Source organism: Bufo bufo, chromosome 1 (genome assembly GCF_905171765.1).
Source record: "Bufo bufo chromosome 1, aBufBuf1.1, whole genome shotgun sequence".
NCBI classification, from domain to species: domain Eukaryota; kingdom Metazoa; phylum Chordata; class Amphibia; order Anura; family Bufonidae; genus Bufo; species Bufo bufo.
In genome coordinates, this window is record NC_053389.1 from 143,210,867 (window position 1) to 143,282,955 (window position 72,089).

The window sequence follows — 72,089 nt, forward strand, 5'->3', positions numbered from 1 at the left end:
CTTGGATTGGGCAGAGAGGAACCTCACCTATCTTACGGCAGTCCATATTCGAGGATCTCTCAATATTATCGCCGATCGCCTGAGCAGAGGACTCCAGATTAAGACCTACAATTATCCAACCAGTTCCGACTTGGGATCTCTCAGTTGTGCTCAATGGGTTATCATCTCCCCCCTTTGAGCCCATGGAGGACGTGGATATGAAGTATGTTATGACCAAAGTAACTTTACTTCTGGTGATTACATCAGCAAAAAGGATTGGGGAGCTCCAAGCTTTGTCAGCTAACGAGCCATATACCAAATTTCTACCAGACCGAGTCCTCTTAAGATTCTTACCTTCCTTTATCCCTAAGGTACCAACATTCCACAACATTGATCAAGTTATTTCTCTACCGGTGTTACTTCCTCATGTGCCCTCCGAGGAAAATAGAGGCGTAAGGGAATCGTTAATTTCTAACGATAATTTGTTTTCCCTTAGTCCTAGCAGCACACAAATATCCCTCCCTAAAGTTATAATTACTGTATTTATGTTTTTTTACTTTCTTCTTGTACATTACACAAGGGGCTGGGGGTGATCCCCTCCTTTATAGGGGTTATGTGGGTGTGGTTTTCACATTTATTCAATTTATTATTCAACAAAATTCCATCGGTCCTACCAGTTCGCGGGGGATGGAATACCCCATCTGTGCTGCTGTTAGGACTAATGGAAAACAAATTATCGTTAGAAATAAAAATAAAAAAATTGTGCAAAAAAGACTTTTTTTGTGCAGAAAATACATTTTTTTTTACAGAAAATACTTTTTTTGCACACTTTTTTTCTTCTAAATTTAATTTCAAATTTATTACAAACCCCTTCACGTGTAAAAAGACACAACATACACACCCTTTACAATAAATAAAGGTTTACACATTTCATACGTCACACCCCAATAAAATAAAAATGGCCCGTCCATTCTAATGAGTATACTCAGCTGAAGAGACATACGCCATTCTTGCCTCTGATACGGAGTCTGCCAGTGAGAGAGAAGAGGATGCCTCTTTCCTCTACTCCTCTACCCCCTCATCATCATCATCATCCGCTGATGAGGGACCTCTAGAAGGTGTCCCAGAGTGAACCCTTATGGACCCCACCCCCTGACGATTATCTGGGAATCTTTTAAATGCGACATGGCACCTAAAATTCATATTTTGCTGTTTGACTCTAGAGCCCTGCTGTGCGCCTATACATCATTTTTTGAGCACATATGGGGTGTTGCCGTATTTGGGGGGAAATGGGGAACAACATGTGGGGTGCATTTTGCCCTGTTACTCTTTGGGAAAGTAAAAATGTAGGTGTAAAGCAACTTTTTTGTGAAAAATAAATGCAATTTTTCATTTAAGGACGAACAGGGGGTCTTTGAAAAAAGAAAAGTGCAATGACATCAGTGGGGGCCGCCCTATAAGGTAAGACCCTAATTAAACTAGGGCTAAACAGATGAAAGGTCCTCTTTAAAGCACTAATGAATGACCTGAGGTCCTCTTTGCAAGCAGACTTTCGTACTATGTTAACACCTTTACAGAAGGAAATCTCAGAAGTGGGAAATAGCACATCCCATTTAGAAAATAAAATGTCTGAATTTGCTAAGGCTCATAACGAGCTGGTGGATACTACCAATGAAAAAGATGAGGAAACTCCGTGCAAAAGTGATAGACTTGGAAGACAGGTCTCGTCGCAACAATATAAGATTTCGTGGAATTCCGGAAGAGGTGAAACCTGACCAACTGCACGAATTTCTGACAGACTTTTTTACAGTTCTGTTACCTACAGCATCTCAAACTGAGCTCTTCATCGATAGGGCTCACAGAATACAGAAACCTAAAAGATTACCAACAGAAATCCCTAGAGATGTTATAGCATGTATTACTTTCTATCATATCAAAGAAAACCTTATGGCGGCTGCCCGCAATAACCCGGATGTTCCTGACAGATTCCGCTCCATTTCTCTGTACACGGATCTATCCACAGCCACTCTCAGTAAAAGACGAGAATTCCAAGAAGCTACAAAAATCCTGAGAGCTCACAAAATACCATACAGATGGGCTTTCCAGCTAAGCTGTTGATATCAAAAGAAGGAGGCAAACTGGTGGTGTCCACCCCACTGTATGCAATTAATCTCTAACTGGAACTTATCTGCTCCTCCTGGATCTATGTCAGCATCAAAACCCGCTTCGCCTACGCACTTGGAAAAATAATGGACTACAGTTAGGCAAAGGATCTCTTCCAATGACTGAACAAAACCGTGAGGAACTAAGTCTTCCTCAGGTTTCCCTCAGGTAATTTCCTTTCATTGTCTCAGGCCTGTTTGGCTGATTCTGGGACCTCTCTGTATTTCTCCCCTAGTAATGCTACTTGCCATTTGAATTAGGCGTTAGTTGTCCCTTGAGATGGGACCCATGTTACTTGAGCTATTTCTTGTTGTTTATCTACCTGTTTTTTTTTATTTTTATTTTTTTTTAGCCGGAGAAAATGCTTCATTACGATTCAAAAATATCTGGAGCCTGATATTGTTTACTACACCAGTGGTTTGGGTAGGTGGGGGTCACGTGCTAGCAGTCTTCTTGACATACCATAATGGTAATTAAATTTGCTCCCATTAATGCTAAATGCTTAAATAGCCCATTTAAAAGATCTCAACTATGGCGTGATGCCCTTAAAACTAAATCTGATATCCTTTGTGTACAGACCCACTTGCTTGCGGGTGACCTTCACAGGCTCAGGCACAAGCGTTTCCCTGTTATACAGTAGTTTCAGCAACTGCAAATTCAAAAAAGAGAGGAGTTTCTATAGCAATAAGGGATATTATAGCATTTGAGATGATCGACTCCTACATAGATGAAGGGGATAGATATGTGATCTTAATTTGTGAACTTAATAATGTGTTATATACTTTAATAGCTGTATATGCTCCCAATAAGAAACAACTTAGATTTTTTAAAAAGCTTTTAATGAAAGTAGGGTCGATTAAGAGGGGGTCTCTCTTTTATATGGGTGACTTCAACTCTCTTATGTGGCCAGAGCTAGATTCCTCAGCGGTCTCTACATCATCACGCTCATCTAAGTTATTCTGGCTCAAAAAGAAGGGTTAGTAGATGTATGGCGGTTGAAACACTCTACCGAAAGGGATTATAGTTTTTTCTCATCTGCTCACTAGTCCTATTCTAGAATAGACCTCTTTTTAACAGACCATAACACCTTTCAAAAGGTATCTTCATGCACAATAGGACACATACTGTAGAGTGGTCTCATCATGCCCCTATTTTGGTTATGATCACTGAGCAATATAACTCTCCTCTTACTCTACCCTGGAGAATTAATGGAAGGATTTTGCACTCTTCCAAATATTTACCTCAGTGACGGAAGGCTTTTGAAGAGTACTTCTCCTTTAATGACCAGGGGGAATCGGGCATTGCCTCTATTTGGTGTGCTCACAGGGCCTTCATACGTGATCATTATATTAGTATAGCATCAAGAGATAAAAAAAGACCGGGAAGCACAAATGAACAAACAGACTTTTGACCGGGGAAGGGAACAGGAAATTAAAGATCTGCATCATAAATTATATCTCCTTCAGCTACATTCAGCTACATTATGATCATAATAACAAAGCTACCTCTCTTTTGGCTTCTAGGCTAAAGGCCTTACAGGCCAAATCTAAGATACCCTACATACTTGACTCTAAAGGAAATAAGCTTTTTGACCCTAAAGGGATAGCAGATTCCTTAGCCGGGTTTTACTCTAACTTGTACAACCTAAGCAAGGATAATAAAACTACTCAACCGAGTCAAACGGCTATCCAAACGTTCCTTAGTTCGGTAAACCTCCCACTAATAACAACACCTCATTTGGATTCCTTATTGTCAGAATTTACATCAGTAGAAATCACTGCTGCAATTTAATCCCTGAAATCTAATAAAACTCTAGGTCCAGATAGACTTTCTAATGATTATTATAAATAATTCTCCTCCATTTTAACACCATACCTCCATAAACTGTTTAATTTTGTACGTGATTCAGGGTCTTTCCCTGAGGAACTGCTTTCAGCTTTACCTAAACCGGGGAAATCGCTGGATAAACCTGAGAATTTTCACCCAATTTCACTCCTGAACACGGACCTTAAATTGTATGCAAAGATATTATCTACTAGATTAGCAGATATCCTTCCCACACTGATCCATGGAGATCAAGTGTGATTTGTTAAAGGTAGCCAATTAGTAGCTAGGACAAGGAGATTTCTGAACTTGGTGGGGAGAGTAGAGGTATGTCGAGCGCCTTCTCTATTTCTATTACTTGATGCGGAGAAGCGTTCGACAGAGTACACTGGGTGGTATCTAGAGACAGTACTAATTAAATTCGGGATCAATGGTCCGGCCCAGAAAGCCATATTAGCATTATACTCTACCCCATCAGCAAGGGTGTTGGTCTCTGGTCACTTATCACTCCTTTTATATTACGAATGGAATGAGACAAGTGTGCCTCCTTTCCCCTTTGATATTTACCCTTGTCATGGAACCTCTGGCTGAAGCTATAAGGTGCTCTACAGAGATAACAGGCATCACTATAAATGGGACAGATCATAAAATAGGATTATTCGCTGACGATGTCATTATTGCTTTAACCAATCCCCAGCAGTCTCTACCGGAAGTTATGAACCTTCTTTTGCTATTTAGCGATATTTCATATTACAAACTCAATGCCAACAAATCCCTTATACTAAACAGTTGTCTTCTCAATTAGCTTCCAAGTACCCGTTTAAATGTGCACATGGTGGCTTGCCATACCTGGAAATAAAACTTACATTTCCTTCTAAAGACTTGTTTACTCACAACTATATTCCTTTACATACGACAATCAAATCTGATATATCTGATTATTCTAAAGTGGATGTATCATGGGTAGGAAGGGTAGCGACTACTAAAATGATGCTCTTATCCAAAATATTGTATCTTTTCAGGAACCTCACAATTATGATCCCTAAAAGATACATTATTAGCCTACAATCAGTTTTGAATTACTTTGTGTGGAATAATAAACAGCGCAGAGTAGCTGCTACTACTTTATGCAAATATGAGGCACAAGGTGGTTTGGGTCTTCCCAACTTACTCTATTATTACCATGCTGCAATACCTGATCAAGTAAGATGTTGGTTTCGGAGTGATAATGTACCGCAATGGGTTCAAATAGAAAATTATATTATAAGTCCAACACCTTTAAAAGGACTATTTAATAGCGATCCTAATGAAAACTATGTTAGTAACTACCACCTATGAGAGCAAGTTTTGTATCCTGGACAAATATGGTAGTAAAGAAACAATTGGTATCATGGAACATACTTGATATTACATTACATATGGTAGAATGGTTAATACCAGACATTTCTTTTTCGAATTGGATAGCTGCAGGAATCACCAAAATCCATCAGATCTGGAATTCAGGACAGCTGGTCCCCTTCTCAACCTTGGTAAATTCCTTTCAGTTGTCCAATAAAGAATTCTACAAATATCTACAATTAAGATCCTTTTTGGGCTCCCTTTCGCAAGCCCCGAGAAAGGCTACTTCAACTTTTGAAAGGTATTTTTTGGGTGCATCTGAACGAACTAAAGGCTTGTCAAAAATGTATAAATTACTTTTAAACCATAAATCTACAGATAAAGTAGTGGGGTTGGTGAAATGGACATCTGAACTGGATCTACCCAATGAAGAACAAATTTGGCATATAGTATTCACGGCAGCAAAGAAATTTTCAAGCTGTGCAACTCATCTCGAATCTACACGTAGATTGTTAGACAGATGGTATATGACACCCTAACGTCTTTCTTAGATTTATACGGAAGCAACACCGCAGAAGAAATGCTAGCACAGGCTTCCAGTATCCGTAGTTTCAGGTGCTGCACATCTCGTATCTTCACAGCATAGACGATTGCCTTCAGATGATACGAGATGTGCAGCACCTGAAACTACGGATACTGGAAGCCTGTGCTAGCATTTCTCCTGCGGTGTTGCTATCAGTGTGTGAAGAGTGGGAGAAAACGGTTGCATTGACAATCCAACACAATGGGCAGCACATTGAACACATTTTGTAAGTGGTCAGAAACTTGTAAATAACTCATGAAAGAATAAAGTTACGTTAAAACCAAGCACACCATTGTTTTTCTTGTGAAATTCCCAATAAGTTTGATGTGTCAAATGACCCTCTTCCTATTGAAAAAACAAAAGTTGGATTCAAAATGTCCGACTTCAAAATGGCCGCCATGGTCACCACCCATCTTGAAAAGTTTCCCCCCTCACATATACTAATGTGCCACAAACAGGAAGTTAATATCACCAACCATTCCCATTTTATTAAGGTGTATCCATATAAATGGCCCACCCTGTACAATGAAGCACAGCCATTATGCAAACATTTTTTGAAAACTCAGGCACACTTTACAGGGCTTGTCTTACTCAGCAAATGGCATTTATCGTGTAGACAAAGTTAAAAAGGCTTTCTGACATTTTAATACTGGTGAGCTATCCTCAGGATAGGTCATCAGTATCTAATCGGTGGGGGTCCGACATCTGGGACCCCCACCGATCAGCTGTTTGAGAAGGCACTGGTGCTCCTGTGAGTGGTGCAGCCTTTTCCGTGCTTATCAAGCACAGCGCCATACATTGAATAGTGGTTGTGCTTGGTATCACCCTCAGCCCCGTTTACTTCTATAGGGCTGAGCTGCTCCTAGGCTACGAGACCATTAAACATGTCATCACTCGGCCTAGGAAAAGCTTTGAGAAGACCACAGAGCTACTGCAAGCACTGCTGCCTTCTCGAACAGCTTATCAGCGGAGGTCCCAGTTGTCGGGACCCCACGATCAGATACTGACTACCTATCATGCTATATTGAATGACACTTTAATGGCTATGTTATCTTTCACAATTTTTGTGTTTAAAATTAATTTAAAAGCTACCATTCTGTGCATACAGCATTAATGCAGATCTGTGTGTCTCCATGGTTACAGACTGCAAACAAACCCTGTGTAGTCTGCAGTTATGGGTTACTCCACTGTATATGCCTCCTCTTCTACTGTTTGTGGGACATTGGAGTAAAATAATATAATGGGACCTGGACGGGGCTGTCAGGACGGTAAAAATAAATCACCAAATTTTCCATTAAACAGGCAAAACGTTCCTTTTATTGGTTTATTTAATTTGAATGTGTTTTTTTTTTTTACAAGTTCTTGGTGGTGATAGGCCATTAATAACAATGACAGACTCTGCCTGAGTTTTCTTAGCATTGGAAGTATTCACACAAGTATAGATGGACAACACTGACCCACAATGAAGGTCCCAGAAATTGGTCATTACATTTTTGAAATATGTCTTGCCCTTTTTTTTTTTTCACCCGTCCTGATGTTGGACGTCTTTCCTGTTGAAGTTTTTTCAATTTCTCGCCTAATGCTGTATCTGCAAATAATTAAACATGGGAAATAGGATAATTCTAAACGCATACAGTTTTATATTAGTCGTCATCATGGTTCCGAGGTGTTTCTTGTCCGAGTCAGCGTGTGTCCCGTTATCAAGAGGCATACAAGGTAAAGTTAACACAGATGACCAGCAGCTGGGACACAAACAGCGCATCATCATATGTAGCAAAGCTCTCCCATCTGTCCATCCCAAGAGAATGGTCGGATTTAAAGGGGACAGGATGATGGGGAAGTGGAGGATTCTGAACACACAGACTTTCTGGAATAACAACCTGTTGAAGGGGTAAGAAAAAAAAAGGAATTACAAAAAAAAATAAAAAATAAATCACATGTTGCTGTTATTAGCAAGCACATTTTGAAAAATGACATTTTTTTTTCCAACCTTCCAGAGCTGCATTTACAATTCTGCTGGTTGTTATTGCAAACCATCGGCAAGCTTGTTTTCAAACACACCTTAGCTTAACAAGCTGCTATAATGTTGGGTACACTTCCTGTAATGCAAAAAAAAAAACTCAGTGCAGACATGATGCCTGCAGAATACTGAGTACAGCTGTGAAGTATAATACAGGCTGTAACTCATGATCAGTACAGAATAAGTAATTTAATTTATGTACACAGTGACTCTACCAGCAGAATAGTGAGTGCAGCTCTGGACTAGGCTAAAGCTGAGGATCAGTACAGGATATACAGTATTATACATTATGTAAACAGTGACTTCACCAGCAGAATAATCAGACTTTGGTGGCCCTTCATAAGTGAAATGTGTGGCTCCTGGGCTCCAGTGCAAAATCTGTTCAGTATGGTCCATACTTCTCAACTGTCCCAGAACAGGGAGACTCCCGGAAGAGGAGGCAAATCTCCTGAGCACCACATTTTTTAATTATGCTTGCCGCTCCCTGTTCCCATTTATCTTCACTCCAGGGTGCCACACGCACAGCGTTCTGACCCAGGTGTTCGGATGCTGTGCGCAGAGGTAAGAACCTGAACATTTGTTCTTACATCTGCATACATGGAGTCTTTAGTCGGCAAGTTTAGTCTGAGATGTACATACACTGAACAAAAATATAAATGCAACACTTTTGGTTTTGCTCCCATTTTGCATGAGCTGAACTCAAAGATCTTAAACATTTTCAACATACACAAAAGACCCATTACTCTCAAATATTGTTCACAAATCTGTCTAAATCTGTGTTAGTGAGCACTTCTTCTTTGCCGAGATAATCCATCCCACCTCACAGGTGTGGCATATCAAGGTGCTGATTAGACAGCATGAATATTGCACAGGTGTGCCTTTGACTGCCCACAATAAAGGGACACTCTGAAATGTGCAGTTTGATCACACAGCACAATGCCACAGATGTCACAACGTTTGAGGGAGCGTGCAATTGGCATGCTGACTGCAGGAATGTCTACCAGAGCTGTTGCCCGTGCAATGAATGTTCATTTCTCTACCATAAGCCGTCTCCAAAAGCGTTTCGGAGAATTTGGCAGTACATCCAACCAGCCTCACAACCGCAGACCACGTGTAACGACAGCAGCCCAGGACCTCCACATCCAGCTTGTTCACATCCATGATCATCTGATACCAGCCACCCGGACAGCTGCAGCAACAATCGGTTTGCATAACCTAAGAATTTCTGCACAAACTGTCAGAAACCATCTCATTGAAGCTCATCTGCATGCTCGTCGTCCTCATCGGGGTCTGGACCTGACTGCAGTTCGTCGTCGTAACCGACTTAAGTGGGAAAATGCTCAAATTCAATGGTGTCTGGCACGTTGGAGAGGCGTTCTGTTCATGGATCAGCCCGATTTTCACTGTTCAGGGCAGATGGCAGACAGCGTGTGTGGTGTTGTGTGGGTGAGCGGTTTGCGAAAGTCAACATTGTGGATCGAGTGGCCCATGGTGGTGGTGGGGTTAGGGTATGGGCAGGCGTATGTTATGGACAACGAACACAGGTGCATTTTATTTATGGCATTTTGAATGCACAGAGATACAGTAACAAAATCCTGAGGCTTATTGTTGACCATCACCTCATGTTGCAGCATGATAATGCACAGCCCTATATTGCAAGGATCTGTACACAATTCCTGGAAGCTGAAAACATCCCAGTTCTTGCATGGCCAGCATACTCACCGGACATGTCACCCATTGAGCATGTTTGGGATGCTCTGGATCGGCGTATACGACAGCGTGTTCCAGTTCCTGCTAATATTTTGCAACTTCGCACAGATATTGAAGAGGAGTGGACCAACATTCCACAGGCCACAATCAAAAACCTGATCAACTCTATGCGACGGAGATGTGTTGCACTGCGTGAGGCAAATGGTGGCCACACCAGATACTGACTGGTTTCTGACCCCCCCCCACCCCTAGTAAGGTAAAACTGTGCACATTTCAGAGTGGCCTTTTATTGTGGGCAGCCCAAGGCACACCTGTGCAATATTTATGCTGTCTAATTGGCACCTTGATATGCCACACCTGTGAGGTGGGATGGATTATCTCGGCAAAGGAGAAGTGCTCACTATCACAAATTTAGACAGATTTGTGAACAATATTTGAGAGTAATGGGTCTTTTGAGTATGTAGAAAATGTTTCAGATCTTTGAGTTTAGCTCATGCAAAATGGGAGCAAAACCGAAAGTGTTGCGTGTATATTTTTGTTCAGTGTAGATGGGTGGCCTAGTCTGGACTCTGTATATATGATGAACCTGTAAAAAAAATTGGGATCTAGTCAGGGGTCTGTACGCAGCGTTTTTTGTCTGAGTAGCTGCTGGATTCTATTATAATCAATAGGGCCAGTGGGCAATGCGGTAATATGTTAACACAGATGTAAAAGAGGCCTTAGGGTCTTTAGAAAGGAGGAATCTAGTCTTGGATCTGTATGGTAGGAGGGGGAGGGTGTCTGTTTAGGGTTATGAATAGATTGGAGTCAGATCTGGGGTCTGTATTGTTATTCCGTAACCTGGTATGATACGTGGTCTGCATTCATTTATTTATTTTGGTGAGTGCTGAATGGGGTCATATATACTATTTGTAATCCAAATGCTGTTGGTTGGGAGCTTGTCTTATATAAATGGATGAGGCATATTTATTTCCTTCTGAATCTCCATGACATCTCTTCTTAAAAGTTTACTAGTACTAAAATGTTCCCCCAACTATCAAATGGCATTAACAGCATACTTGCTAGTGCTCCGAAAACATCCTAGAGGACCTGGAAAAAGGAGACCTCCCAGAAGATCTTTCATATCCCCTGTGTTAGACATGGAGAACTGCTTTCTCACTGAAAACACCCCGTGTGCTCCAGGCACTTTAGCTGATGCCAAAACCCGGATTGAAAGGGTGTGGTATGTCATGAAAAGGGTTGTGTCCCATGAGGAAGGGATGAGGCTGTAGAAAAGGGGTGATGAAAATGTGGTGCCACACAATAATACCTCTCAACTGCCAGCATTTAAAAGATGGCAAGTATGATTTATAGCACTGGAGTCCTCTTATGTGGTAGCAGGACCTACGAGCTTCCTCAGAGACAGGTGCAATTGTAGATCTACACCCCCTACAAACTCATTCCTTTATGCACGGACGACCCAGCACATTTTTCTCTCTCCACACCCTTACTATCTCATTTTAGAACTACAGCATATCTGTCAGGTCATTTCCATCCTACTTTTTGATAACATTGCAGTGTTGTGGATGGGGGAGCCCTACATAGCTTGTCTTTGTGTATGTAGGCCGAGAGGCGTAATATGAAGCTCTTGGACTCTAGTTCTAAATCTGTAACAGTCCCTCACCTACCATATGCCCTGGAATAATGCAGGTATCCTCTTATGTGACAGAGAGGTGCCACAATGTTACATATGCAATGCCTGGTATGTCCTTTACAAGTAACTCCTGTTTCTGTTTTTCCCAACTGATCCTTGCTGTTCTCGGGTCTTAGTTATTCCCTTGCTCTGTCTCACTATGCTCAATGTTGCCTGTGCACTTACCTCATCATACGTTAGATTTGTAGTCCCAGAGATTTCATACATTCTTTATAGGCTTCAATTAGATCCTGGCAGTTTTCTTCACCCTTCTCTGCTGCACTGCAGTGACAAGAAAGCAATCAACAAGTTACTGTCATAATGCTATCTGTATACAGAGCTACAGTGCATTCCAAAAGTCTTCAGACCCTTTAACTTTTTTCACATTTTGTTATGTTGCAGTCTTGTGCTAATATAAAAAAGAACAAACTAAAATCTTGCATTGACATAAGTATTCAGGCCCTTTACTCAGCACTTGAAGAACCTTTGGCAGTCATTACGGCCTCCAGCTTCTAGGGTATGATGCTAAAAGGTTTGCACACCTGGATTTTCTTCCATTGTTCTCTACAGATCCTCTCAAGCTCTGTCAGGCTGGATGGGGATTATCGGTGGACAGCCATTTTCAGGTCTGTCCTGAGATTTCCGATTTTGTTCAAGTCAATGCTCTGGATGGGCCACTCAAGGACATTAACAGAGTTGTCCCTAAGCCACTCCTGTGTTATCTTGGCTGTCTAGGGTCATTATCTTTTTGGAAGGGAAAACTTTAGCCCAGTTTGAGGTCCAGAGCTCCCTGGCTCAGGTTTTCATTAAGAATTTCTCAGTACTTTGCGCCATTCACCTTTCCCTTAACCCAGACCAGTCTGTCTGTCCCAGCCGCTGAAAAACACCCAGACATGATGCCACCACCACAACGCTTCACTGTAGTGTCGGGCTTACTCATATGGGTAGGATATTCATATTCTATTATCATTGATTTCCTCCATATTGGATTTTGCATGACACAAGGCTCTGCCATACTAAAGGTGCATTATATGGTCTCATGAAGACATTTGTTTGTAAAAGGTCTCCTCTCTCATAAGAGGGATACAAACAAAAGGGTGTATACAGAGAGTCACATACAATGTACAGAAAGTTGTTCGAAATAAATCCTACATGAGAATGAACAAACCCAGCTGCAAGGATTTCAGGTATACTCCAATAGGTCATTGTTAAATGCAAGGTTAGGGAAACAGAATATATGACCTAAAAACAAATACATTCTAAGAAACTAGTCTGGTTTGAGGGCGAACAGTGAGTTTCAGTGTTTTCCAGGGATAATGAAGTCCTGTTATATCCACAAAGGTTGTATGCTTGATTAACACACAAATGGCTGGGTCCAAAGTTACAACATCCTAAAACCCACAGTGAAATGTGAATATGATAAACCTATCTATCCTTAGATTTCCTTTTAACATACATTACTCATTTGTTTCTAGTCATCTATTTAAAATGACTAAGAGATAAATCTGTGAATCACACTAATTTGGATAAAGACATTAAAGAATTATACAGTTGATGTGACATTTTTCCAAGTGTAACGAAGAGAACCGTCCTTAGAGTCAGTGTCCTATCCAAGACTGCCCTCTCCTGGTAACTCAGGAATGGAATAGACTACACAAATACTAAGCCTATTATACATCTCCATGCCCTACGGATGACATCATAGGTAACGGGGGTGGAGGTCTCAGAGGGGGACAGGTTAAAAACAAGGGTAGGGGACACTCAAGGGGGGACACGGAGATACACGAGGGAGAGATAGACAGACTCATACATGAACGGGAATACACTGAATCATCAAGGAAACAACACACCACATCTTGCTTGCATTCATGATGCCTATTAAAACCCAGATATCTGGTAAAGTATAATTCTCATTATGTATATGATTGATAGAAATTAACTGGCTTGATATTTAGTAATCCCTGCTTTATTGCAGATGTATAATGTTAAAGGTGCCACACCATAATTAGTGCTATTCAGTAAAGGGGCATATTTTGGTATCAGTGGAAATGCTCTGCCTGAAATCCATATTACAGGAGTTAATATCAAGCCCGATAATTGCCGATACTATACTAACGGATATCTGAGATCGGTTTATAGATTGAGCAGAGCAAGTATTTGGGTGTACAATATCCTAAATTGTTGAAGTATATGTGATTGTAATCGTATATATACACTGCCTGTCCAAAAAAATAGTCGCCACCTGGATTTAACTAAGCAAATAGTTATGAGCCTCCTATTGGATAATTACTGCATGGGCGATTATCTTTCAGCTGGCAACAAGTTATTTAACCCCAACTGGTGCAATGAGTTGCTTCTCATTTCTTAAACAACCATGTCGAAAGACACGTCTCGTGGTCGTGGAAAAGATGTTAGTCTGTTTGAGAAGGGTCAAATCATTGGCATGCATCAAGCAGACAAAACATCTAAGGAGATTGCAGAAACTACTAAAATTGGATTAAGAACTGTCCAACGCATTATTAAAAACTGGAAGGATAGTGGGGACCCATCGTATTCGAGGAAGAAATGTGGCAGGAAAAAAATCCTTAATGATCGTGATCGGCGATCACTTAAACGTTTGGTGAAATCAAATCGAAGAAAAACAACAGTAGAACTCAGGGCTATGTTTAATAGTGAAAGTAAGAGCATTTCCACACGCACAATGTGAAGGGAACTCAAGGGATTGGGACTGAACAGCTGTGTAGCAGTAAGAAAACCACTAATCAGTGAGGCAAACCAGAAAAAAAAAGGCTTCAGTTTGCTAGGGAGCATAAAGATTGGACTCTGGAGCAATGGAAGAAGATCATGTGGTCTGATGAGTCAAGATTTACCCTGTTCCAGAGTGATGGGCGCATCAGGGTAAGAAGAGAGGCAGATGAAGTGATGCACCCATCATGCCTAGTGCCTACTGTACAAGCCTGTAGGGGCAGTGCTATGATCTGGGCTTGCTGCAGTTGGTCAGGTCTAGGTTCAGCAACAGTATGTGCTCCAAGAATGAGGTCAGCTGACTACCTGAACATACTGAATGACCAGGTTATTCCATCAATGGATTCTTTCTTCCCTGATAGCACGGGCATATTCCAAGATGACAATGCCAGGATTCATCAGGCTCAATTTGTGAAAGAATGGTTCAGGGAGCATGAGACATCATTTTTACACATGGATTGGCCACCACAGAGTCCAGACCTTAACCCCATTGAGAATCTTTGGGATGTGCTGGAGAAGGCTTTGCGCAGCAGTCAGACTCTACCATCATCAATGCAAGATCTTGGGGAAAAAAATAATGCAACACAGGATGGAAATAAATCTTGTGACATTGCAGAAGCTTATGGAAACAATGCCACAGCAAATGCATTCCGTAATTAAACCTAAATGCGGCCCAACTAAGTATTTTTGGTGGCGACTTTTTTTTTGGACGGGCAGTGTATTTACCCATATTTAGGGGTACTACATGCTCATATTCTACATTTTGTGGATGCCATCTCGTGGATAAATCTAGGTATTGTACTTTAGGATATATTAGTGAGGAACAATCATCTCCTATGCCTAAAGTATGCAAGACTGCAGCCAAAGACAAAAAAGATAAGGTGAGGACTGATAGTAAGTAGCTGTTGGTGGGTGATTCTATCATAAGAGGTGTGAAGTTTGAGGAAAATGGTTTTGTGAGATGTCTCCCTGGTGCTACCGCTAGCAGGGACAGATGACGTATCCTTAATATTGTTAGGCAAGCAAAGCAGGAAAGGGAGGTGGATGTTATTGTCCATCTTGGGACAAATGATCTGGCTTGCAATGAGGTTTCAAAGGTGAAGGAAGCTTTTCACACACTTGGTAATGATATACGGGAGGTTGCATCAACTGTTTCATTCTCTGCAGTTTTGCCTGTGCATAACCTTCAGCATGACAGGAAGATGCGCATTAAGGAATTCAATGTATGGCTTGGTGAATGGTTTCTGAACCAAGGGTTTGGCTTTGTGTCTTATGTTAGCTCTCGTTGGAATGGAAAAGAACTGTACAAGAAAGATGGTTTGCATCTTTCTCTCAAGGGAACGAATGTCCTCAGTGAACAGTTCAAAGTATTTGCTAAGGAGCTTTCAAACTAGGAAAGGGGGGCAAAAGAGTGATAATCCAGCAGTCCGACTTCCCCCCTGAACAATGCCAGAAGATGCCAGTAGCACATAGCTCAGAGTCTTGTCTACAAATGCTCGCAGTTTAGGGAATAAGATCAATGAACTTAAGTCTATAATGGCATCTGAGAATACAGATTTAGTGGCTGTTACTGAGACATGGTTCAATGGGAGTAATGACTGGGATATAACAATACCAGGGTTCTCTCTATATAGGAAAGACAGAGGGCAAGAAAGGGGAGGGGTGGCCCTGTATTTGAAAGATAGTATAAAATCTAATTTAATACAAGTTAGCGAGACCAATTTAGAGTCATTTTGGGTTACGTTGCAGGTTGATAATCATAAGGTAACTCGTGTAGGTGTGATATATTGACTACCTAGCCAAGTCAAAGAATTAGATCTACTAGTTGAGGGAATAGCTAAAATGACATTGAAAGGGGAAGTTATCATTATGGGAGACTTTAATCTTCCTGATGTAAACTGGAAAACCAAAATAGCTAGTTCTGCCAGTACAGATATTCTAAATTCCCTACTGTGATTATCTCTACAGCAAGTAGTTGAGGAGCCAACCCGGAAGGAGGCCATTTTAGTTTTATTTGTAAATTGGAATATGTATTTAGGGTGGCACAACTGACCCAGAGAAAATGGTAGGTACTCAGATCGATATGACACCTCCAATCATGTGAAATAAATACGATAGAAATAGACGTCCGGCACTCACTATCCTTCTTTCACGCCGGAAGCACTTTTAATAAATCAATAAACGATAATGGTATAGTTCATTAGTATACAATACACACACTTATCAATAAAATACAGATCCTGTGCTAAAACCAATATACCTAAAATAAAACAATAGTGGGGCTAGTATTGGAGAAATAGGTTGTCCATATATGTAAACGACAACCGTACAAGGTCCCACATAGAGATGATCGATGACGTTATGAATATTGATGTGTACCCGTGGTTATAATGTTCATCCGATTGGATCGATTGGTGTTGGTGATATGATTGTGGAGTATCAAGCTGTACTTGATTTTGGAGTATACACATAACACAACTTCATTCTTTAACCTTCACAAACTTTAAGCGGTACTCACTTATAGCAGGGTTTCTCTGGTTGTCCGGACATGCTGTGTTACCACTGAAGAAGGAGCAGACACAATATAGCTCAGAAACACGTCTGGTTGCCATTAAGTCCTTCCAGCGTGAAAGAAGGATAGTGAGTGCCGATCGTCTATTTTTATTGTTTTCCTTTTAGATTTAGTATTCACAAATGGGAATTTGGTATCTGATATTACTGTAGGGGAAAGCTTGGGATCTAGTGATCACCAGTCAGCATGGTTTACTATAATTACAGTGACTGAGTCACACCACACAAAAACAAAAGTTTTAGATTTTAGAAAAACTGACTTTTCTAAAATTAGATTAGTGGTATACGAGTCCCTATCAGATTGGAACAGTTTCAATGGAGTCCAGGAGAAATGGGACTACCTAAAAGTGGCACTATTAAAGGCAACAGATAATTGCATTAGGCTTGTCAGTAAAAACAAAAAAAGGAAGAGACCACTGTGGTACTCAGCAGAAGTGGCCAAAATCATTAAAAACAAAAAGATAGCATTTAGTAATTATAAAAAAACAAAACAAAATGAGGATGACAGGCAAATTTATAAGATTAGGCAGAGAGAGGCCAAGCAAGTTATAAGAGCTTCTAAAGCACAGGCAGAAGAGAAATTAGCTCAGTCAGTGAAAAAAGGCGATAAGACATTCTTCAGATACATAAATGAAAAAAGGAAACTAAAACAAGGAATTACCCAATTAAAAACACAAGAAGGAAGGTATATGGAAGAAGATAAAGAACTAGCTGACTGTCTTAATGACTACTTCTGTTCAGTTTTTACAAAGGAAAATGAAGGAAAAGGACCTCAGTTAGGAAGGAAGACTAATGAATCTTTTGATGAATGTGTCTTTACAGAGGAAGAGGTTCTAAGTCAGCTGTCTAAAATTAATACAAATAAGTCACAGGGGCCTGATGGGATACACCCAAAGCTATTAAAAGAGCTTAGCGGTGAACTAGCAAAACCATTAACAGATTTATTTAACCAATCACTGCTAAAAGATTGGAAATTAGCAAATGTGCCCATTCACAAGAAAGGTAATAGGGAGGAATCGGGCAACTATAGGCCAGTAAGCCTGACATCAATAGTTGTGAAATTAATGGAAACCATACTTAAGGAGAGGATTGTGGAACATCTAAAATCCCATGGATTGAAAGATGAAAAACAGCATGGGTTTACTTCAGGGAGATCATGTCAAACTAATCTTATAGATTGTTTTGATTGGGTGACTAAAATAATAGATGGCGGAGGTGCAGTAGACATCGCTTATCTCGACTTTAGTGGGGCTTTTGATACTGTCCCGAAAGCTTATCAATAAATTGCAGTCTTTGTGTTTGGACTCCCATATTGTTGAATGAATTAGGCAGTGGCTGAGGGACAGACAACAGAGGGTTGTAGTCAATGGAGTATATTCAGACCATGGTCTTGTTACCAGTGGGGTACCTCAGGGATCTTTTCTGGGACCCATATTGTTTAATATCTTTATCAGCAAAATTGCAGAAGGCCTCGATGGTAAGGTGTGTCTTTTTGCTGATGACACAAAGATTTGTAACAGAGTTGATGTTCCTGGAGGGATACACCAAATGGAAAAGGATTTAGGAAAACTAGAGGAATGGTGAAAAATCTGGCAACTAAAATGTAATGTTGATAAGTGCAAGATAATGCACCTGGGGGGTAAAAACCCAAGAGCAGAATATAAAATCAATGATACAGTCCTAACCTCAGTATCTGAGGAAAGGGATTTAGAGGTAATTATTTCAGAAGACTTAAAGGTAGGCAGACAATGTCACAGAGAAGCAGGAAATGCTAGCAGAATGCTTGGGTGTATAGGGAGAGGCATTACCAGTAGAAAGAGGGAGGTGCTCATGCCGCTCTACAGAGCACTATTTAGGACAGACAACAAACGGAAGCAGTTAAGCACTGCCAGGCTATCGTATGCAGTTACCCACTGCTAGGCGAACAAAGAACAGACCAGGAGAACAGAACATGACATAATACAGAGCAGGTACAGAGCAGAACAGGAGATGATAACAAACACCATAACAGAACAGGTAACAGAAAACAGACCAGGCAATACAACAAACACCAACAATGCAAAACCAGGTGACACCACGCAGAAGGGTAGCTGGAACCCCCAGGAACAAGCGCAAGGTGCTACACCTAGCAAGGCACAGACAAGACTGACTAACCCCCTGGGTGAGCAACTCCCAGTAGAAAAAAGCTGGATAACGAGGCACATGGAAAGCCCCACCCAGGCACAAATCAGGGGAATTAACCCCAACAGAACCGGAGTGCAGAACACAAGACACACAGGCTGCATCACAGGCCGTTGGTGGCTGGGACTGCAGGAGTGCGCATAGGCTGGTGCTTTTTCTTATAGTGTTCAATCACGGCCACCACTGCTGGATTGCAGGGTGGTTGTAACCGTGGAAACGAGCCATGTATAATGTGATGGAAAAATAAATCAAGCCAGCAAAGGAGGCAAGTATGTTAGCTAAAATTGTTATGCGTGCATTTAACAATGAGACAGGTCTATATGACTCCAGTAACAGAGGGTCATTAGACTGCTTAAGGAGGACAGTGATCACCTCTTCGCTCACTGAAGGAGGTAGGCCATCTGTTATATAAATGTTTAGAATATTTACTGCCATATTTCTGTCCAATTTTTTATATATCTAAAATGGAAGTGTAATACCCTGGAGTGGTATTACCATTTGTGCACTCTGCTACTGTTATCTCTAATGGTTAACATGAATGTCATCTTTGTATTTATTTCCAGGTCCTTCACCAGTGTGCATTGATATTATTGTTATGCAACTGCTTTGTACATGTAATATGCCTGTTTCACCAGCAGGTGGCGGTGTGTATCTGGCAGAGAGAGAGATCTCTAGACAGAATAAAAATTACCATTCCATTCTCCCCCCTTTGGGCAGAAGTGGGCCATTTCTGCTTCCTACCAGAAGTGAGGGGTTGAAGTTCTAGTTTAGAGCAATCTAAGCCTGGGCACTGTCTGAGCCAGATGTGCCTAACATGTAGCAGCCAGGGCAGTCTAAGCTAAGCTTGCGATGGAGGCAGAAGTGTGGAAGATGTAGCAGCAAGGGGAAAAAGTTCTCCGGCTGCAGCAGGAGTCTCTCCAGAGGGAAGTAGCTCATAGAGAACCACGACTTCTTGCTAATTTATTTACTGAGTATCAGGAGGGGGCCAACAGCCAAAGGCACCCCAATTTAGGGATAGCAGAACCGACCGAAAGTCCAGTAACCAGACCCAAGCCGAGTTTAGCATAGCAGAGAGAGAAAGCAGAGTGTGCCTTCCAGTTTATGCCAAAGTCAGCTGGAACCAAGAGAAAGCCTGAATATTGTCTGGATGAAAGTTTATGCAAGTAAAGCCGTTGAAACTTATCAAGGTCTGGACTCGATTTTTTCCTAATCTCCTACCTCAACTATCCCCCTTTATTGCTTCGGAGCCTAACCCTAGGGATCGACGGTATCCAGGTAGGAGCACAGTGACACACACAGAGACTATTAAGGGCCGCACCACACCACTCGACATTTCTCGGCACGTTGCAGGAGGCCATCTAGTCCTAGTAATTTCCTGCTAGGTGTCCTCTGATTTACTATTTCCACAAACAATATCCGGTTTCATAAGGTTGCCATCCAACTGGTAAACCACCTAGCTAGATGGTATTTACATCAGGAAGCTGGTTAACTTTTTTCACCACCAATATTAATTCATGATATTTTGGAGTGCCATCTATTGTAACTGCATCTTCAGGATGCGGATACAGTTGAATACAATGATAACAGAGGAAGCTATCAGCTCGCTGCTCCACCATTTACACTACTACTGGTGGTTTGGCACCGACAGGCACAATACAGTGACGTCATCGTACCTGCTGTGCCTAGCTGCCTGACAAACCAGAACAGATCTGTATTTAGAGATGTGCTACTGTACTTTATTTGTGAGATAATGTGGGCTGGGTGATTATTCACTTTAAGGGCACATAATGGGGTATTATACTGCCTGGATGCAAGCAAAAAGGCAACAACTGCCTGGATGCAAGCAAAAGGTGCATTTTCCTGTATTTGGGGGGGGACGGGGGGGGGGACGACGACACACATAAATGGCTATTATACTGTGTTGGGGCTTATACAAGGTCATCATACTATGTAAGGGCACATAAAGGCACATTATACTGTATCGAGGACACATAAGTGGGTATAAAACTGCGTGGAGGGAATATAATGGTACATTATATTGTGTGGGGGTACATAAGGATGCATCATACTGTGTGGGGGCACAGAAGGGCACATTATACTGCATTATACTGTAGGGGGACACATAAGTAGTCTTTATACTGTGTTGAGTACATAAGGGGGCATCATACTGGGTGGCTGAACACAGTATATTGTAAAAATGCATAACCTACAGTATAAAATGAAATTGACTTTATTTTAAAAAAAATCATGAATCTTAGTTGTCCCTGTTTTGGAGGGAGAGTCCCTCTTTTTGACACAATTCCTTTTGTCCTTCTTTGCTCCTTAAAGGGGTTTTCCGGGCTTTTAATATTGAAGACCCATCCTCAAGAAAAATATGACTACCATATAAACATTTGAAGCTGAACCTGTAGGAAAGAGCCAACATGCGTGTAATATACATTGTGTTATAGCGCCCTCTTGTGGTACAGCACTGCAGCATCACACTGAAAGGTATCTGCTGTTTTATAAACTGGATTGTTCCCTACAGAAGCCAAAGCAAATCAGACTGTAGCATTAATTTCTTTAACTAAAACAAAAAAGTAAATGATCTGTCTCTCAGGGATCCCGTTCTCCTTTGAAACTGTAATATAACCGCGAGCTGTTACATTAAAGGGATATTCTCATCTCAGACATTTATAACATCTCCACAGCAAGTTATTTTAAAGGTCTGATATATATGGTTGTCGGGGGCCAGGGGTAGGTTGCCCATAAGTGCCTTCCAGGTTAGGCAGGTCAGAGACAGGAAGAGAAAAAGAGAGTGTTAGTCACTGGACCTTCAGGTAGAGGGTCCCGGAATAACTTAGCAGGGCGCCAAAAGGAAGGCAAAAAAGAACAGTATACAAAAAATATTTTTAAATAAGAAAAATTATGTTATACAAATATATTTCCTAGTAAAGTATAGATGGGCAGGCTGCCAATGGTCTTAACCTAGCCTTGAACAACTCAGGGTAAGTGATAGAGAATGAGGATAGTGGTGCGTGAAACATGCTAAAAAAGACCAAAGGAGAAGGCGCCAAGTTCCCTAGGAGTTAATTAGGAAGAGGCTATGAAGCGGATCATAGAGACCCGTAATGTAATCTATATAAACTTATTTCCTTCTGTCTCAAAGGATAGAAATATAGAGTAGCAATACTTACACATATAGAAAATTGCGTGTTACAATCAGAATAGATTCATATATAATCAAATATTAATATAAAATATAAAAAATAAAATCAAAGCCAAAATGTTAGTGACTCACTTCACCCAGGAGGGTAATGTGGAATAAAGCTCAAGACACCCACACCACACCTCCTGCGCCTGGGTCGCCCGTCGAGATGTCAGAATAGGACAGCAAACACTCGACAGTGTATCTTGAAATTTTTCTTTTATTCCAAAGACAGGTTAGGGGATGAGAGGGAGCTCAACGCGTTTTGGGGCAATTCCAACGTGTTGATAGGATAGTCTCTGACAGCGCTGGCTCAGCCAGTATATTGACTGAGGCCCCTGCCTCACTCCCCCAGGGTATGGCAACACTAGGCTCTGTTACCAGCCTGTAGACTGCTGGTGTCTCTCAGCTGGGTTGTTTGCAAACATCTTCTGGTCCCTGGCTTGTTTTCTTTAGGCTGGTTATGGACATGGTCATAGTCAATGACTGGCTTCAGTGGTGACGTATCCCCAAGCAACATATCACCAGTTATTGGCTTCAACAGAAGAGGTGACCATGTCCTTAAAGGGCCAGTGACCAGAAGATGGAGAAACATGAGCCAGCGAGCAGGACCGGAGCGGTTGAAGGGGGAAGCGGGTAAGTATGAATCTTTCAATAGTCTACAGGGCATAGATAAAAAGTATAATTACCAGAAAACCCCTTTAATGTGTGATGCTTTTCTTGGACAGAACTGAGGGCACAATGCTTGGTACAATGTTACACTGAAGGGGATTGTGACTGTTCGCCCTTGTGTCCAGACCTGATACAGCCATCAACTTCTATTGGGGCTGACTGCTTTATGTCCCTCATGGTGCTCCAGACCCTCCTCCCCGCTGACCAGTTGACCTGCAACTCTGGTTACCCTCACCCAACTCAGGGGTGATGCTTCATCACACCTTTCTCTCTAGGCCACTCCGTCCCTATCTCTCCAGACCTCTCCTTGGATGCTGCAGCTCCGACTCACATTAGGATATTGACAATAACAACAACCCTTTGGGCAGGAAGATATCCCTTTTTAACAGCTTTCCTCTGAAGTTCTGTTTCTTAGTGACATCAATTCTAGCAGTTTGTGGCCACTAGGAGTCCCCACTCCCCTATATTACCAAATCTGACATGGAATTTGTGAGCGTCCACCATCTTGATCACAAACAACATTATGCAAAAAAAATACTTGCTCTCCAACTGTTTTAACATGTTAATCTTATAATTCAGAAAGAATAAGAATAAGACATTAAACTTTAAAGCGGTTGTCTCACTTCAGCAAATATCATTTATCATGTAGAGAAAGTTAATACAAGGCACTTACTAATGTATTGTGATTGTCCATATTGCCTCCTTTGCTGGCTTCATTCATTTTTCCATCACATTATACACTGCACGTGTACCTATCCAGGTACGGCACACTGATTAGCTGTGCCCGATTAATCAGCAGCAGGGGCCCTGCTGTATACCCCGACATCAGTGAATACGCTGGTGCATTAACCATTGTATGCCACGGTCAACCCTGACCACGGCATGTATGGGGTTTGCGGAGGGAAAATCCGGACAACAAAGATAATAAAAAAACGGCTGGAAGAATGTTGGGTGAGCTGCAGGGGGGAAGGTCAGTTTCTGCTTGCAGCTCACGCTCAGGCAGCATATTGCTGCCATCTGAGCATGAGCTACTGAAAAGGAGGACATCCCTGCGTATGTCCAGGCCCTGCGCCTAAAACCGGTCTTCTGGCCACCCTCATTGGGTCCCCACGCTGCGGTGACGGAACCCGATGGCTGCGACGGAGGAGGGCTGGGTCTCACAGGCAGCAGGCGGTCAGTGTATTACACCGGCTATACACTGACAGTCAATGCATTACAATACACGCTGTATTGTAATGCATTGTAGAGGGGATCAGACCCCTCAAAAGTTAATGTCCCACAGTGGTTACTGCAAATCTCTTCCTAGGTCCCACATCTGTGATCCTCACCTATCTGTAGAATTGCGGTCTCCTGACCCCATCCCATTGGCCGCTGCAGCCTGGCTGTGATAGGTGGTTGGGTTTATGGAAACAACCAAGCTCACTGTGAATGTTATTTTCATAACTCCCATTCACTTCTATGAGAGGTACAGAGATGGAGATGGGTACAGGTCCCAGGGATATTTGACACTTATGGCACATCCTGGTTATATTCCATAAATGTCTGCGATAAGAATACCCCTTTAACTAGATTGGCATACTGTCTTGTTCTCTATTCACATCCAGAGCTGCATGCAGAATTGCAGTGTGACAGAGACATGATGCCCAGATCCCACATTGCACTGCTCTGGGAGGTACAAGGTCAGACAAGATGGTCTGCTCCACAGCAAAGTATACTCTGCACAGACAATGAAACAGCAGTGAGATCTTTGGAGTAATTAAGTTCTGCATTCTGTTAGTGGCTGTCCCGTGGTCCCGGGAGGGCTGAGTATGTCCTGCTCTCAACTGTCTTAGCGTCCTTAGGATGCAGAGAACGTTGATTGCAGTGGTGAAGTGGGGAGCTGTGCACTCCCTGCTACACAACTTCGTGCTGCTGGGTTGTGTAGGAGGAATGCGCAGGCCCAGGAATCAGCATGTCTGACCACATTGTGCCTGCTGGGGAGCGCTAGATGTGCTCCGATCATCGGGGAACGCCTAGGTGAGTTTTTCAGTTTTTTATTTTATTAAAAGAGGTGGCACTACTAAAAAGGGGACACAATGTGGCCACAACTATTGAAAGAGGGCACAATGTGGGCACAACTATTGAAAGGGGGACACAATTGTAACGCATTACCACGTCCGCACCTCGCTACTATCTCCTATGGTTAAGCTAATGTCATTCTGTGTATTTATTTCCAGGTCCCATATAATTCCACCTTCGAAACCAGTCAGATAATCGCGGACATGGGAAAGCATACAGGCCAATCGAAGCCTTTCCTCCTCTCCCTTCCAGGCTTCTATGGAACACCAAGGATGCAACAAATAGTGAAATACCGTCACATGAATGGGAGTAAAACAGGGTTTATTATGCTCACAATACACAGGTAAAAACGAGCAGTGTATAAAAAGGATCAATCACCCGACCCGGGTTTCGCTCAGTCGAGCTCCGTCAGGGGTATACCTGTGTGGACAGAGCCTATGCAGATGACTGGGCTGCAGGCTCCGCCCACACAGGGCAGCAGCGCGATCCATGCTTGCAGGCTGAATGGTGGAGCGGGGAGAAGTCTTCCTGCTTCACCATTCAGAGAGCGGCTGGCCTGAAGGAGGGGAGGACTGTGGGGAGCTAAGCGGTGAGGGACAGGTCCCAGCTCCCTGCACTCCAGCAATGAGCGCTTCCATTTGTATTGATAGAGGCGCTCATTGCTTCTGGCAGCTGTGCTGTGGGCCCCCGCAGGAGCTGTGGGCCCGGATATGCTGGGTGCTGATGCCAGCCTTGCCTACACCACTCTGGCATTCTTACACCATAGAGGATTGTGCCATCCGCGTGTGGGACTGACCACAGCCCAAAGATCCCCTTTTAGAATGGAGAACCGGGACTGTGTTTTGGTTCTCAGTCCAGCGAGGCAGTGATTTCCTCCTGGATGAGAAAACTGGATGGGAGCTCTTTGTGGGATGGCGCTCCGTAAAACGCCATTACCTGCCCCAGGCAGGGCACAGTCTCTCTACAAGGGGGACGTCGTGGAGTACACCCCTATGGAGTCCCATCAGGGGCCTTTTACAGTAGTTGTGATCCTCATGGAGAAACCCCTGGTATTCCTGACGGCACTGGAGACATGGCTGGAGGACCCAACTGCTGTCGGGAGGGTGCGCTGTCTGCAGGAGTCAACAGAGGGTGTGCTACGCTTCCGCGAAAGGCCTCAGCCGGAGCCAGAGCCACTAATTCCAGAATTGCCTGCGCCAGCTGTTTGTCAAATAGGCTGTGTGTCCACCTCCACATTTTCATTCAGCCCGAAAGTAGTTTATCAACTACCGTGGAAAGTAGCGGCAGCAAGAGAGAGAGCTGTCCAAGACTCGCCATCATGTGAGGAGGATTACTTTCCAGCACCTATGCAGCCGAAGGTACTGGATCCTTTTGGGATGGCAGGAGCATCAGCTCCTGTGCGACAGAAAGTTGCTGCCCAGATGAAGAGTGTGATCACCCGGTCCATACCAAGTTCCACCACAGGAGGGCAGTGGCGCTCCACTACACAAGCCAGACTGGATTACAAAAGGCAGGACTGTCCATTAATGACTTTCAGCAGCTCTAGCAGCGAGGAGGATCTGAGGTCCTTCCTCTGAGGAGCCTCTACAACATCTCCTTTTAAAGAAATAACAAAAGTACCATCTACTACATCACTATAAAGGGGCCCTGTGCCCTTGTTACTTCACTGCAACTGGCATCACAAAAAACAAATACTCTTGTTGCTCTTAAAGGGCCCCGGGGGGAGGGTCCTCTAGCTGGCTTAGGCAAGGCTTGGCTGGGCACGTCGCTGTTTGATGTGCCCACGCCAAACCTTGCCTAATCCAGCTAGAGCACCTTCAGCTCTGCTTGATGTGGAGGCCACAGCTTGGAGCCTCAGAAGCTAGGAGGAGAAAGTTTTCCCTGGCAAATCTAGAGACAGACCAGACTACAAAGTTAAGTACAACATACAACAAAAGCTGAGTTATATAGCCAGCCTGTCAGTACAGCAGAGCCAGAGAGCAACAGATGTAGCAGAGAGGACTTTGCCTACCACAGTTAATGCTAACGCCTGCTGGGAACCAAGACAAAGCCTGAGTTTGTTTGGAGAAACGTTTATTGAGAGTAAAGCTGTTATCAACTTCATCACAAGGTCTGGACTCCTTTTATTTCATCATCCCCTTTATCAACAAACCCCCTTTTCATTGCTGCGGAGCCAATGCCTAGGGTCCAGCATATCCAGGTACGAGCACCGTGACACGTTCACCAACATTAAGGGACATTATAGGCTACCCTACACCCAGGGCCGGCTCCAGGTTCATGTGAACCCTTGGGCGATAAAGTCTCAGTGGGCCCACTTGTGGCATTTTGCACGGCGCTTACAGCAATAAAACTGCATGTATTATAGATCAAATACATTACACAGAGCATGCTACAAAGCGGATATATGTGAATCGGTCCTTATGTGCCTACTTTTATTTTCTACCCAGTGTTTCAGTCCCTAAGGTCTACTCACAGATATGTGCCCCCTCACAGTAGATATGCCAAAATATGCCCCTTTTATAGTAGATATGCCAAGATATATGTCCCCTTCATAGTAGATATGCCAAGATATATGCCCCTCACCGTAGATATGCCAAGATATGTGCCCCCTCATCGTAGATATGCCAAGATATGTGCCCCCTCAAAGTGCCTATGCCAAGATATGTGCCCCCTCAAAGTACATATGCCAAGATATTTTCCCCCTCACAGTTGATATGCCAAGATGTGTGCCCCCTTCACAGTAGACATGCCAAGATATGTGCCCTCTTACAGTGGATATGCCAAGATATGTGCCCAGTGCCCCCTTCACAGTGGTTATCCCCAGATGTGCCCCTTCACAGGAAGTGAAAAAAACAATCAATAATTACTCCTCGCCTCAATCACCTGGCTCCTCCCATGATCTGCGCTCCCCATCATCATCATCAGGATACTGTGACCCCCCCCCCCCCCCGATACTTTAAAAAAAATTGTACCCCCTCACAGTAGTATTGCCCTCATTGTACAACCTTCACAGTAGTTTTGTACAGAAGTGTGCCCCCTCACAGTAGTTATGCCCACATTGTGCCCTCTCACAGTAGTTATGTCCTCTCTGTGCCCCTTTCGCAGTTGTAATGCTCTATCTGTGCGCCCTTCACAGTAATAATTAGAGATGGGACGGGGGATTCGTCGAATCCACGAATCCCTCGAATCTTGCTGGATTCGTGGGATTCGTGGACTCGAATCCCGACGTAATTTACCGGATACGAATCCCGGTGGGAGGGACTGGGAGGAGGAGCTGGGGGCCGGTGCGTTCACTGTGCTCCGGCCCCGCCGCTCCAGTACAGTTATAACATGTGTAATTCAATTAATAATGATTCATGCTGCCCCCTCTGTAGTATAACATTCAATATATCCTACTCACAGGGCTACTGATATCGTAATGCAGGCCGGCCGGGCAGACGAGCGGCAGAGTGACTGACTGACGTCACGTGCCTGCGCCGCCTACTTTATGAATGAAGCAGGCGGCGCAGGCACGTGACGTCAGTCAGTCATTCTGCCGCTCATCTGCCCGGCCGGCCTGCATTACGATATAACAGTAGCCCTGTGAGTAGGATATATTGAATGTTATACTACAGAGGGTGCAGCATGAATCATTATTAATTGAATTACTCATTTTATAACTGTACTGGAGCGGCAATGGGGGGTCTGTGGATGACACTGTTAAGGGGTGAGGGGGGGGGGGTCTGTGGATGGCACTGTTATGGGGTGGGGGGTCTGTGGATGGCACTATTATGGGGTGGGGGGGTCTGTGGATGGCACTGTTATGGGGTGGGGGGGTCTGTGGATGGCACTGTTATGGGGGGGGGGGGGGGGTCTGTGGATGGCACTGTTATGCATCTACTGAGGCCACAAAGAAGGGGTATTTTATATGGGGGGCTCTGTGTGGTACTAGTATTATCAGGGGTATTATCTGTTTCTGCAGTATAGTATTGGGGAGCACAGCGGAACAGTATTTGGGGTGTTAGGATGATTTGTCCAGAAGATGGGAGGATGATGGAAAAGTAGTAAACTAAGATTTTTTTTGTCAAACTGCAGAGACGAAAAATGGCTGAAAAATGGTGGTCTGGTCTGAAAGGAGAAGATGAGGAAAGAGAACATCTACATCAAAGGAGACGTCACTGGATGTAAGAGGTATGGGGCTGTATTACCCTGTATGTTCTGTAGTGATAGGAGCAGGGGTCATAGCAGGGGTCATCGCGGTCATATAGGGTGCGACCGTGACTGGGAGGTGGAGGTTCAGACAAACTGACGCGGTCTGACTTTGTTTCTTACACCGTTCACACAATTATGTACAGGATTCGTAGGATTCGAGATTAGAAAGATTCGATTTATTCGAGAACCTTTTCGGATTCGGATTTGAAAAAAATTGGATTCATCCCACCTCTAGTAATAATCCCCATTGTGCCCCCTTTCACAGTAATAATCCCCATTGTGCCCCCTTCATAGTAGAAATCCCCATTGTGCCCCCTTCACAGTAATAATGCCCACTGTACCCCCTTCACAGTAATAATTCCCACTGTGCCCCCTTTATTGTAGTAATGTCCTCTGGCTCTGTGCCCACTCCATAGAAAAAAATGCCCATTGTGCCCCCTTCACATTAGTAAGGCCCTCTGTGCCCCCTCCACATTAGTAATGCCCCCTTCACATTAGTAATGCCCTCTGTGCCCCCTCCATAGTAGAAATGCCCTCTGTGCCCCCTCCACATTAGTAATGCCCTCTTTACATTAGTAATGCCCTCTGTGCCCCCTCCATAGTAGAAATGCCCTCTGTGCCCCCTCCATAGTAATAAAGACCTCTGTGCCCCCTCCATACTAATAAAGTCCTCTGTGTCCCCTCCATAGTAATAAAGACCTCTGTGCCCCCTCCATAGTAATAAAGACCTCTGGGCCCCCTCCATAGTAATAAAGACCTCTGTGCGCCCTCCATAGTAATAAAGTCCTCTGTGCCCCCTCCATAGTAATAAAGTCCTCTGTGCCCCCTCCATAGTAATAAAGACCTCTGTGCCCCCTCCATAGTAATAAAGTCCTCTGTGACCCCTCTGTATTAAAAACAAAAAAACACAGTAACTACTCACCTTGTCCCTTTTCCTGAAGCTCAAAGTCCTCTCTTCCCTGCATGCACAGATCGCTCTGCAGCACTGTGTGGACAGAGCCTATGCAGATGATCGGGTTGCAGGCTCCACCCACACAGAGGCGCTCATTGCTTCTGGCAGCTGTGCTGTGGGCCCCCGCAGGAGCTGTGGGCCCGGATATGCTGGATGCTGACGCCAGCCTTGCCTACACCACTCTGGCATTCCTACACCTGGGTACCATCTACTACATCACTAAAAAGTTACCTTGCCTTGTTACTTCACTGCAACTGGCATCACGAAAAAAAAATACTCTTATTGCTCTTAAAGGGCCCCGGGGGGAGGCGCCCACTGCAATTTTGGTGTCACAAACAGGATCCGAACAGGATAAATCTGTGTGCCCTTGGATTATATTGCCTATAGGAATTACAAAAATCTCATAGAAAATTACTTTATTCAATTTGCTGCGGAGCGACAGGCGCAAAACTGTGCGCTTCGCCATCCGAAGGGTTAATCCGCCATTTTTATCAGCGATGGCGCATCATCTTCTTGTACAGTCAGAGCGGGAAAGCAAAGGAATGCCCCTATCTAAAGCGGGAAAATCCACTCCATCGCCCAGGAAGAGAGGCACATTTGAAGGCCTCAACCCAGTGGTGCCTGCAGAGGTAACGGCCCATGCTCGGGACATGTGGGAATACAAGCGGGCCATAGAGGATTGGGCCATCCGCGTGTGGGACTGACCACAGCCCAAAGATCCCCTTTTAGAATGGAGAACCGGGACTGTGTTTTGGTTCTCAGTCCAGCGAGGCAGTGATTTCCTCCTAAATGAGAAAACTGGATGGGAGCTCTTTGTGGGATGGCGCTCCGTAAAACGCCATTACCTGCCCCAGGCAAGGCACAGTCTCTCTACAAGGGGGACGTCGTGGAGTACACCCCTATGGAGTCCCTTCAGGGGCCTTTTACAGTAGTTGTGATCCTCATGGAGAAACCCCTGGTATTCCTGACGGCACTGGAGACATGGCTGGAGGACCCAACTGCTGTCGGGAGGGTGCGCTGTCTGCAGGAGTCAACAGAGGGTGTGCTACGCTTCCGCGAAAGGCCTCAGCCGGAGCCAGAGCCAGTAATTCCAGGATTGCCTGCGCCAGCTGTTTGTCAAATAGGCTGTGTGTCCACCTCCACATTTTCATTCAGCCCGAAAGTAGTTTATCAACTACCGTGGAATGTAGCGGCAGCAAGAGAGAGAGCTGTCCAAGACTCGCCATCATGTGAGGAGGATTACTTTCCAGCACCTATGCAGCCGAAGGTACTGGATCCTTTTGGGATGGCAGGAGCATCAGCTCCTGTGCGACAGAAAGTTGCTGCCCAGATGAAGAGTGTGATCACCCGGTCCATACCAAGTTCCACCACAGGAGGGCAGTGGCGCTCCAATACACAAGCCAGACTGGATTACAAAAGGCAGGACTGTCCATTAATGACTTTCAGCAGCTCTAGCAGCGAGGAGGATCTGAGGTCCTTCATAGAAACATAGAAACATAGAATGTGTCGGCAGATAAAAACCATTTGGCCCATCTAGTCTGCCCAATATATCTGAATCCTATGAATAGTCCCTGGCCCTATCTTATATGAAGGATAGCCTTATGCCTATCCCATGCATGCTTAAACCCCTTCATTGTATTTGCAGCTACCACTTCTGCAGGAAGGCTATTCCATGCATCCACTACTCTCTCAGTAAAGTAATACTTCCTTATATTGCTTTTAAACCTTTGCCCCTCTAATTTAAAACTGTGTCCTCTTGTGGTAGTTTTTCTTCTTTTAAATATGCTCTCCTCCTTTACCGAGTTGATTCCCTTTATGTATTTAAAAGTTTCTATCATATCCCCTCTGTCTCTTCTTTCTTCCAAACTATACATATTAAGGTCCTTTAACCTTTCCTGGTAAGTTTTATCCTGCAATCCATGTACTAGTTTAGTAGCTCTTCTCTGAACTCTCTCTAGAGTATCTATATCCTTCTGGAGATATGGCCTCCAGTACTGCGCACAATACTCCAAGTGAGGTCTCACCAGTGTTCTGTACAGCGGCATAAGCACTTCACTCTTTCTACTGCTTATACCTCTCCCTATACATCCAAGCATTCTGCTGGCATTTCGTGCTGCTCTTTTACATTGTCTTCCCACCTTTAAGTCTTCTGAAATAATTACTCCTAAATCCCTTTCCTCAGATACTGAGGTCAGGACTGTGTCAAATATTCTATATTCTGCCCTTGGGTTTTTACGCCCCAGGTGCATTATCTTGCACTTATCCACATTAAATTTCAGTTGCCAGAGTTCTGACCATTCTTCTAGTTTTCCTAAATCCTTTTCCATTTGGCGTTTCCCTCCAGGAACATCAACCCTGTTACATATCTTTGTGTCATCAGCAAAAAGACAAACCTTACCATCGAGGCCTTTTGCAATATCACTTATGAAGATATTAAACAAAATTGGTCCCAGTACAGATCCCTGTGGAACCCCACTGGTAACATGACCTTGTTTTGAATGTTCTCCATTGACTACAACCCTCTGTTGTCTGTCACTCAGCCACTGCCTAATCCACTCAACAATATGGGAGTCCATGCTCAATGACTGCAGTTTATTGATAAGTCTTCTATGTGGGACAGTGTCAAAAGCCTTACTAAAATCTAGATATGCGATGTCTACTGCACCTCCACCGTCTATTATTTTAGTCACCCAGTCAAAAAAATCTATAAGATTTGTTTGACATGATCTCCCTGAAGTAAACCCATGTTGTTTTTCATCTTGCAATCCATGGGATTTTAGATGTTCCACAATCCTATCCTTTAATAGGGTTTCCATTAATTTGCCTACTATTGATGTCAGACTCACTGGTCTATAGTTGCTCGATTCCTCCCTACTACCTTTCTTTTGAATGGGCACGACATTTGCCAATTTCCAATCTTCCGGGACGACTCCTGTTACTAATGATTGGTTAAATAAATCTGTTAGCGGTTTTGCCAGCTCACCACTAAGCTCTTTTAATAATTTTGGGTGTATCTCATCAGGCCCCTGTGACTTATTTGTCTTCACCTTAGACAGCAAACTTAGAACATCTTCCTCTGTAAAGATACATGCATCAAATGATTTATTAGTCATCCTTTCTAGTGGAGGTCCTTCTCCTTTTTCTTTTGTAAAAACTGAACAGAAGTATTCATTAAGGCAGTCGGCTAGCCCTTTATTCTCTTCTACATACCTTCCGTCCTTTGTTTTTAATTTAGTTATTCCTTCTTTTAATTTCCTTTTTTTATTTAGATTCCTTCCTCTGAGGAGCCTCTACAACATCTCCTTTTAAAGAAATAACAAAGGACCTATGGGAGACAGTTCATGGACTGGACCTGAAGGGAGAGGAAATATTGGCGTTTTATTTGTTTTATGTTCTGGTTGCCCTTTTTGTTCCTCACCCAGTTATGCCATGTTAGTCAGGACTCCCCGCATTCTCAGGACTACCTCCTCAACTGTCAGCTACCACCAAGTTGCGCCTAACAGCGCCAATTCCTTTTTCCCCCCATTCTCAGGAACAATCCAGCTACCAAAAATCCAAGTTGCGTACGGTTTCAAATAAAATTCCTTTCCCCCCCTTTTCAGGTTATTTGGGGACCCCCTTTGCTTGAAAGGGTTCTCATGACCTGTGCTGCTATTCTTATACCCGTGTGGATTACAAATGACTTCGTTACCTTATGTGGATTACAAATAATGACGTTACGTTATTTCCCATGGATTACAAAGGACTCTTTTGCACTTTTGTTCGAGTTTGCAACAAATCCTCAAGCATTGAATAAATGGACTCTAATGTGATTTTCTTGCACTATTTTATTGCCCTAGTTAAATGCGTTGTTTGCACTGTGATTTTCACCAATCTTTTACAGGTTCTGCAACGTTTAAGCACTTTAACACATTGTGTGCATTCTTTTTCAGGTACAACAATGTGAACTATGCACTTTTTGTATGGACTAGGGACTTTTTACTGTTAGCCAGATAGTCAGCAACTTACTTCTTTACTTATTATGGACTTCCTCTGAGGACTTCTGGTACGTCACAAGCAGGTCTTACATCGTCATTGCTCATTATGGACTGCCTCTGAGGACATTAAATACTAATGGTTCTTACTTTGCCTTGTGTTAGCCAGATAGCCTAGGCATTGTATTGTTTTGTTGCTACACAGGTTGAACCAAGTGGTAAGTAACAAGCAGATCTGACATCGTCAAGGGTGACCCGCTGCTAATCTGTGTCTGGAGAGACTGGAGAGCCCTGCCTCATCCGCCTAATGTGTATATGTTTTAAGGCCTTGTACTTTGCCAAGGTTATATACACTCACCTAAAGAATTATTAGGAACACCTGTTCTATTTCTCATTAATGCAATTATCTAGTCAACCAATCACATGGCAGTTGCTTCAATGCATTTAGGGGGGTGGTCCTGGTCAAGACAATCTCCTGAACTCCAAACTGAATGTCAGAATGGGAAAGAAAGGTGATTTAAGCAATTTTGAGCGTGGCATGTTTGTGGTGCCAGACGGGCCAGTCTGAGTATTTCACAATCTGCTCAGTTATTGGGATTTTCACGAACAACCATTTCTAGGGTTTACAAAGAATGGTGTGAAAAGGGAAAAACATCCAGCATGCGGCAGTCCTGTGGGCAAAAATGCCTTGTGGATGCTAGAGGTCAGAGGAGAATGGGCCGACTGATTCAAGCTGATAGAAGAGCAACGTTGACTGAAATAACCACTCGTTACAACCGAGGTATGCAGCAAAGCATTTGTGAAGCCACAACACGCACAACCTTGAGGCGGATGGGCTACAACAGCAGAAGACCCCACCGGGTACCACTCATCTCCACTACAAATAGGAAAAAGAGGCTACAATTTGCACGAGCTCACCAAAATTGGACTGTTGAAGACTGGAAAAATGTTGCCTGGTCTGATGAGTCTCGATTTCTGTTGAGACATTCAAATGGTAGAGTCCGAATTTGGCGTAAACAGAATGAGAACATGTATCCATCCTCTGATGGCTACTTCCAGCAAGATAATGCACCATGTCACAAAGCTCGAATCATTTCAAATTGGTTTCTTGAACATGACAATGAGTTCACTGTACTAAAATGGCCCCTACAGTCACCAGATCTCAACCCAATAGATCATCTTTGGGATGTGGTGGAGCGGGAGCTTTGTGCCCTGGATGTGCATCCCTCAAATCTCCATCAACTGCAAGATGCTATCCTATCAATATGGGCCAACATTTCTAAAGAATGCTATCAGCACCTTGTTGAATCAATACCACGTAGAATTAAAGCAGTTATGAAGGCCAAAGGGGGTCCAACACCGCATTAGTATGGTGTTCCTAATAATTCTTTAGGTAAGTGTATATCCCTAGGTCTTGTGCATTGCCAAGCCAAAAGAAAAATGTGTAGCTACCTGGTCAGACATCAAGGTGACGAAGCGTAAAGCTTCACTAGACCATGGTTCTAGGAAGGGAATGCAGTATGAAGCCACCCTTATGTTTGCAGGCGTATCATAGCATGAGGAGGGATTAGAGTACATGACACCCCATATATGCTCTATATACGACTACGGCCACGTCGTGGAGTATTGAGCGCTTTGTGCAGTATTTGGTTGGTTGGTTCACTGTGAGAGGGAAAAACGTGGTTAGACACCCTAACTCATATAGGCAGGAACCCATAGGTAGCCATCCTATATGTCAGTCTATGTATGTGTATTTTCATGCAGCACTTACATTTTTCCCTGGTACCCTTAGAGCATACCCTAAGCACAAGCCAATGGCAGCTTAGTTTTTAAGTAAGGGGGTATGTAACGCCCCAGAGTGGCATTACCATTTCCGCACCTCACTACTATCTCCTATGGTTAACCTAATGTTATTTTGTGTATTTATTTCCAGGTCCCATATAATGTGCATGTCTCTTTCCATGTAACTATTTATGTTCATGTGTAATTTACCTGGTTCACCAGCAGGTGGCAGCATAAATGGCAGAGCTAAGCTATATAGAATGGAGTTTTCCTTTCCATCCTAACCCCGACTCTATGGAGGAGTGGGCGAGTCCCACTTGCTGCAGGGAGGGTGGAGTCCTAGTTAGAGTTAGTTCAGCTTACCCCCTTCTAGGGCAAAGTCTAGATTACCCCCTGCTAGGGGAAGGAATCAAGGGCTGGGCACATCGCTGTTTGATGTGCCCACGCCAAGCCTTGCCTAAGCCAGCTAGAGCACCTTCAGTTCTGCTTGATGTGGAGGCCAGAGCTTGGAGCCTCAGAAGCCAGGAGGAGAAAGTTTTCCCTGGACAAATCTAGATAAAGACCAGACTACAAAGTTAAGTACAGCCACTGGCGTAGCTATATGGGTCGCAGTGGTCGCCATGGGGCCCCCTCAAGCCAGAAGGGCCACAGTAAAGCGGGCGGCGCGGCCCGCAGCTAAGTCGATTAAATAACTAAAATCACAGGGGGCGGAGAGCGGAGGCTGAGAGGTCCAGTGGGCGGAGAGCACAGCCTGTGGGTCCAGTGGAAGCTATCCAAGGCATCACATAGAGGAACTGCAGTTTGGCATTACATTTGCTGTAGTGGCTCATTGTAGATGTGGCAGAGCTGAGTTTGTCACTTGCCTAAGACTGAAGGGGGGGGGGGGGGGGTTTGTTACTTGCCTAAAAGGTGGGCCTCCCGCTGTACACATTAATCCTGGCTGATCAATCGCTGCTGCTCTCACATCTGATGAGAGATTTCCTAAGGGGGTATTGACTGGCATTAGGGACGGGCTGGTGGATGAGGGCAGCCATCCGGCCCTGCCTATAAATCACCCAGTGTGCACTTAGCTATGCCCAGGCCCCATGCCAGGGAGTCCCTGATGTATTCACTGACCAATAACATGGAGATCCCAGTGCCAGCTGCCTTGCTGATGGGCGATTGTTATATACAGTACTTCTGCTGTGGGCCAGCAGAAGTATATGCCAATCGTCCACCAGCAAGGCAACTGGCACTGGGATCTCCATGTTATTGGTCAGTTAATACATCAGGGATGTATTTAACTGGCAGCGTGATAAACGAACCCCCACCCCACCCCCCAGTCTGTGACTGTCCCTGCTGGCTGCTGCAGATGAGGAATCTCATCTATCCCTGCCTCTTGACTGATAGGGCTGGAGGCTGGAGTCTCTGGACATGTTGTGGGGCCCTGAAAATCTCCCTCCTGCACTGCTGCTACAATGGTAGAAGAGCAGAGTATATGTGCTGCTACTTCTGGGTTGCAGTGAATGCACAGTATCTGTTCCAGCAGAGCCTCTGACTCTGAGCACATGCGCCACTACTCAGAGCAGCAGCGCAGGCGTGCAATTGTCCTGGTACGGCGAGATATCCGTCCCTCTCAATCAAGTGGCAGGGGGAGATTCTTTGCCTACTTTTCAAAAAAAATAAAAGATAATTTACTACTTTAAGGCCTCTTTCACACTTGCGTTGTCCGGATCCGGCGTGTACTCCACTTGCCGGAATTACACTCCGGATCCGGAAAAACGCAAGTGTACTGAAAGCATTTGAAGACGGAACCGTCTTCCAAATGCGTTCAGTGTTACTATGGCACCCAGGACGCTATTAAAGTCCTGGTTGCCATAGTAGGAGCGGGGAGCGGGGGAGCGGTATACTTACAGTCCGTGCGGCTCCCGGGGCGCTCCAGAATGACGTCAGAGCGCCCCATGCGCATGGATGACGTGATCCATGCGATCACGTGATCCATGCGCTTGGGGCGCCCTGACGTCACTCTGGAGCGCCCCGGGAGCCGCACGGACGGTAAGTATGCTGCTCCCCCGCTCCCCGCTACACTTTACCATGGCTGCCAGGACTTTAGCGTCCCGGCAGCCATGGTAACCATTTTAGAAAAAGCTAAATGTCGGCTCCGGCAATGCGCCGAAATGACGTTTAGCTTAAGGCCGGATCCGGATCAATGCCTTTCAATGGGCATTAAATCCGGATCCGGCCTTGCGGCAAGTGTTCCGGATTTTTGGCCGGAGCAAAAAGCGCAGCATGCTGCGGTATTTTCTCCGGCCAAAAAACGTTCCGTTCCGGAACTGAAGACATCCTGATGCATCCTGAACGGATTTCTCTCCATTCAGAATGCATTAGGATAATCCTGATCAGGATTCTTCCGGCATAGAGCCCCGACAACGGAACTCTTTGCCGGAAGACAAGAACGCAAGTGTGAAAGAGCCTTTAGATGGCATCCTTATCATCATTATTATGCACTTATTGGATTAAAATGTATTTTCTCTGTGAGATTTAAGTTCTGCCATTGGGCATGGTGGGTGTGCAGGGGTCTGGTGGTGTTAGGTAACAGTATTGAGGGTAGGGGGGCCCAAATTGAACTCTTGCACCAGGGCCCATGAGCCTATAGCTACGCCCCTGAGTACAGCATACTGCAAAAGCTGAGTTATATAGCCAGCCGAGCCAGAGAGCAACAGATGTAGCAGAGGTTTGCCTGCCACGGTTAATGCTAATGTCTGCTGGGAACAAAGACAAAGCCTGAGTTTGTTTGGAGAAATGTTTATTCAGAGTAACGCTGTTATCAACTTCATCACAAGGTATGGATTCCATTTATTTCATCATCCCCTTCATCAACAAACCCCCTTTTCATTGCTGCGGAGCCAACACCTAGGGTCCAGCGTATCCAGGTAGGAGCACAGTGACGCGTGCACCAACATTAAGGGACATTATAGGCTACCCTACACCACTCTGGCATTCCTACAACTGGGTACCATCTACTACATCACTAAAAAGGGGCGCTGTGCCCTTGTTGCTTCACTGCAACTGGCGTCACGAAAAAATATATATTCTTGTTGCTCTTAAAGGGCCCTGGGTGGAGGCGCCCGCTGCACAATGTGAGCATAACTACTGAAAGGGGGGCACAGTGTGGACATAACTAATGAAAGGCAGGCATAATGTGGGCATAACTGCCAAAAGATGCACAGTGTGGGCATTACTATTGAAAGGGAGGCACAATGTGGGCATTACTATGGAAAGGGGATATAATGTGGGCATTACTATCAAAAGGGGGTCACAGTGTGGGCATAATTACTGAAAGGGGGCACAATTTGGGCATTGCTACAGAAAGGGGGGAGTAAAGTGTGCATAACTACTGTGAGGGGGCACAATGTAGATATAAATTCTATGTGGGAGCATTAATGGAACTGGGCAGGATTGGGCGTGTATAGATATGCACTGGTTGGAGTTAGAGGCAAAATTTGCTATTGTCCTTCCTTGTCATTTTTAAAAGTTGAGAGGTATGGTTCTGCAGCTTGAGAACTAACAGAAAGAACAGGAGTTCTTGGATATCTAATATAACTCAGGAGGCCTACAAGACACTGAACTAACATGGGCAGCGGGGAGATGTGGGCTACTGCATCCACAGAGATGATAAGAAATCAGGAGAATTCTGAACGCAGCTCTGGATGTGACTGCAGTATAAGGCCTCATGCACACGAACGTATGTTCTTTACGTGTCCGTTTTATTTTGTGGACGATATACATTTAAATTAATGGTTCCGCAAAAAAATGGAAGTTACTCTGTGTACATTCCGTTTCCGTATGTTTGTATTTCCGTTCCGCGAAAAAATAGAACATGTCCTATTATTGTCATCATTACGGACAAGGATAGTACTATTCTATCAGGGGCCAACTGTTCCGTTGCGCAAAATACAGAATGCACACGGACGTCATCCGTATTTTTTGCGGACCGCAAAATACATACGGTCGTGTGCTTGAGGCCTAAGACATCATGTACCCCAGGAGTACAAGACACTACCACTACAAGACAGTGGGGAACATTCATCAAAACTAGTGTAAAGGAAAACTGGCTTAGTTGCCCATAGCAACCAATCAGATTCCATCTATCATTTTTCAGAGCTCCTTTTCAAAATGAAAGGTGGAATCTGATTGGTGGCTATGGTCAACTCTGCCAGTTTTCCTTTACACCAGTTTTGATAAATGTCCCCCAGTGGGTGATATTTATTAAACTGGTGTAAAGGAAAACTGTCTTTGCTGCCCATAACGACCAATCAAATTCAACCTTTCATTTTCCAAAGGACCTCTGAAAAATAAAAGGCAGACTCTGATTGGTTGCTATGGGCAACTAAGCCAGTTCTCCTTTACATTAGTTTCGATAAATCTCCCCCATTGAATCTACAGGCATATATAAGTGCTGAATAACCCCTCCCCCCCCCCCCCCCCCTCATACCACTAATATTAGACCATTTCTGGAATCCACAAACAAGTTCCAGAACATTCTTAGCGTGATACCCCGAGGCCTGACTGTGCTCTTAATTTCCTGCGCTGCTTGCAAACAGCAAGGACATGAGGCAGAAGGCAAGATCACTACAAGACACGGGAGCCCCGGTGTATACATGTACAGGACTCAAAGGGTCAGTGAATTAAGGGCCCCCTCGGGGTCCAGTTATAGGGCGACCTTATTACTAGTCCAGACCCTGCTAGTGCAGGAGTAGATTACTTCGGTGCTGGGTGCCCCCTCCTCGTGTATGTCAGGCAGATAGGGAAATATGGGGAGACGTGGAATTGTAGATAAGGAGGTTACTGCATCTGCAGGCAGAGGATAGGAATAGTAGTAGATGGCTGGCTCCAGATACGGTTCTGGAACTTTCTAAAATACTTTGTGTTTCAGTTCCTTACCATTTTCATGATCTCTGTTTGCTGTCTGTGAATGAAAGCATTAGTCAGACAGAGGCTGACTCCTGTACAGATGTCTGGGCCTCAGACTGATAACGTTAAAACTGCACTGATACTCCTGAGGAAGCTGTCATACGCGAAACGCGCGTCGAGGAGCGCTATCACCCCTTTCATTGTCTCTCTTCTAATTGGAATGTTGCCATTCATGTTGTATCTGTAGGCAGTGAGCAGATATGTATGTCACTTTACTGTTCATTCTACGCATAGGTCACTTTGTGGCATACCATTCCACTAACATGCACTTTATATAGACACCGTTGTTGTATTCGGAGTTTGTCACTACCATCTTTATAGGTCGTCATATTGTTGCATTTTTTTCACACATTGGAGAGCGGCGATCTGAGGGGTTATGCCACTGTGTTCTTTTCCCCACTCATTTTATTATTGTTGTACTGTGAATATCACTTTTTAATATTGGATATTAATAAATATTACATTTTAATCGTCTATTATTGGTGTGTTTTGCACTCTTTTCTGTGGTTGAGAAAAGAGATTTATATACAGTAGCTGATGTGTTTAGCTCACAGAGGATTATCTAGAATGGATACTATTGTAGCAAATCCTCAGCTGTGAGGAGTATTAGATTTGTACACATCTTAGGCTACGTTCACATCTCCAGCCCGTTAGGCTACTTTCACACTGGCGGCACTATGATCCGGCCGCCTAATCCACAGACAATGCCGGTAATCGGCCAGACACAAACTACAGCATGCAGCGGTTTGTGTCTGGCCGATTCTCTGCATTTTTGGCAGAATGTGGCCGAATCTCCACCAGACCCCATTATACTTAGAGGGGCCGGTGTCCACCAGACCCCATTATACTTAGAGGGGCCGGTGAGCGTTCCGATTGCATTCAGCAGTGCCGGATCCAGAGAATTTTGACAGGCTGTTCTCTGCCAGAACAGGTGTGAAAGTCGCCTAAATCTGGTAATCTTTTCCTCTGACAGAATCTGCTGGATCTCCTTTGGCTATAATGGGATCAGGTGGGTTTCCAGCATAAATTGTGGCTTTCTGCTAGACAAATACCACAGTGTGTGGCGGTGTACCGGCTATGCTGTGTAGAGTAACTCTGATAGTCTGTTTCTCTGCCAGATTGAACGTAGCATTCAGCATTCAGATGTAACCAAGGAAGCTCCATCAAAGAGGTATTTATGGCACAGCCACAGGATGTCACTAAATGAGGGTCCCACCTCTGAGACAGCATCCATTTCAAGAACAGGCCCTTTTGCCGACTGCAAGTAACTTCACCGGAACTCCAACAGAAATGAATAGAAAGACCTGCACATGTGGCCACCTCTCCATACACTGCAGCCAACAAACGGGAGCGCAATTCTCAAGATAGATGGGGGTCCCAGAGGTGTTACTCGCATCTATTGGACTTTTACACCATATCCCCTGGCTGTGCCATAAAAGTCCAAAATGGGAATACCCCTTTAACTAACAGCAAGCAGAAATTGTCAAATAGCTTGACTATATAGATGTTCTCAGTTTTTCTGTAAAAATACCTTTATCTATGTGCAGTACATCAGTACAGGTCGGAGGAGTTTAAGTCTAGTGAGTGAAAAGGGAGGAAGCAAATTAATGTGCTCCTACTCTCGAGGTCTCAGGATCCAGAGACTAGCAGATCTCTACTTCTGCTACGGAAAGAGCAAGAGAGAAAAACACAAGAACTTGAAGCTTAGGAGTCAACAAGATAACCTGTGTCTTCAGCTATTAAAGATTTTGCTGCTTGTGAGGGATTACAGTTAAGACACCTGTCACACATAACCGCGTCCTGGCCGGACATGCCTCTGAAACCTGTATTCCGCAGTGGACAGTACAGCCACAATTGCCAGATTATAGTTGCTAACCAGGGATTCTAGAGAGAGAGAGAGAGAGAGACTTTAGCAAGATAGCATACAAATAGTGCCATTATTTGCCACTGTGCCAGCCCTCATACCTTGCCATCTAGGAAAAGGATTTGGAGTGTACAGAATATTCCTGTATGTACTACAACTCCTATTTTGTACTCAAGCAAAAAGACTTTCATTCTTCTATCTTTGGCCTGGTTTCCTGACTCCTACCAAACCATTCGCTGCCCATTGCGCTACTACATCTCCTGCCACGCTCCCATACACCTAAGAGCATCTGAAACTGCCATTAGGCAGAAGCCTTGACTACAGCGAGTGCCCCAAGGGAAGAAAGGGTGCATTCTCCTCTGACTGCACCAGCCCTAGGGAACAATGGCCCGAGCCACTACCACTCCCATCCTCTGCTCTGGCTCCTCATGGACTGCAACTGTATTTCAATTCCTTACAATTTATGAGATCTCTGCTTCCTGTCACTAAATAATAGTAATAGGTGCCCTCTTCTTTACATTTAGGGGCTAAGAACTTATTCATGCCTAATACTCTGCGACCTCTGAACCCTCTGTAATTACATTCCGGTAACCCCTAGTTGGGTACAATTCTGGATGTTGGGAGTTATGGATTAACCAGGCTGCAGAAATTCTGGTCGCCTTCCTCTGTTACTGAAAATGAAGCTGGGGTTAAAACTCCCCAATCTGTACCCCATGTACTGGGCACATTATCCCTGCATAACTGCACCCCGGCTATCCTGCCCTCTTTATCTGCAGCTAATGAGGCCCAGGCTGACTCAGCAACCCCCTGTGTTATACAGGCTGCGGGCAGGGAGTGTCAGCCCCGGGGGTTGTGCTGTCAGATAAACAGCCAGCTCCCTGTCAGTCTGCATCAGCAGCCATGCATGTGGACAGCTCCTGGGTGCCAAGTAATCTCCGGCGCCATGAGCTCAGGAATATGTCCTACACGTTACCTGCATTGCTCTTCTACAATTTGCCTGAAGCAGGAATTTTATGAAATTTTTGTAAACTTGACTATTATACAAGGTGTTTGTGCAACATGTCTAAAATTCTATTGTGGCACGCTAGCAGCCCTTTTTTTTTCGTTGCAAAAGTGACAACTAGGTCCTTCTCAGCCACTGAAAACAAGTAGCACCTTCGCACTTGTGAAGAATCAACACTTGGTCACTTACTGTGGCCCTGAGGTCCACAAATAATAGTGCCATACAGTGCCAGCATAATGCTGCAAATCTGTATCCACACAGTAATCCTGTACTCTCTAAATACTATAGCAGCGTGCAGCACTACATACCAGTTCTGGTACCAGTGCCTGCCTAATAGTTTCATTCATTAAAGTGCACTATTTCGCTTGCATAATACCACCATTTGGTGCCTACATAATACTGTCATGTGATGCAGAAAGATTACAGCCATAGAGTGCCTTAATAATACCACCCCGACATCATTAAAATAACATTGCAATACAGTGGCCACATAATACTGCCATAGATTGTCCATATCCTGTAATAGTGCCATACCAGTCTATATAATACACCGCTATATGGCACCAATACCAAAATAGTGACATACCGAACCTAAATAATACCACTGCCATATAGTGCCGAATGATTTTCCCATACCAAGGCCAGCAGCATGTTTGGATTATCAGACGCCAGAAGACCCGTTTCCTGGCGTATGATGCCAGCCAGAATTTTTACACTCTTTCCATGGACTTTAGATATGCCTAGTGGTGCCCAGTCGCTAGGTAGAGAAAAGGCCATGTCATTTCATGAGCCGATTGTTGTAACTATGGCGATATGCCAGGGCAAATGTGGGTCACTTGCAGCTCTGGCTGAAATAGAATAAGAGCGGGCATCGGCAGAATCTGACATTGTGCGTTTAATAAGGTTGCATGAGGATAACACTTTAGAATTAAAAGCTGCAGTAACAGATGCCGGGCACTGACATCTTCCACTGCAAGCTTCATTGTGTGGATATAGGGGGCATGTATTTTAGTTTGTGGCAAGGGGAGCCCCAGTGTTTATGCCTGTTGTCCCTGTGGCACTCTTCATTGCCAGGGCACCCCCTAAAAACAAGTGATGTCTGTTCTGTGCATTAGTTACAGTGGGCACCCGGTGATCTTCACTGCAGAGCAGCATTTCACCCAGCTGCACCCCCAACCCTCCAGAAACATTTGGTTTGTGAACTTTGAATATTACTTTTGTACCGGTGTCGTTTGCTATGAGCTGGCATGATTTTCTTTCAAAGCCACTGCTCAGACAGATAAGAGCTATTAGTTTGGAGACCAAGAAAAAAGAGAGAGGAGCAGGCTGTTAGGTTTAGGTCACACCTGATACATTGTAACAAATTCTCAGCTGAGCAGGACCAAGTTAGGAGGGGTTTTTAACAGAAATGTCTCTATTCATTGACAGCAAGCAGATATCCAGAAAACGGTTCTGATGTGAAAGGCTTAGAAAGTTGCAGAACATTTTATGATAGGAAGATTCAGCAATACCGGGATGAGCCCCTGTGAGATTTACATTTGGAGGCTGCCTGCACACCGTGGGGGTTACGTGTGGAGTAGATGCACAAATGGACCTGCTGTGCAGATTTTAAAAACTGCAGCATGTAAATTGTTTGTGCGATTCTGCACCTTCTGTAGAGGGGTTTTCCCCATATACTTCAATGGGGTTATTCACATAACTGGAAAAACCACACGAAAATCTGCACAAAAAAAAAGCAATAAATAGTGTGGATTTATGTGCAGTTTTGGTCCACATTTCATACAGGTTTTCTGCACACAGATCTGCACCGTGTGCAGCCACCCTGACGGCGGGCGGCCGGAGTGGACCTTGTACCTGTAGCATGTGATAACGAGAGGTCATTGACATCGGTAACATTCCCAGCATGCCGCGTAGGCGCCTGTAATACCGCTACTGTCCGCACTTTTATAGAGATAACTTGTGCCTTTGCTCTATCTATCTATCTATCTATCTATCTATCTATCTATCTATCTATCTATCTATCTATCTATTTATTATCTATCTATCTATCTATCTATTTATTATCTATCTATCTATCAATCAATCATCTTATCTTCTATCTATCTATCTATCTATCTATCATCTTATCTTCTATCTATCTATCTATCTATCTATCTATCTATCTATCTATCTATCATCTATCTATCTATCTATCTATCTATTATCTATCTATTATCTATCTATCTATTATCTATCTATCTATCTATCTATCAATCAATCATCTTATCTTCTATCTATCTATCTATTATCTATCTATCTATCTATCTATCTATCTATCATCTTATCTTCTATCTATCTATCTATCTATCTATCTATCTATCTATCTATCATCTATCTATCTATCTATCTATCTATCTATCTATCTATCTATCTATCTATCTATCTATCTATCTAGGTAGAGAGGTGTGGGCAGCACAGCTGTCTGTACGGTACGGTCGGAGTGCCAGCGGCTGAGGAGGCGATCCACCTCCAACGATATATAAGTTGAAAAATCCACAGCACATCCAAGTTGTAAAAAGTAAAAGACGGCTTTATTCACCAGACACGCGTGTCTGGTGAATAAAGCCATCTTTTACTTTTTACAACTTGGATGTGCTGTGGATTTTTCAACTTATCTATCTATCTATCTATCTATCTATCTATCTATCTATCTATCTATCTATCTATCTATCTATCTATCTATCATCTTATCTTCTATCTCATATCTATCTATCTATCTATCTATCTATCTATCTATCTATCCATCCATCCATCCATCTATCATCTTATCTTCTATCTATCTATCTGTTTCCAGAGAAAATCTGCACCAAAATTCACATGTTACGCCTCCTGCACACGACTATATGGCTTTTTCAGTGTTTTGCGATCCGTTTTAAATGGATCAGTTTTTTCGTTTCAGTAGTGTTTCTGTTCCGTTTTTTTTACATTGACCCCCATTGACTTGAATGGAGCCACAGAACGTGATTTGCGGGCAATAATAGGACATGTTCTATCTTTGAACGGAACGAAAAAACGGAAATATGGAAACGGAATGCATACGGAGTACATTCGTTTATTTTGCGGACCCATTGAAATAAATGGTTCCGTATACGGACCGTATATGGAACGCAAAAAACATACCGTAAACGGAAAAAAATAAATGTTCACGTGTAGGAGGTATTAGGCTTATTGCACACGAACGTGTGCGCTCCGTGGCTGCATTTGCGGATCCGCAATACACGGGCACCGTTCTGTGTGCATTCCGCATCACGGATGCGGACCAATTCACTTCAATGGGTCCGCAAATCCAGAGATGCGGAACGGTGTGGAACGGAAACATAGAACGGTACCCTACGGAAGCACTACGGGTTTCGTCCCGTACTTCCGTTCCGCAAAAAGATAGAACATGTCCTATCTTTTTGTGGAACGGCAGGATCACAGACCCATTAAAGTAAATAGGTCCGCGATCCGCTGCGGCTGCCCCACGGTGGGTGTTCGTGCATTGCGGGCCGCAGCACGGCCACGGGGCGCACACATTCGTGTGCCAGAGGCCTTACTTGCAGTTTTTGATGTAGTCTTGCCCTGATCTCCCTCTGTGCATTGTAAAGGGTTAAATCTGGACTAAAAATCTGCAGAAACAATTGACATGTTGCGGATTTCAAAATCTGCCCCGCAGGTCAATTTTTGCACAGAAAATATACATAAAATTTATTTTGGTGCTACTATATTATGCTGTGGTTTTCAGCACAAAAATCCATGTGGAAAAGACATGCGTAATCTGCGATAATTTTTGTTATCATCTCACATGCAGGGCTTATCCTGAAGAATGTTTAATAGGATATCTGGTAGTTATTGCTTCAGAGGTCAGCTCCAAATGTAAATGTCTTCTGCTAGAGGCCCGTTATCATGCCAGAGCTTGGCAGGATCTTCTGGCACTTTGGTGGGCCAGTCTAACCCTAAGAACATCTATAATCTATGGTGGAGATTTATCAGAAATTATGTAAAGGAAAACTGGTTTAGTTGCCCATAGCAACCAATGAGAGTCCACCGTTCATTTTAGAAACAAGCTCTGGAAAATGAAAGCTGAAATCTGATTGGCTGCTATGTGCAGCTCAGTCATTTTTCTTTTAAACCAGTTTTGATAAATCTCCCTCTACAATTTTCACGTATCACAGTCATTTCGAGTCTCCAGCCCTGCGGCTGTGCACTGCGAGGTTTCAGATGTGGGCCAGTGACACAGGCTCCATAAATATAACTGCTGTGTGGGTAATTTCATGATACTTATATTACTTGTTTACTCCTGTGACTCCGGGAATGAGATTTACTGATGTAAATGGGATTACACTTGCTGCTGTCAGGACCTGATGGGAGTTGTAATTCCTCAACACGTTAGTGACCTAAGAAATGAGCTTACACATATACATATTATTTATTTATTTTGCTTTAAAAAACGTGCTGGATTATAAAATCGGAATTATTTTTTTTTCATCAGACCCCCATATCAGACCCCAATATCAGATATCAGATCAAACCCCCATATCAGACCTCAGATCAGACCCCAATATCAGACCTCTGATTAAACCCCCAGATCAGACCTTAGATCAGACCCCCATATCAGACCCCCATATCAGACCTTACATCAGACCCCCATATAAACTTCAGATGAGACCCCATATCAGACCTCAGATCAGACCAGATCACTAGTATTCGCTTTATAAGACGCATTGCCATTTCCCCCCCTACTTTTGGGTCTTATAAAGCGAAAAACACGGTAATAAACTTTATTGGTATGCGTTTAAAAAGCTCCTTAGAGCAAGAATCCTGGCCAACCAAGCCAGGGGTTAAAGGGAATCTGTGAGCGCATACCTGTAAATGAAACCCACTTTGTGTGCTTTCCACCTGAATACAATGGACTTTCTGCCATCTTGATTGGTGGTTCCAATTCTGAGAAAAACATGTTTTATAATATGCTAATGAGCTCCTTGGTCCAATGAGGGCATTGCCGTTGCACCCAGAGCCTTTGCTCATTTTCCTTGCTGGCCGTGCTCCCACCACTTTGACTGACAGGGCCAGACAGTGTAGATATAATTGCACCTTGCCCTAATATCTGTCTGTCCATCTGCCCAGCGATCTCCAGCCTTGTACTGTGAGAGCGCCTACGGCACAGCCGCTAGATTTCACAAAAGGGGTCGGAGCACGGAAGGCAAGGAAAAGGAGTGGAGCCTCTGGGTGCAATGGCAATGCTCTCGTTGGACCAAGGCGCTTAATAGCATTTTATAAAAAAAAAGTGTTTTTCTCAGAATTCAGACCATTGATCAGAATGGGAGAAAGGAGAAAGTCCATTGTATTCAAGGGGAAAGCACACATCTGGAAATTGGGTTGGCTTCATTTACAGATATGTCCTGACAGATTCCCTTTAAAATGTTGCAACTGCTATGGAGGAACAGAAAGCCACAAGATACAGTGGTCCCGTTAAAAACAGCCATCACAAGTTTGTTTTAAGACCAATGGTAGTCTATGGGGTTATTCACACAGGAGTTTTTTTTACTTTTTTTAACATATTGTCCGTTTTTCACTGACAGACTGCCCCCATACAATTGAATAGGTCCATTTTTAATGTCCGTTTCTCAGAAAGGCATCAGTGAAATAAATATCCGTTTTTTTCACTGCCGTGTGCATGTAGCCTTAATAACCTGAGTCTGTACATCGATAGAAACCTAGTACCGTAATTGGTTCCAAAGTCCCAAAATATCATCTCGAGATAAGAGAAAATGAAGATTTAAGAAAGATAAGCAGATAACATAGAAAAGCAACTCCTTCCATATAACAGTCAGTGACAGTGATGGAAGCTGTAAAGTACTTTCTATGATAAGCACAAGACCTGCTTCAGGGTCCCGTGTAGTACACAGTGTACCAGGAAAATAAAATGGAGTCACCTTCATCTGACCTCCAAAGGAGCAGTTCTTTCTGGCACAGATAGAGGGCAGTACAGAATATGTACTACTACACAGTACTGTAAGGAGGAGCTACTAGACAGCCAATACAGGTGTTATACAGGAGAAATAGTCATATTGATTGGATGGATTTGAGTCTGAGGCATTGTATGTTGAGTCTAGTTTCAACATGTGATGGCCCAGGAGAAACCATTGTAAGCTTAAAATATTGTATCCTGGGGCCAGTGAGGGACCACTAAATCATTCTCTATGGCCACCATATTGAACACAAAAGGAAGGTTGTTGCTGCAGAACATAGCGCATAGAATCAAAGCCTTCTCCTGACATCTGTGACTACCGTGGATTACTGCTTATTCAGCATGCAGGTTCAGCACCTTAACCCCCGATATAGCATAGATACCCAGGGTGACAGAGGAAAATGAAGATGGGGACCTGCTATAGACAGTCAACTCAGTACGCTAGTAATCACAACTAGTGTGCTGCTCAGATCTCCTCTGATTATCCATTCACACGTCCGTTTTTTCTTTCCTGATCTGTTCCGTTTTTTCAGGAACAGATCAGGACCAGATCTGGACCCATTCATTTTCAATGGGTCCTGGAAAAAATCGGACAGCACAATGTGTGCTGTCCGTTTCCGTTGTTCCGTTCCGCATGTCCGTTTAAATATAAAACATGTCCTATTCTTGTCCTGAAAAATCGGATCCTGGACCAATACAAAGTCAATGGATCCGCAAAAAAAGGAAGACATTCGTATGTCATTACGTATGTCATCCGTTTTATGCGGATTCCGTTCCTGGAAATTAGGCTTCCTCCCCAGTATTAAATGTGCCCCCCTCCCTCTATATTCATTGGTGGCCAGTGCGGCAGTGCGGATTCCCAGTAAGTTTTCTACAGATCTGATTTTTCACTTCGTGAAAAACTCAGATCCGACAGTATATTCTAACACAGAGGCGTTCCCATGGTGATGGGGACGCTTCTAGTTAGAATATACTGAGAACGGTGTACATGACTGCCCCCTGCTGTCTGGCAGCACCCGATCTCTTACAGGGGGCTGTGATCTGCACAATTAACCCCTCAGGTGCTGCGCCTGAGGGGTTAATTGTGCATATCATAGCCCCCTATAAGAGATCAGGGGCTTCCAGGCAGCAGGGGGCAGACCCCCCTCCCTCCCCAGTATTAAATGTGCCCAGTGCGGCCTCACCTCTCCCCCCCCCCCATCATCGGTGGCAGTGCGGATTCCCAGTATTAATAAATGTGCCCAGTGCGGCCTCACCTCTCCCCCCCCCCCCATCATCGGTGGCAGTGCGGATTCCCAGTATTAATAAATGTGCCCAGTGCGGCCTCACCTCTCCCCCCCCCCCCATCATCGGTGGCAGTGCGGATTCCCAGTATTAATAAATGTGCCCAGTGCGGTCTCACCTCTTCCCCCCCCCCCATCATTGGTGGCAGCGGAGAGTACCGATCGGAGTCCCAGTTTAAATCGCTGGGGCTCCGATCAGTTACCATGGCAGCAAAGACGCTATTGCAGTCTTGGCTGCCATGGTTACTTAGCAATAAATACAAGCATTATACTTACCTGCGACTGCGAGCTGCGATGTGTGTCCGGCCGGGAGCTCCTCCTACTTGTAAGTGAAAGGTCTGTGCGGCGCATTGCCTATAGACCTGTCACTTACCAGTAGGAGGAGCTCCCGGCCGGACACACATCGCAGCTCGCAGTCGCAGGTAAGTATAATGCTTGTATTTATTGCTAAGTAACCATGGCAGCCAAGACTGCAATAGCGTCTTTGCTGTCATGGTAACCGTTCGGAGCCCCAGCGATTTAAACTGGGACTCCGATCGGTACTCTCCGCTGCGGGGGGGGGGGGGGGGGGGGAGGTGAGACCGCACTAGGCACATTTATTATTACTGGGAATCAGCACTGCCACCGATGATGGGGGGGGGGGGGGGGGGGGGGGAGAGGTGAGACCGCACTGGGCACATTTATTAATACTAGGAATCCGCACTGGCCACCGATGATGGGGGGGGGGGAGGGGGGGAGAGGTGAGACCGCACTGGGCACATTTATTAATACTAGGAATCCGCACTGCCACCGATGATGGGGGGGGGGGGGGGGAGAGGTGAGACCGCACTGAGCACATTTATTAATACTAGGAATCCGCACTGGCCACCGATGATGGGGGGGGGGGGGGAGAGGTGAGGCCGCACTGGGCACATTTAATACTGGGGAGGGAGGGGGGTCTGCCCCCTCCTGCCTGGCAGCACCTGATCTCTCACAGGGGGCTATGATTCGCACAATAATTGTGCGGATCACAGCCCCCTGTAAGAGATCGGGTGCTGCCAGGCAGCAGGGGGCAGTCATGGACACCGTTCTCAGTATATTCTAACTAGAAGCGTCCCCATCACCATGGGAACGCCTCTGTGTTAGAATATACTGTCGGATTTGAGTTTTCACATGTTTCCGTTTTTTGCGGATCCTCAAAAAACGGATGACATACGGAAACATTTTCAGGAACAACGGATCCGCAAAAAACGGACCGAAAATCGGGATGTAGAAAAAAACGGACGTGTGAATGTAGCCTTAGGCTCAGTTATTCCCACTATGTCATAGTCCTCCTCACACATCACTAATTCCAGTTCACCAATTTTATTAGTCAGGCTTCTGGCATTTAGGAGGTTTTTGGGTATTTTTACCCTACAGCTTTCCTTATGAAATGTTCCTGTCCCTCCTTCGATTGCTCCCCCAGTTCCATTATCTCGCCCCAGGTCACTATTTGCACTATCTTCCCCTCCTATAATGTACAGCTGTTCTAGGACTGCATGCATTGGAGCAAGTACTTGCTAATGGGGATTACACCAGGAAAAAAAGGTAAATTGAACATTGCAATGAAAATGATAAACAAATGAATAAATGCAATACCCTCCTACAGTCCCTGAATCTAAAGTCACGTAATCTCAAGTCACGTACAATACAAAACTCACTGGCACACTGGCAAGTCTGTTTTTGGCTGCCTTTACACGCGGCAGACTTTGTGGTAGAAAACTCAGCGAATGAAAATCAGAAAAAAAAATAACATGTCCTATTATTGTCCACATTATCGAAAAGGATAGGACTGTTCTGTTAGGGACCAGCTGTTCCGTTCCGCAAAATGAGGAATGCACATGGCTGGTTTCCATGTTTTGCGGATCCGCAATTTACAGATGGTCGAGTGCATGAGCCCTAAGTCAGCTCTAAACCCAATCAGCTCTAAACCAGTCTGCAGACATTTTTTTCCTCTGGATTCTCTCCTCTGCTTTCATTACCTTCATTAGGTATTGTTTGCTATGGGCAGCTGCAGTTTTCAGAAGTGAGGCCTAGGGGTGTCGGGGGCTGAATTATATATAAAATTCTGATATATAAACATATCAGCAGACATACCCACATATCTTCTAATTTACAACTTTTTTTTTTTTTTGCGCTATGGCGCTATATATACATGTACATTTGATGTACATTTGATGTACATTTTTATCCAGTTTATAAAATAAGAACACAAAAAACACAAGGCTAAACATAAAAGTAGCACTACCCATGTGTTTCTGTAATGTATACTATAGAAGCTAACATCCGACCCAAAGGGCAATTTGCTCAGTTCCGACCCTGATTCAGGCCGAGAATCTGTTACTGAACTGAGGCCCAAATTACTGTATAGGGCCATGATGGTTAACCTCCGGCACTCCAGCTGTGGTAAAGCTACAACTCCCAAGATGTACACTTGCTTGGATGTTCTCAGAACTCCATAGAAATGAATGGAGCATGCTGGGAATCATAGTTTCACCACAGCTGGAGTGCCGGAGGTTAGCCTTCACTAGTATAGGGAAACAGACAATGGGTAGTTAAAATAAATAATCTTTACAGAAAAGGTAACTGTGGCCCTCGGCGATACGGATAACCAAACTAATAGCTAGAAACTATATCCAGCATGAATTTCCCATTATTCCCATATTTTTTAACCCCCCCCCCCCCAAACAGTTAATAATGAATACAAGGGACACTTGTCTTACATTATTATAAATTTCAGTGAAGTCGTGGAATATTTTTTAAATTATTTACATTCATGGTACTGTTCCTTTAATTATATTTTTTTTCTTCTCGATTTTTGGCCATGTGGCCTGCATACATTATATAATCCTGAACAGACACATCCTTCTGTCTATATTCCATATAATCAGAGAGGAATCTGAATGATATGCCTATTTACGCTGGCTGAGGAATAGGGGGCTTATAATGGACTCCCCAAAATGAAGAATTGACTAGCATTTCTCATGCACATGGTGAATAATGAGATGTATGGTCTTTTGTAACAGTTATTTCCCTGTATTTGCTTAATTTTCATTGAATCCTCAAACCTGACAATGTCATGTATTCAGGCAACAATCACAAAAAATTGTGCAGACAAAGAGTGACAGGACTTCGGGTCAAGGTCATTAAGTACAATGCTGCAAATACAAACCAGCGTCAATTTTTTTTTACTTTTTCATATGTGTTTGTGACAACATTATTACGCAGGATACAGATATTAGCAGTTGTCTATGGATGCGGCCTCATGATAGGTATTTTCAATATGAACCCATATGATATGAGATTGGAGTTTCGTATCATATTGATGGGCCTTTAAATATCGTACAATCTAAGAATATATAATTTCATATAATATTTATAAAACAACAGCATAAAAATCTAATAATGAAATAAAAAAATATTATATAATGTGATATTGCGTAACAAAATGTATAAAAATGAAATATCTTTATGGTTGGCTAACCTTAAATTTCTCCATTACATAAGAGTCACTCACCATTTTTTCATGGCAGCTTTGAGTTCAGAGCAGGGGTTCTCTACCGGCGCTGTGTTGACCTCCTCTATGGTCGGCGCTGATTCTTCGGCTGGAGCGTCAGACATATTGGTTGTCAGTTGGATCTTGTCAGTCCGCAGAGCTGGAACAGCCTGATACAGTGCTGCACTTTTAGGAGCTCTGGATCTGCGTTTGACTGGCCCAGCTCCCCCCTTTGATCCCTATCTATGTCTGGTAGGCAGTGGACTGAGAGAATTTTGTCACACTGACAGGAGGTAGAGCAAGGCCAGCCCATCGGCAGGGAGGGGTGATCAGAGGACAGAGTTCTTCGAGCTGAGCTAGATTCCTACTAACTTGGTTGTAATTAATTCACCAAACTAAAACAAAACGATTTTCAAAAATAGTGATCCTGGGGTCTAAGATGGTTAATAATAAGGAACAATAGATTGCATTAAACTCTGCAAAGCAGACAGATAACATATACTGCAGGTGTTGTGTACCTTTAAAATGTGCTCTTTTTATGTGAATCATTGTGATTAGAGATGAGTGAATCGAAGTTGACGAAGTGGAATTCGATCTGAATTTCAGGAAAAATTTGATTCGCACCGAATCCAAATTTCCTCACGCTTCACATTTTTTCCTGAAATGGCTGCTGCACGTGTGTGGACATGGAGCAAGGAACTCTGGGAAGGCAGGATTACCCATAATACCATGGTTCAGTAGGGGAGGTTACAGCCTGGGTAATAGGAACAATCCTATTACACCTTGCTGCACTGACTAGGGACTCAAATTGCCATTATACAGCTCTGTAATTCCAGAAAACCGTTCTTGTTATTGGGGTGTTACAGCCATTAACAGGGTTTATTACAAGGAAATGTTTCTACATTTTATTTGCCCTTGTGCAGTGCAGTTATGTTCTAAAGCATTTTTTGGCTTGTATTAATGGGAAAAAGGGATTATTAGCCGTTGTTACAGCACTTTTTGTCATGTATTAGTGGCAAAAGAAAAATATATTTGCCGTTCAGCGGTGCAGTTATATGTTCTAAAGCCTTTTGTGGCATGTATTAGTGGCAAAAGAAAAATATATTTGCCAGTCAGCGGTGCAGTTATATTTTTTAAAGCTCTTTTTTGTGTCTATTAGTGTGAAAAAAAGGGCTTATTGTGTGATGAAGTGAGAAAATTACAGACTTTTTTGGGGTGTTTTAATTTGCTTTTTATTTATTTATTTGTTCTAGCAGTATGTCAAACAGAGAAGTGCCAGGCCCTGCACAGTGGAGTGGCAGAGGCCTAAATGATTCTGGCGCAGGCAGAGGTCGCAGCAGAGTAAGGGGGCGTGGCAGCAGGGGTCACTTTGAGAGGCCTGAGCTCCCAGTGTCAGCTAGTGGTCGTGTCTTGACCAGTAACCCAGCGGTTCTTGAATGGTTGACTCGATCTTCGACTTCGTCGCAAGTGACATCAGACACCCCCAGCCAAGAGTCATTGGGTTCGTCAGACACAACCCCTTAGTTGGCATTGCCCGGGAGCAGGCCCTGTGCCCTCACCTGTCTTCAACCTGCCTCTGTCCTTTTCTGTTCCCTCAGCCAGAGAAGTATTGTATGCTGTGGGCTCTGTTCCACTATACAGTGAGGACGAGCTACTAGAAGACAGTCAGCAGCTACTGGCCAGCCAAAATGTGGTGGAGACATCCACCACTTCCTCCACTAGACAGGCAAGTAGTGATGAGGAGAGTGGCGTGGGAGCTGACCCAGAGAAGGTTGAGGATGACATCAGTGATGTGCAGACAGTACTTGATGATGATGATGTAGCTGATCACACTTGGGAGCCAGGTGACGAAGGGGCTTCATCATCATTGGGAGAAGAGGGTGGCAGGTTGCCCGTGAGGCAGCAGCGGAGCCAGCAAGTTGCTAGCGTGGCCAGGAGTGAGCAGGGTGGCAGCATGGGAGGTCGGGAGCCAAACGTGCCGCCCAGGGTAGACCACCCGCTTCGCAGAAGCCTACCTGCCCGGGAAATAGCGGTGTGCGGGTTCACGGAGGCAGCAGCGGTAGCAGTCAGTCAATGCGTGGTGTTGGGGGGTAAAATCACCTACTTGGCGGTGTGGTAGTTTAGGTGAACATGGCCATATGTAGAATCTGTGGGCAGAAAGTGAAGCGTGGCCTAGGGTGTCAATGTTGGCACTACGGCCCTGCGTCAACATATGCAGCGTCACCATAAAGTGGCCTGGGAGAACCGTGGCTCCAATGTTATGGTCCAGCCTGCCACAACAACTGCTGCATCACCCAGTGGCACGCCGCACCTGATTTCAGGCAGTCAAGGCTCCACCACCTCAGCCGAAGGGAGCTCTCTGTCCTTCCCATCATCTGCTGGTCCTGATGCTCCTGCTCCTCCTCCTCATCAGTCATTCTGTTAGCAATCGATCACCGAAGCGATTGCCAAGAGACAACAGTATGTGTGCACTCATCCAATGGCGCAGAAGCTTAATGTGCTCCTGGCAAAGTTGCTGGTGCTGCAGTCCCTCCCTTTCCAAGTGGTGGACTCTGCACCTTTCAGAGAATAGATGGCTTGTGCCGAGCCGAGGTGGAGAGTCCCAAGCCGTAATTTCTTTGCCAAAAAGGCAGTACCAGCCCTGCTCACGTATGTAGAAAAGAAGGTGGGCCATTCCTTGAGACTGTCGGTGTCTGCCAAAGTGCAAGGCAGCACCGACGTGTGGAGCTGTAACAATAATACATGTCCTTTACTGCCGACTGGGTGAATGTGGTTCCTGCACAGCCACACCAGCAACTTGGCCAGGTGACGCTGCTTCCGCCTCCACGTTCTCTCGCTGTTGGTCCTACGACAATGTCCACCTCTGCTTCCTCATCCTCCACCGTGTCCTCAGCCTCCACTGCAGGGACAATTCAAAGTGCCCCTCCAGCATACCACATGTGCAGGGCACGGCGGTGTCATGCTGTTCTGCACCTCATTTGCCTGGGCGAACTGAGTCACACAGGAGAGGAACTGCTCTGTGTCCTTCATCGAGAGATCAAATCCTGGCTTTCTCTGCGACAACTGATAATCGGAACCATGGTGACCGACAACGGGAAGAACATGGTGTCGGCGCTGCGTCAAGGAGGGCTGAGCCATGCACACTGCATGGCACACGTGTTCAATCTGGTTGTCAAGCAGTTCCTGAAGTCTTCCACTCAGCTGCAAGACATCCTAAAAATGGACAGGAGACTTTGCATGCACTTCACCTACTCGTACACCGCAAAGCACACCCTCCTTGAGCTGCAGCGGCAGAACGGCATCCGCCAACATAGGCTGATATGCGACGCTTCCACCCGTTGGAATTCCACCCTCCATATGTTGGACCGACTATACGAACAGAGAAAGGCCATAAATGACTTCTTGATGATCCAAGTGGACATGAGTACTCGCCTGAGTAACTTCGATGTCAGCCAGTGGCAGCTCATGCGTGACACCTGCCATTTGCCCAGGTCTTTTGAGGAGGCCAGGTTATTTATCAGTTGCCAGGACTACGGGATGAACAATGTGTCACGGACTATGGTGTACGCTGTGACACTGTTGCTACACTTGTGGTTGCCCGTGGCAACGTGTTGCTGTGAGAGCCGTGACATGGTTGCCACGCATGCTGTTGCCGGGGGTAACATATGGTTTTGTATGCTTGTGTATGCACTTCCCATTTAAGTTGTAGCCTCCCTAAGTCTGGTGCTGTAAGGGTTAATTCCCTGAATGGGTGTGGTCACTTGGCTTATTTCTTCTGTGGTTTCCTGGCTGGAGTCAGTTGTACTTCAGCTGTTGTTGGTGCTGGAGCTCTGCTCCAGTCCAGGGTGTTCCATCTGTCCAGTGAGGGCCACCCTTGTGGTCATCAATGTTATACCGGTGTCTCCTTCCCTTCCTGTCCTTATTTGTATAGAGTGGGTTATGTTCAGGGTGTTTGTATGTCTAGTTTGGTGTAACATGTCTGGTGGTGTTTGGTGTCATGTTTGCTAGACATTCCCCTGTCTCATGTTTATTGCAGCTATGGATATCCTGGGTTCCTGTGTGGTTTGTCGTGTACTGTGTCCTTTAATGTTGGTGTGGACAGCAGCACTTGTGCATGGGTTCCAGTCAGTGTGTCTGTGGCAGGTAAGTGTGTTATTGGTTTCAGTTACCTGCCATCTCCTTAAGCTGTGACTGGGATGAACAGGGCGACTCAGGATATTAGGTATCCTGGCCGTCCCACCATTGGGGTCTGCTCATACGGTGAGGAGTCAGGGAGAGGATTAGGGATGTTGTAGGAGGTGACCTGCTCCCTTATTTCTCCTTTTGGCCAGGCTGATCCCCTTTACCCTTTGACACCGCACGGTGGGGGGTTTCCCCCACTCCCCAGCCATGACACAATGTCATTTCACTGCTTCATGTCCTAGTACAGATGCTGGTAAATCTGGCTGGTCAGGGGACTGGCTGGAGACGTGGTGCCTACATCTCACGGCCACATGAGCCCTGTGGGGGCTGAACTGGTGGAGTAGGAGGACATTGGAGCACAAGCAATGTGTAGTAAAATGGGTGGTTTTTCTACACAGGTGACAGGATAGGAGGAGCAGCCTGAGGAGCTACAGGGCAACGAAAAAGACGAGGCAGAGGACCCAGACACACCGTGGCAGTATGCAGTAGAGATGGATGAAAGGATACCCTCTGAGTCACTTGCCCAAATGGTCCGATGCATGCTCACTTGCTTGCGTAGTGACTACTGAATTGTCACCATTCGGCAGTGGGATGACTTCTGGCTCTCCAGCTTTTTTTACACCCGCTGAGAGGGAGGACAAACTGAACTACTATAGAGACATCCTATGTAGTCAGTTGGCCGCTGCCTATCTGCCCCATCGTCCATCCTCTCGCAGGTCTGACCCGAGGGGGGGGCCTCTGCGCTCACGTTTCTCTGCCATGTCTGCTGTGGCAGGGTGTGGGGGGATAGGGGCAGTTCCAGCTCCATCAGCAGCAACCACCTTGTTGGACCTTCGCTACCGGTCCAGTGAGGAAGAGCTACTAGAAGAAAGTCAGCAGCTACTGGCAAGCCAATATGTGGAGGAGACATCCACCGCTTCCTCCACTAGGCGTGCAAGTAGTGATGAGGAGAGTGGCATGGGAGCTGGTATTGCGAGAAGTCAGGCTCCTGACACAGAGACCATTGAGGAGGACATCAGTGACAAACAGACAGTACTCGATGATGATGATGTAGCTGATCGCACATCGGAGTCGGGTGATGAAGGGGTTCACGGAGGCAGCGGCAGTAGCAGTCAGTCAGTGCGTAGTGTTGGGGCTAAAATCACCTACTCGGCGCTGTGGCAGTCTTTTGTTAAGCCATCGGAGGAGGTGAACATGACCATACGTAGAATCTGTGGGCAGAAGGTGAGGCGTGGCCACGGTGTCAATGTTGACACCACGGCCCTACGTCAACATACAGCGTCACCATAAAGTGGCCTGGGAGAACTGTGGCTCCGATGTGGTGATCTAGCCTGCAGCAGCAACCGCTGCATCACCCAGTGGCATACAGCCGATTTCAGGCAGTCAAGGCTCCACCACCTCAGCCAAAGGGAGCTGTCTGTCCTTCCCATTACCTGCTGGTCCTGATGCTTCCTCGCCCTCCTACTCCTCGTCAGTCATCACTGAAGTGATTGCCGAGAGACAACCATATGCGTGTACTTATCCAACGGTCAGGGGCGTACATAAAAATCACTGGGCCCCATAGCAGGAATTTAAATTGGGCCCCCATTCCCCTTTTATAGCCCCTCCTTTTGTTCCATTAACTATTCTTGCTGCTGCGTTTTATAATTTATGCCATCAGGGTCAGATTGGGATTACAAAACAGCCCTGGCACACAAAAGAGGTATAATAGATGCAGTGTGTACAGGTGTATAGTATATTCCCTAGTGTTCTGATATGTGAGGTACAGGGTATAATATATGCAGTGTGTACAGGTATATAGTATATACAGCAATGTACTGACATGTGAGGTACGGGGTATAATATATGCAGTGTATACAGGTATACAGTATATACAGTAGTGTAATATGTGAGGTACGAGGTATAATAGATGCAGTGTGTACAGGTATATAGTAAATACAGCAGTGTATTGACACCTCGTACCTCACATATCAGTATACCGCTGTATATACTATATATCTGTACACACTGCATCTATTATACCTCGTACCTCACATATCAGTACACTGCTGTATATACTATATATCTGTACACACTGCATCTATTATACCTTGTACCTCACATATCAGTACACTGCTGTATATACTATATATCTGTACACACTGCATCTATTATACCTTGTACCTCACATATCAGTGCACTGCGGTATATACTATATATCTGTACACACTGCATCTATTATACCCTGTACCTCACATATCAGTGCACTGCGGTATATACTATATATCTGTACATATTTCATGTATAATACTGTGTAATATATGCAGTGTGTGTGTATATATATATATATATATATATATATATACACACAGAGCAGTGTATTGATGTGAGACATAGAAGGTATAATACTGTAGATGCAGAGTTTACAGAAATATGTGCTCAGTTATACATTATGGTCACTGTGTGTGAGGTACATGAGGTAGTGGTCACTGTACCTGTCTGAAGTATTATACATGAGTGAGCAATGAGTAAAAACAGGGCATGGAGGAAGGGGGGGGGGGTAAATGATGAAAAGTGGAGGACCTCCTCTTACCACTCCATTCCAGTCTGTATGGATCAATGCAGAGCTGCTTGTGAACTTCTAATACTTGCTGTTAGGGGTTGAAGGACCTGTGATGATGTCATCACAGGTCCTGGCAGATATACCTTTGAAACCTAGGAACTACACCATTTTTGGTGCAGTTCCTTTGCTAGATTCTGCAGGAGCTGTGATGTTGAAGATGATGTCATCACAGGTCCTGGCAGATGCACTGTTCTAACCTGGGAACTACACTTTACACTGTGCAGTTCCCTTACAGGACCTGTGATGACATCATCAAAGGTCCTTTAGCTTTAGAAAGATAAACAGGAGCAATTAGGGGGCGGGGCCTCTCCTCTACTTCGGGCCCCTCTTTCTCACGGGCCCCATAGCAGCTGCGTGGTCTGCCTATATGGTAGGTACACCACTGCCAGGGGTGTACATTGAAATCATTGGGCGCCATAGCAAGAATCTTAATTGGGCCCCCTAACCCCACCCACTACCTTGGCCCATCCCACCTCCTGCCCTGGCTCCTCCCCTGCCACACCCCCATTTGCCAATAAAGAAATGTATACATGACCTACTGAGGACTCCAGCATAACGCAAAACGGATGGATCCGTTATGCAGGCCCTAGACTTCTATTATGACAGAATGAATAATGGAATGCCTATAAAGCTGCCTATAAAGGCATTCAGTTATGCATTCCGTCATGGAATTGCATTATGGTCCATGGTAACGGAATCCATAATGCAATTCACTATTTACCACCAAACGAAGCGTGAACGAATTTTAAAATATGAAATTTGCTCATCTCTAATTATGAACAGACTGGGGACGACTAATGCTGGCGGTTTTATTTGTGTTTTTGAGGTGACAGGTTCCCTTTAACAGCAAGCAGTTCATGGGGGGGCGAGGGGGAGGCACATTCCTGAGTCCTCTATGAGCCTACAGTACCGCCCACCCCCACAGGAACTCTGCTTGCTGCTGCCCTCAGAAAGTCCTATACATGAAGTTCTGGAACTGGAACATTTTATACAGTCTCTATTCGCACTAGCGTAATTAGAAATGACTGGGCCCCACAGGAAATTTTTGAACGGGCCCAACAGAAAATTTTTTAATTTCCCCCCTCCAAGCTGTCCGGCACCTCTGACCAGCAGAGACACTTGACTTCCCTAATACAGTCCAATTATCGTCCAATAGACAAGTCATGGAAATATAGAAAGTATACTGTACTAACCAGAAGACCTTTATTCTTACCTTTACTGTCAAAATATCATACTACAGTATACATATATTTCCATGACTTGTCTTTTGGACGATAATTCGAATTTGGACTGTATTAGGGAAGAAGTCAAGTGTCTCTGCCGGTCAGAGGTGCCAAACAGCTGGGGGGGGGCCCGTTCAAAAATTTCCTGTGGGGCCCACTGCCCAGTCATTTCTAGTTACGCCAGTGCTAAGAGAGACTGTCATTAGTACAGACATTTTTTTCATTAATGATCCCGGTTGTAAAGATAGTGGCTGGGGCAGTCCTACTGTGTGGACGGGCTGGCAGTGGCACAGGTCCGTACTGGCTGTGAGATGACGGTTTTGGGTGGCACTGGCGTCTGTCGAGGCCGGCAGGCGGGCAGCACAACTCACTCTAAAGTTCTTCCATGCTGGGTGCGCGCCTGCTGCCTGCACTGGCTTGGCCAATCAGCAGCAGGATCTTAACACACTGCTAATGCTGATTGGCCCAGTATGTGAAGCAGTGCAGGCGCAACAGACGCACGAGCCGAGGGAGCACGGCTGGGTCCTAGGGAGCGCACAGTCAATGAGAAGTCAGACGGGGGGGGCGTGTATTTTCGGCGGCTCTGGGAGCCAATTATAAGTGGGCAGACCGCCTCTGAGCCTGCAGTGAGCGCAGTTGCAGGGGGCGGGGCATTCCGAGCACTCCGGGCCCCCCGGTGCCACGGGCCCCATAGCAGTGGCGTACCCTGCCTCTATTGGCGGTACGCCACTGCCCGTGACCATACTGTATCTCGTGAGCTCAACGTAGTTGACGTCAGTCGGGGTACGGTATTCGTCACAGGTCCCATCAGAATTGGCTTGTGATTTGGTAGCCAAAAGCAGGAGTTGGTACAAAACACAGAAGACATGCAAATATTCCATTCACATGTCATCTCTGTTTTGGATCCACTCCTGTTTTTTTGGGCATTAGCAATACTGATGGATCACTGACCAAATGCCTACAGAGTGAAGGCGGATGCTCAACAGACAGGATCTTTGGGGGTTATTGTTCTGACGGTTCAGAGGAAGGGCAAAATAATCAGTGACTAGAGATGAGCAAATTAAAGTTGAGGAAGTGGAATTCGATCCGAATTTCAGGTTTTATTCGATTCGCACTGAAGCCGAATTTCCTCGTGATTCGTTGTAACGAATCGCATTTTTACGTAAAATGGCTGCTGCACATGTGAGGACATGGAGCAAGGAACTCTGGGAATGGCGGGATCACCCATAATGCCATGCATGCAGCCAATCAGCAGCCAGCCCTGTGATGTCACAGCCCTATAAATAGCCTCAGCCATCTTAGATTCTGCCATTTTCCAGTGTACTTAGTGCAGGGAGAGACATCAGCAGGCGCTAGGGACAGTCCTAGAAAAAACTTCATTGTACTAATAAAAAGATTTACAAGTGCAGGGAAAGATTATTCAAGGTGTAGGGAAAGGATAGGGAGGAATCATTCCACAGCATTTATGTTGAACAGGGTTCAGTAGGGGAGGTTACAGCCCGGGTAATAGTAACATTAACCCGGGTAATAGAACAATCCTATTACACCTTGCTGCACTGACTGGGGATCCAAATTGCCATTATACAGCTCTGAAATTACAGCAAACCGTTCTTGTTATTGGGGTGTTACAGCCATTAACAGGGTTTATTACAAGGAAGTATTTCTGCGTCTTATTTGCCCTTATGCGGTGCAGTTATATGTTCTAAAGCATTTTTTAGCTTGTATAAGTGGGGAAAAAAGGGCTTATTAACCCTTGTGTGGTGAAGTGCTAAAATTACAGCACTTTTTGTTGTGTATTAGTGGTAAAAGTAAACTATATTTGCCATTCAGTGGTGCAGTTATATGTACTAAAGCCTATTGTGGCGTGTATTAGTGGCAAAAGTAAAATATATTTGCCGTTCAGTGGTGCAGTTATATGTTCTAAAGCCTTTTGTGGCATTTATTAGTGGCAAAAGAAAAATATATTTGCCATTCAGCAGTGCAGTTATATGTTCTAAAGCCCTCTTTTGCGTGTATTAGTGGCACAAAAAAAATATTTGCCGTTGTGTGGTGAAGTGAGAAAATTACTGACTTTTTGGGGGTGTTTTAATTCCTTTTTATTTATTTATCTGATCTTACAGTATGTCAGACAGAGAAGTGCCAGGCCCTGCACAGGGGAGTAGCAGAGGCCTAAATGTTTCTCGCGCAGGCACAAGTCGCAGCAGAGTAATGGGGTGTGGCAGCAGGAGTCGCAGCGAGAGGCGGTGTCATCTAGCGGTCATGTCTTGACCAGCAACCCAGCGGTTCTTGAATGGTTGACACGGTCATCTCTGTTTTCAATCAACTCCTGTTTTTTTGGCATTAGCAATACTGATGGATTACTGACTAAATGCTGACTGAGTGAAGGCAGATGCTCCACAGACAGGATCCAATTTTTGGGGGTTATTGTTCTGACGGATCAGAGGAAGGGCAAAATAATCAGTGACGTCAACACAAACTTACTTTTGACACCCTCTCCACTCTGTCGGGGGGCTCTACTTGAATAAGCATTTAATAGAACAGGTTCTGTTGACATCAATGTGAAATCAGCTGACGACGGTGTAAAAGGAGTGCGCTTCTTCTTTGCGCTAACATTGACCAGTAAGGCTGAGTTCACACTTGAGTTATTTGGTCAGTTTTGGCCCTGTAACTGCTCAAATAAGTGAAGTGTGCATTGATTCTAAGAGCGACGCCTGTCATCTGCATGTCATAGGGACTCACAGTATTATTTCACTACCACAGCAGACTCCCTATGCGTGTTACTGCAAGGCACAGTGTTCTACACCACTATAAAGGCTCTCTGCAGCCAGGAAATAGCTGTTTTTAATGTGATTCGCCGCAAATAAATTCTGATCAAACCAAATATTATTTTTTTATTTTATTCGCTCATCTCTATATTATATTGTCATGCGGTTTTGTGTAACTTTGCTATGTAATATTGAAGAGGGGTAAAGACACTTGATGGACTAAAAGTTATCATAGTGCACAAATGATCCAGTCACAAAGAGTTAAATGTAGGTTTGACGCAAAGCTTTCAGCTGGGGTAAGCCCATTTTCCCCAGGGCGAAATGGCCAAAGGTAAGTCTGCCTTTATACAACTGTCTTCCTAACTTCATATTGTACCGGCCAAAGAAATAGCCTTTGTCAGAGCCATACTTTATAGCAGAAAGTCTTGTGCTGTATGTGCTGACAGTTTAGAGTCTGATACATCCTTGTGACTAGAAAGTTACAAGCAAATGAGCTCTACATCAGCGCTTTTCAGTAAATCTTTGAGGTTCATTGACCTGTGAGGACATTCTGACTGGATGGTCAATTGTACATGAGGTAGGGGGAGGTAGGTAGAGTGGACGGAATAAATCAGTAAAATGTTGTGGGCCTCAGCTATTGATATTACCAGTTTTACAAATTCCTTGAAGAAACAGGACAGGTGAATAATAAAATATTCCCTTTCTTTCCTTGAGGAAGTTAGCTACTTCTTTTAATGACACTGCTTGTTCACAAGACTGCAGAACTGGACTTCACCTATAGCAGTTGCCTTTCCCAGGTTCTAATGGTGTTTACTGGTACGCACATACTCAGAGGAATTAAAATAGTGTCAGATTGCAGGTTATGTAAAAAAAATATATATATATAGCACTCTAAACCTGATGGTCAGCAATATATACATAAGTTAAGCAAGTTTTAGGAAAAAAAATTATATTTCCTAATTTCCCCGGTTCTCTTGTGGCCCTTTGTTTACCTGCAATAACATCAATCTCTGAGGTTTTCTTCAAATATTTGTGGGTGGCAAAAAAGACTCCCGTCTCCCCCAACCCCCTTCCCCCTGCAAAGGTAGTGAATAAAAGTGCTGCCATGAGTGACATGTCTGACTGCTGGGATACTCAGCAGCATGTTGAATGTGTAAGACTACAAGTCCCATCTGTACAATGATACTGCTGATACACACATGATCTTCCCTTACCTGTTCTTGTGCAATGCTCTGCAGAACTCCTCCAGACAGGATCCGTTGGGGGGTTATTGTTCTGACGGATCAGAGTAAGGGCAAAATAATCAGTGACTAGAGATGAGCAAATCGAAGTTGACGTAGTGGAATACGATCCGAATTTCAGGTTTTATTCGATTTGCACCGAAGCCGGATGAGGACAGATCCTGTGTCTTTTCACTGCCTGCAGCTGTTCCGCAGAGCCTTCAGCCCTGAGTCTGTGCTGCTAATGGTAGAAGGGGTTTATCTTTCCTGAAGAATCCAGGGAGAGGGAGACACAGGGCAGACAGCAGCAGACAGCAGGGCAGGGGGACGTGCACAGACACAGACCTGCTCCTCAGACTTGTGCACGAAAAATCATCAGAGCAGGAGAGAAGCTGACTACACAGGTCATGTGACCCTCAGTGAAATTTGAGAAAGGAGCCACTGTAGAGGAAGGAAATGAATTGTAAACCCCTTACATCTGATTAGACTTCAAATGATGTGGTGCTTATACAAATGTGTCCTCAAGGATTGTGGGTGGTTTTGTCAGCCTTCTTGAGTAGATTGGGGCACGGCACATGTTTGGAAGTATGCAATAGATAAAATCCACATGCTGTAAGAAAGTAACAGAGTAACAGAATCTTGCCTATCCTTGCTTGTGCCACTCTGAGAGTCCTGTGGTCCCTGCTGTGCTCCACTTCCTGTCTCAACATGGCTGGAAATGGCAGTGAATGCTGCTCAGCCAATCACATGCAGCGGGGACCCTGGAATCATTGGATCTGTATTGGCAGGGGATAGGTGAGGTGAATATATGATCGGTTATTTTTTTTTATAGCATATGCAGACAGGGGGAAAGCTTATATATTTTTTTGCACTGAAATACCTTTTTAATCATGCACAATTAAGGGGGTTGTCGGTTGTCCAACCCTCAAACCAAAATGAAGGACTAGAGCGTGTTTAAAATAGAGTAACTAACTAACCTATTCACTGCTGCTCTGTTCCAGCACTGAGAGTCAGATCCCTGCTGCTTCCTGTCCTATGTGGACCAGAAGTATTTTGTCCTATCCGTGGTCAGGTGACCACTGCAGCCACTCAATGGCTTCAGCGTCGCCGAGCAGCACATGGCCACTGAGCTTCTGCGCAATTAAAGGGCTTGTCCGATCCCAAAACCAAAGTTAATTAAGGACGAAAATGAGTTTAAAATAAACAAAGAAACCCAATAACCTATTCACTGCTGCTCCGTTCCAGCTCTGTAGGTCATATCCCTGCTGTTTCCTGTCCCCTGTGGACAAGAAGTATGACCTGCAGGAGGCTCAGTTTTTCCGATCACCATGTTACCAAAGGGCTTCTGTGGTCATGTGATGCACATGGACACGTTACTGCTGAGGCCATTGATGGGACATCACACTTCTGCTCCACAGGGGACAGCAGTGGGGATGTGACCCTCAGCACTGGACTGGAGCAGCGGTAAATAGGTGATGGGCATCTTTCTTTGTTTTAAACACATTCCAGACCATAATTAATTTTAGCTCAGGGATCAGAAAACCCCATAATTGTACAATGAGGGGGATGGGAGGAGAAATGTTCTCTTACTGCCAGTGAGAGAGAAGAGGAAGAAATCTGACTATATAAGATAAAAAAAGGGGAGGGAGAATTTACCAACTGCCTTCGCCAGTTTTCTGCTATAGAAAAGTCACAGCAACTTTCAAACACCCTTTCTACTTTTATAAAAAACTGGGTGGGGCATGGACAGGGCCTGAAATATTCGACCCCTTGCAAGGCACATAAGGAATAATATTAGTGATATATTAGAACATACAATTCCCCTTGCTGGCATAGATTTCATTTTGTAGCTAACAGATCTCCCGTGGTCAGTATTTGACATATCGTGTGCTGCATGCCAGCGAGTTTTCTAATTAATATCGATGTCAGAAACATCAGTCTTAAATAATTCCTTCCCAAACGTTTACTACAATATGGCAATTTATTTCCTTTTTTTCACTTCCACCTTCTGGGAACTTTTTTTCCATCAAAGTATCGTTATGAAGGCTTTCTTTTTGTTTGATTAGTTGTATTTTCCAATGGCAACATTTTGGGGACATACTGTATGTTTTAATAATTCTAATTTTATAAAGCCTTTCTGTGCGGGAGATGAAAACAAAACAGCAATTCCACCATTTTTTAGCATTATACATTTTAGGTCTCATGCACACGACCGTGTGTCCACAGTCTGCGGACTCGGACCCACTCACTTGAATGGTGTCCGCGGTCTGCATCCGAGGGTCCGCAGTGGAAAAAAGTAGTGCATGCACTGCTTTTTGCAGTGTAGAGGCACGGACAGAAAACCCATGGAAGCACTCTGTAGTGCTTCCATGAGCTTACGATCCGTGCCCCCGTTCTGCACTGCACCATATCTTCTGGATTGTACAGCCATTCAAGTGAATAGGTCCGCATCCGTGATACGGTGTGCACATGGCCGGCGCCGGTATATTATGGACTTGCTATTTGCGGACCGCCATAATGGCATGGCCGACGCAAGGTCATGTGCATGAGCCCTTATTCTGGTCACAAACCAAGTATGTATGTTTTTTTAATGTTTTACTACCTTAATTAAAACTGACAGGCAATCTATCAGGCCATGCCTCTGGTTAGGAGGTTCAGGCAATGGGTGATAGAGGGAGCCGCCTTCCACCCCCTGAATAATGTGGTCAATTCTGTCCATGGCATAGAAGGGATTGTATAGTTTAATCTATAACTATATGTATATGTATATGACTTTTTATTGCTTATATACTGTACTATGTAAGGGGTGCAGTGGTAGAGGAGATAGCCATGTGGGATTAGACAACCACCATTTGTGTGCCATAATGGCCAGGGAAGTAAATTTGGCTGCCCTGGATTGCCAGAGTGGGCCTCCTACCTCCTAAATTGGCTGGTTGAGGCTGTTCCTCTGTGGGGAAGTGTTGAGCTGCTGGAGACAGCAAGGTATTGGAGTAAAGTTACCAGTAATTGAATACACCTCCTCAGTGAGTTTGGGTCCATTCTCTCCCCACCACTTCTTAAAGACTCTCTGTGTAGTTTATCCAGCTAAATCTTAATGCAGGATGGGGTTAAAGGCAGTGGCGTACCGCCAATAGAGGCAGGGTACGCCACTGCTATGGGGCCCGCGGCATGGGGGGGCCCGGAGCGCTCGGAAGGCCCCGCCCCCTGCAACTGCGCTCACTGCAGGCTCAGAGGCGGTCTGCCCACTTATAATTGGCTCCCAGAGCCGCCGATAATACACGCCCCCCCCCCGTCTGACTTCTCATTGACTCTGCGCTCCCTGGGACCCAGCCGCGCTCCCTCGGCTCGTGCGTCTGCTGCGCCTGCACTGCTTCACATACTGGGCCAATCAGCATTAGCAGTGTGTTAAGATCCTGCTGCTGATTGGCCCAGCCTGTGCAGGCAGCAGGCGCGCACCCAGCATGGAAGAACTTTAGAGTGAGTTGTGCTGCCCGCCCGCCGGCATCGACAGACGCCAGTGCCACCCAAAACCGTCATCTCACAGCCAGTCCGGACCTGTGCCACTGCCAGCCCGTCCACACAGTAGGACTGCCCCAGCCACTATCTTTACAACCGGGATCATTAATGAAAAAAATGTCTGTACTAATAACAGTCTCTCTTAGCACTGGCGTAACTAGAAATGACTGGGCAGTGGGCCCCACAGGAAATTTTTGAACGGGCCCCCCCCTAGCTGTTTGGCACCTCTGACCGGCAGAGACACTTGACTTCTTCCCTAATACAGTCCAAATTCGAATTATCGTCCAAAAGACAAGTCATGGAAATATATGTATACTGTAGTATGATATTTTGACAGTAAAGGTAAGAATAAAGGTCTTCTGGTTAGTACAGTATACTTTCTATATTTCCATGACTTGTCTATTAGACGATAATTGGACTGTATTAGGGAAGTCAAGTGTCTCTGCTGGTCAGAGGTGCCGGACAGCTGGGAGGGGGGCAATTCAAAAATTTCCTGTGGGGCCCGTTCAAAAATTTCCTGTGGGGCCCAGTCATTTCTAATTACGCTAGTGCTAATAGAGACTGTATAAAACGTTCCAGTTTCAGAACTTCATGTATAGGACTTTCTGAGGGCAGCAGCAAGCAGAGTTCCTGTGGGGGTGGGCGGTACTGTAGGCTCATAGAGGACTCAGGAATGTGCCTCCCCCTCCCCCCTCAAACTTTGCTTGCTGTTAAAGGGAACCTGTCACCTCAAAAACAAATAAAACCGCCAGCATTAGTCGTCCCCAGTCTGTTCATAATTAGAGATGAGCAAATTTCATATTTTAAAATTCGTTCACGCTTCGTTTGGTGGTAAATAGTGAATTGCATTATGGATTCCGTTACCAAGGACCATAATGCAATTCCATGACGGAATGCATAACTGAATGCCTTTATAGGCAGCTTTATAGGCATTCCATTATTCATTCTGTCATAATAGAAGTCTAGGGCCTGCATAACGGATCCATCCGTTTTGCGTTGTGCTGGAGTCCTCAGTAGGTCATGTATACATTTCTTTATTGGCAAATGGGGGTGTGGCAGGGGAGGAGCCAGGGCAGGAGGTGGGATGGGCCAAGGTAGTGGGTGGGGTTAGGGGGCCCAATTCAGATTCTTGCTATGGGGCCCAATGATTTCTATGTACGCCCCTGGTTAAAGGGAACCTCTTAAATTGTGATTTCTGATCTGAAGGCAGCTTCTTATAGAGCTAAAGATTGATATATAGTTTTGGAGAAAAAAAGTTGGTATACCTGTAACGTGTAAGTTATTTCTTATATTTCCTGCTCACTTAGAAGGCAAGTGGGCGGTTCTACCAGTGATTGACAGCAATCTCTGTATATGAGCTCATCCAAGGATGGCCGTCATTTATTTCCTACTGGGCTCCTAAGCCTAGAATGAGCAGGATGAAATGGATGGATGCATACCGGATTTCTGTGTATAATGAAGTTATACTGAATCTTTTCCTAAAGAACTATATAACAATTTGCTGTGTTCCATCGGTTCTACAGTCTGCTCCCCATAGATAGGACTCCATGTTCAATGTGAAAAGCAAAAACGCGTCCGTTACTGATAACACAACCGTCTGCATTTGTTATGAACGGATCCAGTTGTATTATCTTTAACATCTATTGTGTCAGAGAAAACTGATCCGTCCCCATTGACTTGCATTGTGGGTCATGATGGATCCGTCCCCCGCATCCCAGGACAGAAAGAAAACCGCAGCATGCTGCCGTTTGCTCTCCGGTATGAGAACGGAACAGAATGCATTTTGGAGCATTCCTTTCTGTTCAGTTCTGTTTTGTCCCCATTGACAATGAATGGGGACAAAACGGAAGCGTTTTTTTTTCCGGTATTGAGACCCTATGACGGATCGCAATACCGGAAAATAGAAACGCTAGTGTGAAAGTAGCCTTAGCTGGCTACATTTTCAGTGCTTGAAATCTTCTTCTCCTTTATCCCTATGACAACACTTTTCATCAATGCTCTGCGGAGTCATCCCTTTCATAGGGACATTGTGTAAATCTAAGTCCCCACACTGACTGGTTGTCTGGTAGTTTGTGTCGATTGATTTGGATGTTTTGTTTTTCAGATTATCTAAATTCTGCTAAATGTTAGGACATATTGAGAGTTGTAGTTCTGCAACAGCTGAAGAACCATAGGTTTTATAGCATATATAGCATATCATCATCTCTGGTTTTCTCTCAGGGTCCATTCACACGTCCGTAGTGTATTGTGGATCCGCAATACACCCGGCCGGCATCCCATAGAACTGCCTATTCTTGTCCGCCAGTGCGGACAAGAATAGGACATGTTCTATATTTTTTCCTGAGCTGCGGACCGGAAGATCAGGGGCGCGCT

At 44.6% G+C, this 72,089-nt stretch overlaps 1 long non-coding RNA gene across 1 annotated transcript; it reads right to left on the reverse strand.

The window, feature by feature from the left end:
• Window positions 1-7,184: 7,184 nt before the first annotated feature.
• On the reverse strand, window positions 7,185-54,482 carry LOC120999234. Its single transcript, XR_005778510.1, has 3 exons — window positions 54,230-54,482; window positions 11,476-11,571; window positions 7,185-7,767 (listed from the first exon to the last, which is right to left on the reverse strand). It is a non-coding gene; the product is annotated as an uncharacterized LOC120999234 (long non-coding RNA).
• Window positions 54,483-72,089: the final 17,607 nt, after the last annotated feature.